This window comes from Phalaenopsis equestris, unplaced genomic scaffold (assembly GCF_001263595.1).
Source record: "Phalaenopsis equestris unplaced genomic scaffold, ASM126359v1 Scaffold218874, whole genome shotgun sequence".
In the NCBI taxonomy this organism is placed as follows: Eukaryota; Viridiplantae; Streptophyta; class Magnoliopsida; order Asparagales; family Orchidaceae; genus Phalaenopsis; species Phalaenopsis equestris.
Window position 1 is genome coordinate 49,946 of NW_018237286.1, and position 72,089 is coordinate 122,034.

Sequence of the window (72,089 nt, forward strand, 5' to 3'; positions counted from 1 at the left end):
TACTTTCCTCTAAGCAGATCTTTTTTTCCCCATAATTCATATCCATAACCTCTCCCTCTCTAAACCTTATTCACTTTCAATTCACTATCATATTATCCTTATTGCTACTGTTTTAGCCATCCTTTCTTTCTACACTAGTTTGAACAAGGCAGGCATGGGGACCTTCCTGTATGAATTATGATTAAATTAGTGTGTTGGAATATCAGGGGGATTTCATATCCAAATTCCTTGATTAGGATTAAAAACTTATCTAAGAAACATAAATTTTTTTGCTTTGCCATATTGAAACCTTTTGTTCACAGCACTCCCAACAGAATCCTTAAGAAGTTCCCTCACTTTTTGTTTCTGAATAATTCCAACAATAAAATTTGGTTATTCTATAGAGAGGAGGTCAATCTACAGCTCTTGGACAACCATCCTCAGTTCTTACATGTTTCTTTGTAGTGGGACTTCCTTCAAACTATGGCTACTTTTGTATATGAAGGCAGTTCTAAAGGACATAAAGTGGTACTGTGGAAGCAACTTCATCAGATCAAATTTTTAGTATAGGGGCCTTGGATTATTAGTGGAGACTTTCATAGTGTGGCTAGATTGAATGAAAAATGGGGAGGGAAACCAGTTGATTTAAATCAGATGTTGGCTTTCACTGATAACATCAAAACTGTTGATCTTTCTGAATTACTCCATCAGGGACCACTTGATACTTGGAATAGAGGAAAGCTTCATGAAAGAATTGACAGGTTTCTTGTTAACCATGATTTGCTTGAGACTAATCTCTACACTACTGTTTCACATCTCCCCCCCCCCCCCCCCCCACCCCCGCCTCTTTTGATTTCTATCTCCCCCACTCAAGCATCCCCCATTCCCAGATATAGATTCTTCAATGTCTGGGTGGATCATCCTAATTTTTTCCCTTTTCTTCAATCTGTCTGGTTTTCTAATAACTCCTTACCTCTCTGGATCAGACTGTGGCAAATTCATAAGTTAGTGGCAAAGCATTTAAAATCCTGGAACTGGAACTGTTTTGGCAATGTGACTACTAAGATTGAGGAGACTAAACAGGTTGTTAAGAAGGCAAACTTGGAACTTCAATTAGGCATCTCTAATGAACAAGCCCTTGTCACTACTAATGCCAATTTGCTTAGAGCTATTCATTGGGAAGAACAATTCTTTAAACAGAAGGCAGCTTTGAAAAAATTTGTAGATGGGGATAGAAATACAAAATTCTATCATGCTTGTATTAAACAAAGGAGACAATCCAATACAATCTTGAAGATTAAAGATAGCAATGACTGTTGAATTCCTGATACAGATCAAATTCCTTTAAATGCCTTCAATCATTTTCAAACACTGTTGTCCCAGCCTGATGTTTCAAACTTTAAACATTTTAATCCATACCTTCTTAATGACATATTTACATACTAATAATTTGGATCTTGCCTTTATCCCTTCTGAAAATGAAATTTGGAAATCACAAAGTTCCATAGATGGTGACAAAGTGTTGGAGCTGATGATTTTACCTCCACTTTTTATAAAAAAGCTTGGCCTATTGTGAAGGGGGAGGTTGTGGAGGTTGTTCAAACCTTTTTCAATGGAGCTGATATGCCTAAGTATTTTGCAATATCTTCCATCACCTTAATTACTAAAGGTGATAAAAAATCTAGCTGCGATCATTTCAGGCATATTTCTCTCACAACTATGTTATCAAAGCTCATCAGCAAGCTGCTAGTGTTTTATTACAGCCTCTCCTGCCTTTGCTGATTGCTTCTAATCAATCTACTTTTGTTGCAGTGAGACAGATAATAGATAATGTATTAGTCACTCAAGAGCTTCTTTTGGATATTGACAGGCCTTGCAGGTAGGAAATCTCATGTACAAGCTTGATGTATCTAAGGCCTATGACACTATAAACTGGAATTTCATTTTGGAAGTTCTCAAAGCTAGAGGTTTTAATGATCATTTCTGTCAGTTGATCTAACGATGGCTTCATAATAACTACTACACTATCTTGGTGAATGGCAATACCCATGGACTTTTCCAAGCTTCTAGAGGCATCAAACAAGAAGACCCCCCCCTCTCCTTATATTTTCATATTGGATATGGACTATCTCTCTAGGCTTCTCAATCCCCATTTTTCTGAACAGGAGTATCTCAGATTTGCCAACAAAGCTAACTTCTCCATCAGTCATTTATGCTATGCAGATCATGTCATTTTGTTTTCTGATTCTTCTAAGCCAGCAATAAAGAAGGTGTCTAAATTGTTGAATCATTTCCAACAACTCTCTGGTCTTTTATTGAATCACAATAAATGTCAGCTAATTTTCAGTAAAAAATATCATAGCTGCTACCAAAAATTGGATCAAAGATCATACTAGTTTTAAATCTGCTGCATGTCCTCTCTATATCTTGGGGTTCAATTAGTCAAGGGGGGAAAAGGTAGACCCAATTTGATGAAGTTGTATCCAAAGTCTCCAAACAAATCTTCTGCTGGACCAATACTTATCTTTCACAAGGTGGGAGACTTACTCTGGTTAAAAGCATCTTATCTTCTTTTTCCATGTTTATAATGAAGATGTTGAAAATAAAAAAGAGCACTCAAAGGACTTTAGAGGTTATGCTAAACAAATTTTTATGGGAGGGGAATCACAATCAGTACCAATGATTAAGATGGGAAAAATTATGTCTACCTCTCTCTGTTGGATGACTGGGCATTAAATCCTTCCAGTAGTTACATCACATTTTTTATTGCAAGCTATGGATCAAGTTCAGAGATCAAACCTCTTTGTGGGCCAAATTCATGAAGTTGAAGTGTTGTAAACACTCCCATCCTGTAACCACTCACAAGAAACTTGGGGACTCAAGAATTTAGATTGAACTCCTTAAATTCAAAACTGCTGCTGAAGATTTATTCATTTGGAAATTGGAGAAGGCAAGGCTGATTTCTGGCTTGATAATTTGTTATCTGATGGCAAGCTGTACTCTTCTACAACTCCGCACCCCTCCTTCAGCCTTCCAATTCAGAAATGCTGGTTAGGTCAGCAATAGAATAAATACTTGTTGGCTGCTATGGTGGATGTTAAACAAGTGCATCAAATCACCCAGCTACCTGTAACTCCCCAAATTCCAGAAAGAATTATTACCAAGAATCCTCATCACATCTCTCTTACTAAATATGCCTACTACACTTTATATAAATGACCTTCAAAAGATTGGGCCAAAGCTATGTGAGTGAAATTTCTTAGCCCTTAAATGTCCTTATTTGCTTGGAGGTGTTTCTACAAAGTCATCCCTACTGATGACATCCTCGAACTTAAGGGGTTAAAAGGCCCCTCATAGTGTTATCTTTGCTGCCAATAAGAGGAACCCTCTCACATCTTTTTTTCTCCTGCCCCACTGCCGAGGAAGTCTAGTTACATGTTATTTCCAGATTTAATCTTTCAGATCAACTTAGTCAATTTGAAAACTTTCCTGATTTCTGGAAACTATGGAAAGAAAACTAGGTAGAACTTATTCCTTTCATCATAATCTAGTTCATTTGGATGGCAAGAAATGATAACAAATATGAAGGATGCTCTACTAATTCTGCTCAAATTAGCATCAACTATCATTCATATATTTTCAAGACCATTAACTTCATGGGCTAAAAGGTTAAAAACTATGAATGGTAATGTAATAAGGATCCACACAGCTCTCTCTCTCTCTCTCTTCTCCTTTAAGCATTACTCTAATCCATTGGAGGAAACCTAAGGATCCTTGGACCATGATCAATACTGATGGCAGTTTTAAGAGGAACAGTGTTGGCTTTGGAGGGATATTCAGGAACCATACTGGGAAGTGCCTATTGTATTTGTATTCTCCTATAGTGTTTATTAATGCTTTACATGTTGAAACTCAAGTTGTTGCCTGGTCCATTAAATTTGTTGTTGACATGGGTTGGAATCATCTACACTTAAAGTTGGACTCTTCTTGGCTGGTTCAAGCCTTTAAGGAGCATCCACCTCCCCCCTGGTTTCCTGTCTCTCTGCTCAAGTAGGTTACCAATATGATAGCTACTGACAACTTACAAATTCATTGGAGCCACATTCTTAGAGAGGGCAACAAGTGTGCTAACTGGCTGGCTGCTCAGGGTGCTTTATCCTTGGTTCCAAAGACTGATGTACTCCCTCCTTTAGATCTTGCTTTTTTGATAAGGGGACACCTTTGTTCTCTTCCTTATATTAGATGTACAACTTCTTCCAACATTAATGAGATCTTACTATATATATATATATATATATATAGTACACCCACAAATAGTACACGGATCTCGGGACAATCTAACATTCAGATAAGAAACTAAATTAGTCAGTAATATCCTCATATATAATACTCACTTATGTGGGGGTCCTCAACCTCATTACAACTCCACACTAAATCACCCAAAAAATGGAAGACCAAAATAGAAAACATAACAAAAAAAAGTTTGTATACCCAAAACATACACATGTATACCCAACCAATTGATCAAAGACAAGAAATTACCTAAACCAATTGTAGCTCCATGAAAACCGAGAGTTGAAGCCAAAAAATTTTGGATCCAAAGCAAAGAGGGCTCTTGCGACAAACAAAGCCTATAAGCTCCAACCCTTGGCATCAAAATAGGTAAAAAAATCACCAAAATCCATCCATAATCATAAGAAACCTAATCAAAGTAAGCAAGAGGTGGCCAAGAATGTATATAAGACATTAGAAAAAAATTTGGATCCAAAGAAAAAAGGGCTCTCAAGCAAAACATAGCCTGTAAACTCTAAATCCTGCCATCAAAACAAGTAAAACAATCACCATAATCCAGCCAGAAGCATAGGAAACCTAATCAGAGTAAGCAGGAGGGGGTCGATAATGTATATTAGACATCAAAATTTTAATATAAGCATTAACATAGACAATATCTCGCATCATCATACCTGAGTAGCCATTAAACATATAAAATAAGAGAAAATACAGAAGATAGGTGGAACAGAGAGTAAAGCCTAGCATTAATACTGAAACCAAACATTGCTCCCCAAACATAAAGCCTAAACCCTGATAAAGGAGACTCCCAAATTGGTCCCATTAAGAAGCCTTTTCAAAACACCAGAAAGTTGACATCCAACCACAAAATTAGCATTGCCCAATTTTGCCAACCAATCAGCAGGTGTATTGCCTTCCCTAAAATGAAACTCAGACTCATCCTGAGGTTGTTAGTGGATATAATGAACCAAATCCTATTAATAATGCTTACAACATTCTAAGGGTGTTGGTGAGATTTAGAAAGAATTTGGTAAAGTATCCTGGAATCAGATTCAACATAAAATTTAGAAAATTGAAAAATTGAAGCCATTTGTACTTCAAGGAGAACATCCTAACACTCTGACTCTAGAGGGCATTTTGTAATGACTATGGAAGAAAAATAACATAAATTATTTCTCAAACTATCTCTAAAAACACCACCAACCCCAGCTATAGTGTTAGACCAACTACCACCAACATTGATTTTGACCCAGCCAGCATCAGGAGGCTCCCACCTGAAAATCAAAGGCCTTCTGATAGTAGAAGCAATACCCTGAGCTTCACCCAAAAATTTTTTGTTTAATTTCAAATAGTGTGATAAAATATAAGAAACGGTAATGAAGGAGGAGGAGAGAGAATTTTGGTACTCAAAATTGTTTCTGACCATCCATAAGAACCAAAAAATTGTGAGATGAACATGCTCAAGCTTAATTTGAGCAAGAGATGTATCTTTCCAAACTGAGAGGATGTGTTTGACCTCAAAAACCTAAGGCCAAACCATGTTGCCAATCATGCACCAAATTATTTTAGCATAGTGACATTCATAAAATAATTGTGCATAAGTCTCGTCATCACTAGAACAAATGTAACATTTAGAGCCAATCTCAGGCCCTTTAACTTCAGAAGATCATCTAAAGGTGGCATAGATAAAAAAAATCTCCAAAGGAAGAAAGAAATGGAAGGGGAAATATAATTGCGCCAAATCACATTCCCCCACTCCCAAACCGAGAAGGTGTGCAAATTTTTATATTGCATCTTGGTAACAGATGCCTGTAAACTGAATTTCTACATAGGCACATCCCTTTTGTTTTGATCAATAAAAAATTGAGCAACCTTTAATGTATTATTACCAACAGTCGCCATCAGCTTATCAATATCCCATGATCCATCTCTCCAAAAATAAAAAAACACATTATCAATGGTTGTAGCATCAAAGGAAGAAACGTTGCTCAAACCCCATTGCTCATGCCAAAAGGAGACCTTCCCATCGCCAATGTCCCAGTAAATGAAACTATTTGGTATAGTTCTAGCATTAATAATAGACTTCCAGATTTTAGAATCACCAACCTTCCAGGAAACTAAAGATGGGTGAAGATGCTTATGATACTTTTGATGCATGAATTGAGCCCAAAGAGAAGCCCTAGCTTAGAATTTTAACCATAACTTACACTTGTTTATTTGTGCAGTGTGTTCTAAGTCTTTGAAACCAAGGCCCCCAGCATAGCATGGTTTACGTAGTTTATCCCAAGCGATCCACCTCTTCCTAGTTCCATCCCTAGACCAAAGGAATCTATTAAAAATGTTATGAAAAATTTTTAAGGTGCTTTTCTTAAGATTCAATACTTGTAAAGCATACAATGGGATGTTATGAAGCACCCTCTTCAGCAAAGTTAATGTACCCCCATTAGAGAGGGAAATATTCCTCCAATCTTCTATTCCTGATTTAATTTTGTCAACAACATCATCCATCTGAGTCTGTCTTCCCCTTCCTCTAAGAAGATTCACACCTAGATATTTAACAGGCAAATAAGTACACTTAAAACCCATGAAATCAGTAGCCCACATCTTTGTATCATTTTTAACATATTTCCAAAAGTACATCATACATTTGGCCTGAATAAAAGTAAGCCCATAAGTGTATTGGAAAGCTTTAATGTTTGTCATTAAAATGTTTAAGGCAACTTTAGAAGCATTTGAGAAAATGATAGCATCGTCAACATAAACCAAATGACTAACAAGCATAGTAGATTTGTGAGAGATATTCATATGAGGATGTTGAACCTTCATTTTAGCTATTAATCAAGAGAAGTAATCAAAAGCTATGATGAACATGGTGGGGAAGATTGGATCACCCTGTTAGATCCACTATTAGCAGAAAAGAAACCATATGAGGTGTCATTAATAAGCAAACTATAGTAATTATTAATCAACCACCTTCTAATCAGGGAATGAAAACTCTATTGAAGCCTATAGCTGTTAAGACATTCAAAATGAAATCCCAGCTTATGGTAACATAAGCTTTTTGAATGTCTAACTTAATCACCATATTCTCACCCCTGCATTATGTATCCAAATCTTTAATCATTTCTTGAGACAAAAAGATATTATCAGTGATCTCCCTTCCCTTAATGAAAACAAATTGCTCAAGGGCAATAATAGCAGGTAGATGTGATTGTAGTCTAGAAACTATCAACTTAGTAATAAGTTTAGAAACAATAGAAGTAAGTGAATATGGCCTAAAGTTCACCCATCTATTCTTATCATTAGATTTAGGAATGAGCCCAATTACAGTAGAAGAGAAAAACTTATTCGGATTGTCTCCAAGAAAGAAACTCTGGATTGCAAGTGTCCCAACAAGTCAAATAAAATTTAGAAGTAAACTCATATGGCCCAGAAGCCTTGTTTGGATTGATATTTTGAAAGCATTATAAATATATTGTTATATAGGAATATCAGAGAGTTTCACACCAACCACATAATCTCTATTGTCTTTAAAAAATGTATCATCAACTGGAAACACCTGCGTATCAGTACCAAATAAGTCAGAAAGAAATTGCACACCATTATTACCAAGATCTTACTCTCCAGTAATAACATTCCTCTGCTTAGGGACAATCTTAAGGATAGTATTAAGATTCCTTCTGTACTTTATGGTAGCATGAAAATATTTTTTATTTCGATCACCACAAGTAAAGATTACTTCATTAACCTTTTGCTGCAAGAAATTCTCTTCCAAAGTAATAGCATCGAGAAGAGATGCATGAGCAGAAGCCACCTCCTTCATCATCTCTAGACACCTTTCCACTTGAGCCTCCAGGTGGTCCACCAATTTCTCAGTCTAATTGACCTTATTATGAAGTTACCAAAAATTGCTTATTCCACCTTTTAAGAGCTCGAGCCACCTATATATGTAGTTTCCAAAGTTTTTACCAAAAACTCCCAACACCTTGAAAGCACCAAGTCTTTCTAATTAAGCTTAGAAAGGAATCATGTGAAGACCAAACATTAAAAAATCTGAAATTATGAGTAGTAGGTTTGTTAATGAAAGCAAGAGTAAGCATAATAGAGTTATGATCTTATGAGGCATGATTTAAGTGCAAGACTATCACAATTGGATAATACCCAATGAAAACATGATTGTCAAAAAATGATGTAATCTCTGAGCCAATAAACCCCTTCTCCAAGTAAACCAAGGACCAGAAAAGCCTAAATCAAACAAACCAGCCTCCCTGATTTTGCTACAAAAATAATTCATGAAACTAATATCACTAGCCCAACCACCCCTCCTCTCCTTAGGCACCATACCATATTGAAATCCCTTCCCACCAACCACTTATCAGTAATGGCCTCCCCCCATACTAACAAGTTGGTTCTATAGTAAATATTTTTCATGTAAACTGGAGCTAGCATAAACAAAGGTTGCCAACCCCTAATCTTCATCTAACTAAAAATTTGTAAGAACATATTGCTTATCATCTTCAATTATGGAGAGGTTAACAAAATGTTTCCCAAACACGCATATTTTTTTACTTTTTTTGCAAAAGTAATTATACTGCTTAGACTTGTTAAAAATTCTATCCTTATTCATGATGCACCAAAAATATATGCATCTTTTGACCTATATTTTATGCTCATTTTTTGTGATATTGCCCTTTAAAGAAAGGTATTTTACATTTTTTTGGTTTTGTGTATAAGAGGAATTTTGATGAAAAAGAATAAAAAATGGTGCAATTTGGAGTTAAAACAAGCAAGAAAGAAAATTTTGGTCTGACACATTTGGATATGTCTTTCTATGCTTAATCTCCTTTACACTTCTCACACATTTTTGAATGAAATTGAAATTATGAAATTATACTTTAAAGAAAGGTTGTTTTCATGCTTATTTTTTAGGGCTATCTGTTCAAAACGAAACACAGCTGAAACGGGGTGAAACGGTGGAGCTACTGCAGACCAGCATTGACTGCACCCGAATCCAGAGAATGACAAAAATATGGAGCTAAAGATGCCTAGAAAAACACCATCTATAGATTGGACGTTATTTTGGGCAATTATGGCCTAGATTCAATTTATTTGGATGAATTTTGGGAGGTTGCTTGAGACATCTCTTGGGAAATTCGTCCCTACACTATAATAGAGTGATTTTATGTCAGAAAAAGGTGTGTGTGAGTGAAAAAATAAAAAATATGGAGAATGTTTTTAGAATAGGAGTATAAATGTAGATTTCTACATTTTTGGAGAGATTGGAATTTTTGGAGAGATTGGTTTTTGGAGAGATTGGAGAGGGTATTTTGAGAGAATTTGTAAGGAGATGTACTAGTATTGCATGGATCAGCGGGAGACTTTGTAGGAGAGATTTTTATCTTTCTTTCAAAGGGAAAAGCTAAGTATTGTGTTCTTCATTTTCTTATACTTTTTCAAACACTTATCTAGTATATTTGCTTTGATGAAAAGAAGTTTTCCGTTGTGTTTTCTTCGTGCTTTGTGATGTATCTTTTTTACTCTTTCTTTTTATTTGGAAATAGTGGCATGAGAAAATTATGTCAATTATGTCATTACATTATTTTCCTTTTAATTTTTTTTGTAATGAGTAGGATTCACATTTAGGATATTGGGATGCATGCTAGAAGAAGTTTTGATTATAAATGTGATGGTTTTTACTTGCACTTCCATTACATTACAATAAGGGTTTGTTGTAGTGTTAAAATTTATTATAATTGCATCAAGACTCAAGAGGGTGGTGTAATTCTCAACAATGTGGAACCACATTCAAATTCCATGGATGGTGAAGTTCATGGGGGTTAAGTGCAAATAAATAGGGAAATATACATACATTACTGAGCAAAAAATTAGAGATTCTAGGGTGATAGACTAAAATTCTCAATTTTATCTTAGTGTTTAAGAACTAAAGCGAGAGTTAGCCTTCAAGGGAAGGGAAGTGAGAGCTCTAGAGTGAGAGTCAGTATTCTCCCAGCCTAACAATTCTCCCAGCCTGCCTAACAATGGATTTAGAGACTAAACCTAAGATTAGCCAATGATTCTCTATAACACTTGATTGGGGGTGGAGAATTAAAATTGTTCCTATTTGGCACATAAGATATTAAATGTATCTCATTCCTTTATGTTATCCAACTTACTACATAAGAATAAGTGTTTTTAACATCTCAAAATTCTCCAAATCAATTCATCCAAAAAGGGTTATCTTTTGAATTAATATTTTCATTTAGGAATAGTCATTTAGGAATAGTTATTAGTTATAGTTATTAGTTGTTTTAAAATTAATCCTTACATTCAACATTCACATTTAGGAGTATTTGCTAGATAAAACATCCTTTTAATCGACATTCCAAAAAAAGGACTAATAGTAGTTGATCGCGACTTTATATATGCTTAAAAATGTAAGTATTTAATACTGCTGCTAAAAGATTTACTTCCTCAGCAACTGTACCAAATCCTTAATAACAGTTATAGATTCAATAAATATGGATGAAATAAAAATTCAATATTTGTAAAGTCACACTTATCAACGCAAGTATACGTATCACTCAAGTAATATAGGGCTCTAATGGAGTCCTATATATCGATCCGACAGGGAGTAAGTTTAGAACTACAAACTAAGATTTTAGAAAAAGCAACACTTTAATCACAACAACGAAGTTCAATTTGCTTATCTATCACTAATAGGCAATTGAAATAAATATACAATTTTAATAACAAAGGTTTGAATGTGATTTTCAATATATAAGAAAGCATCATTCTCCTTGTCAAGAAATTATAGTGAATGTATAACGTGAATTAGTTCAAATTATATTGTGTTAAATAGGAGCATACATATTCTTTACTCTTTGGTCCAGGCATAAAGAACATTGACTAATCCTACGCTTGTTTACTAAATTTGCGGCTAGGCTGGGAGGATACCGGCTCTCACTCCAGAGCTCCCATGTTCCCCTCACCTGAGGGCTAACATCTACACTTCAACACCCAAATAATAGGACCGAAAGTTGTAAAACTCAACATATTTTAACAAATCAATTGGCCAGATTGAAAGTAAATGAATATCGAAGTGAAAATATCATCACAATTTCTTAAACTTTTTCATGGCTTCACCAATTCAAATCACCATTTTAAGAGAAAACTACTCACAACAATAAACAAACTTATCTTTATCCATAAGAAAACTACTCAAAGTTCCTCTGAATCTCTTCCTTTCTTTACAACACATAGAATTCCTCTTCGAAGCGGCGAGGAGGAAGAAATCGAGGAGGAAGAAATCGGCGAGGAGGAAGAAATCTCTCACTTTCCCTCCACTCTTACAATATCTAAAAGAATTCCTCACAATTTTTAAACTCTAGTAAATTCTCTATACACTAATGAAACCTCTCTAACCTCCATGATATTTCTAATTTTCGGCCAAAATATTCTTTTAAAGTTGTGGATGAGCTTTCCCAAGAGTTGCCTAAGCATCCCTTCAAAATTTTTCCTCATCTAAAGCCTGGTTGGACATAACCGCCAAGCTCGCCGTCAGTGGCCTTGAGGGCGCCTTTGGCGAATCTTCTTAATGAATTAATTCAGGAGTCTCGGGAAATTCTTGTCGTCGGCGGGGTCGATGGCGCCGTTGGTGCCCTAGTTCAATTCTTCACACTTTGGTCCTTTTTGCCCCAAATTCGCTCCTTTTCTCCAAATTCACTCATTTTCGCATCTTTTGCACCAATGACCCTATTTCATCATTCGTGCAACAAAATATCAAAAATACATTTCTTTAAAGTGCAATATCATAAAAAATAGTATAAAATAAGTACGAAAATCTCAACATATTTTCCTTTGGTCAGTAGTAGACTAGAATTTGACTAAGGACCTCTTCCTCGATTGAAAGCCCTATTTACTTAAAGCAATACGTGCACTTGCGTAGAACCCATAGTGTGTAAACTAGTTTATAAATTTTTTATAACATTTAAATTTTGCACATTAAATTCTTAATATAAATTGGGTCAAATTTTTGGTCATATGTTTTAAAGCTAAATTTCTGCATAACTTTGGGTCTGATCAAGTTCTTGATGCCGTCTCAGGGGAATTAAATTGACATAGAACACGCAGAAAAATAGCACACACTAGGGGTACATTGTTGTCGGGGAAGCATCGGTAAGAACATTCAGAGAATTTTAGTTAAACTTATAAGACTTAGATTTGGAATTTATATTATTATTATATTGTGTGTTTAATTTGTGTGTGTGTTTATTTTACAGAAAATTAAAAATACTAAAAATATTTTTGATATCTATCCTTTTTGTTACGTCTTTAAATTTTTATGTGTAGTTCAAGAGTTGCAGACATTAGATTTATGACGCTGATTTTGAGAGAACTTTTAGGAGGATGATGAATCAGAAAAGACTCCATGAATTTAATGTAAAAATGGTGGATTGACGACATATTTGGATTATAATGCTAGTAGCTTTGAATGAGTAAATCCCAAGAGTGTGGCAAATTTTCAAGAAGATATTCTTACAAATTTAATTTCTAAGGTTGCAGATATTGAGAGGAAGTTAGATCAATATATAGAAAGATATCCTCAATGAACCCCAATTATTGAGAAAAGTTCATTTGGACAATGAATTGAAACTAGCAATGAGATACATAATTCTTATTTCGATTATTACAATCCAGTTTGGGAAAATCATTTGAATTTTAACAAGCATAATAATTTTGGAGGAGAAGAACAATTTTGGGAAGATAATTAATTTAATTAGATATGTACTTGGAAAACTCATGGCTATTATAATAATGAACTTTCTTTTCCTCATAATTTTCACTTCAAACCCTAGAATGAGGAGAAGGATTTATTAGAAGAGGTTCTTTCAAGTGGAGAGCTAGTTGGAGTGTCAAGGGACCGCAAAAAAGAATACGGGAAACTAATTGGGGCAGATTATTAACTCAATTAATAATCATCCTCGATTTAACTCCAACCCATAGAATGAGGAGAAGGAATTAATGTTATAAGAGGTTGTGATTCAAATGACAAGTGAGTTGGAAAATCAAGAGATCGCACTAAGGACTATAGAAAACAAACTGGGGCAAATTATTAATGCAATTAACAACTACCCCCAAAGATTTTACCTAGTCACCCTGAGATAAACCCTAAAGAGATGAATGATGTGCAATATAAAGTTATCGAAATAATATTTAGAAGAGAATTTGAGGATATGTTTCTTTGAGGATATGTTTCAAAGAATTTGAGGATATGTTTCAAAAGAACTTTGAGTTGAGAAATGAGGAAAAGGAGATTGAAAGACAAATGAAAAAAAGAAAAACTTATTTAGAAAAACTTATTTCCTCAACTAAGATAAATATACAAAGACCACATCTACCATTTACTCAGTATCAAGGGGAAGAACTGAAAGACAATGCTGAAAAAAAAGAGTAACCAAAAAGAATTTGATCCAAAATCTGAATTATCTAGAGGTAATCCGATCAAAACTTTGGGAGATCATGATTTATCATATAAAGATCCATTTCTTATAAATCTCAAGAATGATATTAATATGCAAATTTACAAAATTAGTAGAAGAATATTGGATCTAGAAAGAAATATGAGGAACAAGGATATGAATAAATCTGAAATGAAAGAGCCTAAAAAGTGAATAAATCTGAAATGAAAGAGCTAAAAGAAAATTTTAAATTTGAGGACTTTGTAGGAATCCCTGGATTTGGAAAAAATTTGGTGATTTATCAAGGATTACTTAAATGGAATTTTAATCCAGGTGGAATCATTTGTTGAGTTGACGATGTTAAACAAAGCGCTTTATGGGATGTAATTTGTAGCTATCAGTGTGTTTTGATTTATTGTGCTTAAGAGTTATGATTGTTAGTTTTGCATTGTTTTTTCTTTGGTGTGGATTGATTAGTTTTATTGATGATTGGTAGATGTTTGGATTGTTAGTAGTTTGATTTGATTTTTGTGTGTTATGAGGGAGGTTATTTCTTAACTTCTTATTATGGTTAGACTTGTATGTTCTCTTGTAGTAGTTGGATTGACGAGTCCACTACGACTCGGGTCTCACTCAGACTTGAGTTTTACAAGAGACGTCATTAATTTTAACAGTGATAATTCCATCTCAATTTTGTTACTTCCTTTATTTAACCTTGTTTTCATTTGATAGGAGTAGCTAACATATTTTATAAGTAAAATGTGGATGAATTTACATTATCCTTATAATTGCTAGATGTGCTTAATTAACGTATATTGTGATGCCTGAGGTTGGTGCTCGAGAACCAATATTTCATGGATAATCTTATCTTTGGAATTAGAATCTATAAAATCATTTATAAGTACCCAATATATCTGTGTAGTGATTCCTTTAGAAATTGGAAGTAAGTTAGTGAGATGTGATGAGTTAAAGGAAGAATTGACCTCATTTATCATGTGTGTTTGTGTTTGGGTTACAATAATATACAGATTTCGATAACACATAAATATATATATTCCTATGACGATACTTATCCTGCTTGTTAGACCTTTCTTTCAATTTTATCAAGCATGTTTAGTTTAGATTTACTCTCTACTAAATCTTTTCTATCCTGATAAATAATTGTAGATGTTTTTTTATAGACATTTTTGGTAGAAAGAAATTATAAACTGTTTTTCTTCCTACTTATATCTTCTGTACTAAATGCTATACATGCTAAAAATCATGTTTAGGGGTAGGAAGAAAAATAAAATTTTAAAGTGAGTATACTTCCTTTTTAGTTTAATATTATTGCAAGCATGTTTTAGGCTAGATTTACTTTCTCATATAGTCATTCTATCCTAATTATGAATGTATATAAATTTGATAGGATGTTGTAGTAGTAAGTAGATTCAAATTTTACTTTTTCTTCTTGCTACATTTTATGGAGTTAATTGCAAAATATTTTAAAATTCAAGTTTAGGGGGAAGAAAATTTTCTTTTAAAAGAAAGAAAATAAATTTTATTTGTCCTCAATTAACTATATTTTCAGAATTTAATTTGACATGACATTCAGTATTAGAGGCCAACTTTAGATAATTATATTTGTATTTCTAAATATATAGTAGACTTAAGTAAAAGTTTTCAATAATGAAAGTTAATTCTAGAGTTAAAGATGTTTGGTACGAAATGATAAGACTATGCTTTTTCTATTTAAAGTAAAGGGAATTATATTTTTGAAGTATTAAGAAGCTTATAGTTTCATGTAAGAAGAAAAGAATGAGAATTTATGAAAAATCTTCAGAGCTGAGCTAATATGAATTTATGAAGGAATGTGAAAAGTTTTTAACTTTAAAAAGAGGATAGAGAAGTTCAAAATCATTAAAGGCAGAAGTTCAAAATCATTAAAGGCCATTAAAGGCAATCCATATATAGTAATCCTCACATGAAAATGAAAAAAAAGAAAAGATTGAAAATGATCCTGAAAGAAAAGAAAAAGAAAAGCTAAAAGCAAAAGAAAAGAAAAGAAAAAGAAAAAGAAAAGAAAAGAAAAAGAAAAAGAAAAGAAAAGAAAATGATGTGAGGAGAAGTTTCACGAGATGCCTAATTAAAAATTGGCTTTACTTGAATCAACTTAAAGATAAGGAAGAAGACTTTATTACATTCTCTAAACTTGTATTTGAGTATTAACATCCTTAATAATAAAGATCTCATGAAGTTCTTTTTCATATGAATATTCTAAGTAACTTTAATATGATAAATTGCAATTCTTCTTGAAATGAATAGAGAATCAGAAATCTTAGAATTGACTACTAAGTATTCTTACACTTTTAGTATTAACTTAAGTTGTTAAAATTTTTTCTTAAGTTGTGCTATTATATTTAGTAAACCAAATTATAGAAATTTAGAAGTTAAACACTGTACCATAAGTCATATTTTTATGTAGTAAAAGTGTCACTTGAGGACAAGTAACATTTAAGTTTGAGGAAGTTTGAGGAAGTTTGATGCACTAAAAATATATGCTTTGTTTGACTTATATTTTATACTCATTTTTTGTGATATTGCACTTTAAAGAAAGATATTTTTCATTTTTTTGACTTCAGGTACAAAAAATGGACTTTGGTGAAAAAGAAGGAAAAACGTTGCAATTTTGAGCTAAAACGAGCAAGAAAGAAAATTCTAGTCTGACACATTTCGATATGTCTTTCTATGCATAATCTCATTTACACTTCTCACACATTTTTGAATGAAATTACACTTTATAGAAATGTTATTTTCACATTTATTTTGTAGTTCTATCTGTTAAGAACGAAACACAACTGAAACGGGGCAAAATAGAGAAAAACAGTCGAGCTATTGCAGACCGTTTTAGAAGGTACCCAAACCGGCGCCGACGACGCCCGAATCTAGAGAATGAAAAAAATATGGAGCTGATGGCACCCAAAACGGCGCCGATGGTGCCCAAAACGGCACTGATGGCACCCAAGACAGCTTGGACGTGATTTTGGGCAGTTATGGCCTAGATTTAATGTATTTGAACGTTTTTTGGAAGGTTGCTTGAGGTATGTCTTGGGAAATTCGTGCCTACACTCTAATAGAGTAACTTTATATCAAAAAACGGTGTGTGCGAGTAAAAAAATGTGGAGAATGTTTATAGATCTTAGAATAGGAGCAGAAATGTAGATTTCTACATTTTTGGAGAGATTGAAGATGCAATTTTGAGAGAATTTGTAAGGAGATGTATTAGCATTGCATGGATCAGCAGGAGACTTTGTGGGAGAGATTTTTATCTTTCTTTCAAGTAGAAAAGCTAAGTATTATGTTCTTCATTATCTGATTTTGTAAACACTTATCTAATAGATTGCTTTGATGAATAGAAATTTTCTGTTGTGTTTTCTTTGTGCTTTGTGATGTATCTTTCTTACTCTTTCTTTTTATTAGAAAATAGTGGCATGAGAAGATTATGCCATTGTTTTTTTTTTAACTTTTCTTTTGTAATGAGTAGGATTTATGTTAAGGATATTGGGATGCATGCTAGAAGAAGTTTTGATTATAAATGTCATGGTTTTTAATTGCACTTCCTTTACATTACAATAAGGGTCCGTTGTAGTGTTAAAATTCATTGTAATTGCAATAAGACCCGAGAGGGTGGTGTAATTCTCAACAAAGTGGAACCACATTCAAATTCCATGGATGGTGAAGTTCATGGGAGTTGAGTGTAAATTAATAGGGATATATATATATATATATATATATATATTACTGGGCGAATAATTGGAGATTCTAAAGTGACAGACTAAATTCCCCAATTTGGTGTTAGTGTTTAAGAACTAAAACGAGAGTTAGCTATCAGAGGAAGGGAAGTGGGAGCTTTGGAGTGAGAGCCAGTATCCTCCTATCATAACCACAGATTTAGAGACTAAACCTAATATTAGCCAACGATTCTCTATAACACTTGATTGAGGGTGGAGAATTAAAATTACTCCTATTTGACACATACAATGTTAAATGTATCTCATTCCTTTGTGTTATCCAATTCACTATATAAGAATAGCTGTTTTTAACATCTCAAAATTCTCCAAACCAATTCATCAAAAAAGTGTTATATTTAGAATTAATATTTTCATTTAGGAATAATTATTAATTATTTTAAATTTAATCCTTACATTTAACATTCACATTTAGGAGTAGTTGCTAGATAAAACACCCTTTTAGTAGACATAGGACTAATAGTAGTAGACTAGAATTTGACCAAGGACCTCTTACCTCGCTTTTTCATGGGATCGATACAGGGGTTTTTAAGAAAAGCTCTATATTACTTGAAGCGATACATGGACTTACGTAGAACCCATAGTGTGTGAACTATTTGCTATATTTTATAACATTTCAATTTTGCACCATTTTGCACATTAAATACTTAATATAAATTGGGTCAAGTTTTTGGCCACATTTTTTAAAGCTAAATTACTGCGTAACTTCGGGTATTTTTGTTCGATTGATCAATCTAGTTTTTGACGTCGTCTCAGCGGAATTAAATTGACATAAAACACACAGAAAAAAAACACACACACTAGGGGTGCATCAATGCACAGAAAACAAAAGCTCTAAAATCGCAAAATGTAAATTTTATGAACCCTGCTCAAATGCTTCAATCTATTAAGGGAAGCAGGGTTAGAGATTGCCTTAATATTCCAAATAAGGATATTAATCATGTTGTATTAAGCCTGCCCTCCTAGTAGATCTAGGAGGCGTGCTAGGGTAAACACCATGCCTTCTAACTTGTTCTCAATCAGAATAATAATTTCCCTCAGGTAGAATGTTTGCAACATTTAGACTAAGCATCTCATTATTCCTTTTGTTCTTCCTTTTTTGAGGTTTTTGGATTTGCCGCTCATTTTCTAATGCTTTGGTTGCTTCCTCATCATGATTATGTAAAACATTACCAGCCACAAACCTTCCCTTCTCCTGTAGCACATGCCTAGCGGAAGGCTGTACCTCACCTACCTCCCCTTTTGTTGTTGAGGATGGGGCCAACCTCAAAGGCCCTGCTCCAATCTTAGTCGAAGCAGGGAGCTCTACAACATTAGAATTTAATTGAGATATATCTGAAATATGTAAAAGAGAATCTGGGATAAAATTCTCAATGGTAGGGTGCATAACATCCCCATGGTCAGGTAAAACACCCCCATTAGTATTTAGATTATCTTGCCCAACATCACCGGAAATCCCAAATTCCCCCCATTAGTAACATTTAAATTGGCAGGAACAATATTTTTTTCATCATTAAGCAAAGGATTGTTCAGCATTGTATTTTGCAAATCAACATTAATGCCCTGCTCATCATCTATAGATTGAGGCTGCTCAACAACAGTAGCATTCCCATCATTGCCAAAGATATATATATTAGTAAGTTATGAACAAATATTTGTTTTTATAAAATTAATTTAAAAATTGAGCTCATATTGCTTGCTCACTTTAACCAATCAATCAAATACAAACACTGTAGTTTGCTGGAACTCAGCATTGATTTTAAAAAAAAAAATTATAGCCATAATCTTTATGAATTAAATATATAATGAAGTTATTGGGCTATATTATGAGACAAATCAAATATTTAATTTTAAAAAAATTAATTTTTTCATTTGTCGAAGTTTTTGATCGACCCCCCGTCTACCCGTTTAGTTAGAATTTATAGGCTTTGGCCCACTGGGACCCACATTAATAACGGACGATCTCAGTCCTTGATGCTTCCGGCGTTATTGTTTAATATCCGTTGGGATTTTGAACGTTGCGAGTATGGGACCCATTCACCAAGCCGTACTCGTTTGATTAAAGGGAAAACAAGGTTAAACATAAATGGACTAGGGATTTTGAATTGAAGTTGAAGGGAAAGGGTGAGATCGAGGTTTACAGTGGTAGCCGTTGAGCTAAGTTAAAGCTTTCCACGGATGGAGATGGGAGCTTTCTCTCAACCCTCGGACGACTACAAGAGGAACAGCAAGGTTTTTTACCTTTATCATCATCTTCTGCAATGGCTTTTCCTTCTTCTATTTTGTGGCTTGTAGTTGATTCATTGCTCAAATTTCTGTTAAGCTTCAGTTAGCTCTTAATCTGAAGGAAACATTGGGACAATTCATTATCCTTATCCATGGTGCCTAACTTATGATTCTTCTCTTGTAGAATGTATTTTTGTTTGCTTAGTCGTCTAATTTTTCTCTTCTATTTGTTAAATTCCTCTCTGATTCGAATAAAAACGGTTTAGTTACAAGTGTTTGAACTTTCAAAAAAACTATTCGGGCAAACTCGTTATTTGGGTTATTGGATGGATAGTGTAAAGAAACTTTCAATTTACAGGTAGACCTTGCTGCTACATTGAGGGAATCAATTTCTTTTGGTAGGTTCTTCTCAGAATCTTTGGACTGGGAAAAATGGTCAACCTTTAATCACAATAAACACTTGGAAGAGGCCAAGAACTGTTCAGTTCCGGGATCAGTTGCTCAAAAGAAAGCTCTCTTCGAAGCACACTACAGAAAATCTGCTGCTCTAAAGTTGGCTGCACAGCTGAAGCCAATAAATGATAGTACAAACCTTGGTTTTTCATTCATTGAAACTGAAAATGTGGAACCAGAACTACATGAATCTGCATGCAAGAAAGCTGAAGGTGAAGAGCAAAAAAATCAGAGATGTTCGAAAGCTTCATATAAATTTGGTGAGAATCATAGGTTGGAAAAGATTGATGATAACAACAGTGGTCCAACAATGGGGATTGGATGTCATGAAAAGCATTCTTTGCAAATTAACCCATCAAATAGAGTTGAAAACAACGAGAATAAGGCCATCGCCTATGATAATGATTGCATGAAGCAAGACAAAAAAGCAATGAAGGTTGTTTTTCTGTTATTCATTGTTGCTCATTTTGGGCAATTATCATATTCTCTATTTTATCGTTTTTGTGGCTTTTGAAGGTGGTTTCTTGTTTGAGTCACCAGAATGAGAACCCAAATAAGAATATATCTGCAACAAATATCATAAAATCAAACGATGTTCAGGAAGAACAACGGATATCATCATCTTGTGCATCTAAGATTCACAAATCCTTGTCAAAAGAAAACAAACCAACTGAAAGTCACATGGCGGTCTGCTTAAGATCAAATGATAGAAGAGAAAAAGCTTTAGGATCACCACATATGTCAGTTGTTTCTAATTCTACTTGGAGAGGACAAAAACAATTTTTAGCAAATAAAATTTCTATCATTTTACAGGAAGGTTGTGGATTTAAATGTTGCTTGCACTTCCTCAAGATCATCACAATTCTATCACAGTCACATCAAAACTCCATCAAAGGTGCTTAAATATATTTTGCATTAGTGTAGATCGTCAAAATGTTTTCCTCCTTTATGATTCTAATCAGGCTCTAAATGTTGCATTGCAGGCATACAAAACTGAACCAAAACATACTTTTTTGACCACACAGCTAGAATGTAGAGGGTACTTTCTCTATAACATTGTTCATAATGTAGCTTAAAATATATCATTATAATGGGAATATTTTTTAAATACCTATCTTTTTTCTTTTCAAGTAGATCATAAAAAGTTTAGCTCTTATATGTTGTTGTGGATTGGTTGTCCTTTGTTGTAGTCCAAAAGCTAAAAGTAGTCACTTTCAATTGTTGTTCAGGACTCAGACACCATCATACAAACCATCTTCAACAAGAAGAAAAGCGCATGCTATCTTTTGCCCGCTTTCAATCAGGTCCGTTGTTCTTGTTCAAATTTTTGAGGTTTGTTCTTTTTTAATAGCTTGGTTTGCAAACCAAAAATTGAAATTTAATCATGAGATGTATTTCGTATGTATGTGTCAGTTGCTTCAAATTTTCAAGTAGATCATAAGAAGTTTAGCTCTTATATGTTGTTGTGGACTGGTTGTCCTTTGTTGTAGTCCAAAAGCTAAAAGTAGTTTCAATGGTTGTTCAGGACTCAGACACCATTATACAAAACATCTTCAACAAGAAGAAAAGCGCATGCTATCTTTTGCCCGCTTTCAATCAGGTCCGTTATTCTTGTTCAAATTTTTGAGGTTTGTTCTTTTTTAATAGCTTGGTTTGCAAACCAAAAATTGAAATTTAATCATGAGATGTATTTCGTATGTATGTGTCAGTTGCTTCAAATCTTCAAGTTTCAAGTAGATCATAAGAAGTTTAGCTCTTATATGTTGTTGTGGACTGGTTGTCCTTTGTTGTAGTCCAAAAGCTAAAAGTAGTTTCAATGGTTGTTCAGGACTCAGACACCATTATACAAAACATCTTCAACAAGAAGAAAAGCGCATGCTATCTTTTGCCCGCTTTCAATCAGGTCCGTTATTCTTGTTCAAATTTTTGAGGTTTGTTCTTTTTTAATAGCTTGGTTTGCAAACCAAAAATTGAAATTTAATCATGAGATGTATTTCGTATGTATGTGTCAGTTGCTTCAAATCTTCAAGTGCTGGGGAAAACATACTATTGTCTGATAGATCTGTTTCTTCTAGCTCTAAAACTATAAAAAAGGTATGTAAGCCAAAACTTCATAGTTTAAAAAAGGCTAAAGTTTTCATGGCTAATGAGATTCATACAAGGAAGATAAACCAATTTGAAAGTGCTTGAATCATTCTGTTATGGACACCACTTGCCATTTGCTTATCTATTGTCTGATAAATCTGTTTCTTCTAGCTCTAAAACTATAAAAAAGGTATGTAAGCCAAAACTTCATAGTTTAAAAAAGGCTAAAGTTTTCATGGCTAATGAGATTCATACAAGGAAGATAAACCAATTTGAAAGTGCTTGAATCATTCTGTTATGGACACCACTTGCCATTTGCTTATTTTTTTACGCTACATTATTTTTGTGTCTTTGCAATATTCATAAGGCGGTGAACATGGTTTATCCTTATCTAAAATTAAACTAATAATTGATAATTAAAAAATAAATATTTTTAGTTGTTATTTTTGGCATTCGTTATGCTATAACTTTGTTTACTAAGTGTGATCATATTTTCAACTTACACGGACTAGCCATATACAATCATTGCCGTAATCTTTCTACATTGTCCTTGAAGTAAATATGAAATAAAAACTATATTGTTAACTGTGAATAACAATTGCAATTATATTCATTTTTTAAGCTACTGAATACATTTACTGAATGACGATACCAATATAAACCCAGGAATACCCATATCACAAATTGAGGTTGTAAGCCTATCTTTAAAGAATAATTTTACCTTTTAAATGAAATGTTGGTTCACCATTTGTCATTGCTATATCATAACATGATAAATCAAGAAGCGGAGAGGCACCCTAATAATAAATATATTTCTTAATATAATGACATCAAATCATGGCTAATGAGTATCAAACTCTTATATTCTTTAATACCATTTTCTAAAAGTTTGTGAGACATTTACATTTTTTATAGGACATAAAGCCCCTATTATTTCATGAAGTTAAAGACAAAATAGCCTTATTCATATATTTTCTACAATTGGGTCCATACATTGTTGTTAACAAGAATTTTCATATTAAAGACCTTGAAATGTGACTTATAACTATATTATTAGGGGCCTGTTTTGTATCTCTTATGAGAATGTGAGTAATAATCTAATTTACTCTTAATGTAGTAGGTTAAATCTCAATATGAGAAACCATGCATCCATAAATTAAACATAAACTCGAACACCATGACATATAAATTCAAAAAAAAATTTCCAAATTTTTTGTAAATTAACTAACAAAATGGTTATTTCCTTATAGAAATCCTGAAACTAGAAATATGGAGCCATGATTAAGGGAAATCTTTGGGGAATGCTCATAAAGTAAACTCAGCTTTGAACCTCATGACATAAATAATCAAGAATTATTTTTTCCTTATATTGGGCAAGTTTACTAATAATGGTGATTTCTTTGTAGAAATCCCGCAACTAGAAAAAAGAAGCCATGAATGAGTGAAATATTTGGGTAGTGCTCATCTTTTTCTAAATTCACGTTTCAAAAAGTACTCATAAACAATTTGCCTGAACTACAAGCATCTTTTGGAGTTCACAAACATAAATAAACTCATTGAGTTGTTAGACAAAAATCTAGTTTCTCTTTAGTAGATATGTATTTAACAAAAATTTAAGGATAGTGATTTCTTATATCTTTTAAATATTGGATGTAGCATTTGACAGAAGGGTGTGTTTATTTTATTTCTAGGTTATTCAAGATAGAGATATAGCATGAATGAGTGCAATCTTTAGGGGGTGCTCATCTTTTTCTCAATTCACCTTTCGAAAAGTATTCATAACCAAATTACATGAACTAGGAACATCTTTTGGAGTTCAAAAATGATTTCTTATATCTTAACATTCAACAAAAGGGTGTGTTTATTTGATTCCAGGGGCTTCAAGGTAGGTATAGCATGCAACAAACCTTTTGCTAATGAATCTCTTTTCGCTTTCAACCAAAATGGCATTTTCTCCTCAAGGCTTTAATGGAGTGAAATTCAATTGGTGCCACATTACATTACATTAAGAGAATGGATGATGCATGCAAATAGTCATTAGAAGATATCAATGTTATTTTGATTAATGAAGTTAAGAAGATCATGTGAAATGTTAAGTTTTTGTAATACAATCTAAATAATAAAAAAGAAAAAGTAAAGCAAGATTTTGTTGAGGGTACAATGTAACAGTTTAAATTCTTAATTGAAAAAGGAAACCAGGCTGTCACAGTCAAAACAAAGTACATAATACTTCTATTGTGAATGCAATGCTAAATTTACCTTCCAAAAATAGTCATAACCAATTTGCATGAACTAGAAACATCTTTTGGAGTTCACAATTACAAATAAATTCATTGTGCTGGTGGACATAAATTTAGTCTATCTTTTGTAGATATGCATTCTATAGAATTGAGGGATGGTGATTTCTTTTATCTTTTAATTATTGGATAAAACATTAAAGAGAAGGGCAGTGTGTTCATTTGATTTCTAGGGCATTCAAGGTAGATATAGCATGCAATATCAAACCTTCACTAATTAATTTCTTTCCACTTTCGACCAATATGACATTTTATCCTTAAGACTTTCAATGGTGTGAAACTTAAATGGTGCCACATTGCATTACATGAAGAGAACAGAGATGCAGCAAATAGTCATTAAAAAATATCAAGGTACTTTTGATTAATGAAGTTGAGAAGATCATTGAGATGTTAAGTTCTTTGTAATTTTGTTTACAAACATAAATAAATGGTTTTTTTTTCCAAAAAAAAAAATGTTAAAGCAAGATTTTTTTGTGGGGTGCAATCTAGCAGTTTAGATTTTTTTCAAATGAAAACCAGACTTTCAAAGTTAAACAAAGCACATTATGCACCTATTAGTGAATGCATTACTATAATAAGTAATTGGTAAGTTCATGGGATCATAAGATTTTCTTATATTGCACGAACTATGAATCAAAACTAGAATTTCAATGATTTTTCTTTTTTTGATTTTACATGTGAAAATAATTTTATCCCTTGCCCATGTCATTTTGCTTTATTGATTATATGTAAATCATGGGTCTTAGCTATGATAATAAAATTTTCCCTCTGTCAACATAAGCTTAGCATGTAACTTTAAACGCCAGAAATAGTATAACAATTATTTCATTTTTATTAAGAATAGGTTTCCAAATGATTAATGGATTACAACGCTGAATCTTATAAAACTTGAACTTATTTAGAAGTCCTAGAATAAAATTAAGAAAAGTGATATGTATGTGAGAGCAACTAATGGAAAATAAATCATTATTATAATAGACACTACTTTTTTTATGGTCGTGCATTTTTATTATTAATAGTTTGTGAGGCCAATCCTTCAAATGGGAGATTTATGTTAATTTTAAAATTTTTGCAAAGATAACATAGCTCAAAAATAAGAGTGTGAAGTTTTGGGAGGGAAGAAATGGGTCTACCTGCCAACATTTATTTTGAACATCAATAAATAAATTGTTTAGTCTTCATGCAGGCATTAATACAAAGTTTCTTTGACACTATTGTAGCATTTCGAAAAGATGTTTAAGGATCAAAACTTCCAGATAGAATATGATTGGGGAATACTTAATGAACAATTTTTATTTTGGGAGATAAAACATTAAAGAAGCACATTCGACGTGAGGTATGAGCATAAATGGTTGCTCTCATACAAAAAAACATGACCATCAACGACGGTGGTTGTTTTAAGTGTCTTCTATCCTCATCAATGGCATATGTATCCTTTAAAACCTTAAATCCATGATACTAAACAATAAGTGATGATGGTTTAATGCAACGACTACTTTATTCTAACTCACTACCTTTATGTTTAAACATAAAGTATAACGAAGATAACAATTCCACTTTTGAGACATGCTTCCTATTTAGCTCTCTCCAATTATTTTGAAACTTAAGGCTTCATAATCGATTCAAAAAGTTAACTTTTTTACCAGCAATTAATGACTTCTATTACTAAGGGCTCTTAGTATTGCACAGAATTCATTCATAAATAAAAAAAAATTTCATTGACTAATTCAATTTCTTGGTGAAGAAGAAAATGAGATGTTCATTTTAACTAGTGCAGCTCCATGTCCTATATTAGAGTCATCACAATTTACATCGAATACCAGGTTGATGTGGATAGAATAAAATAAGGGAAATTAGTTTGCAATTCACCGAGATTGCTGCTATAAAAATTAAGTTAGATTAAACTAGTTCATGAAGCTAGCATACCTACGTAAATGACTAGAGTTTGGGCAAAGCAATAGTATTCTGATTTCTTGGCATATGTATCCTTAAAAACCATAAATCCAATAACCTTTGACTATATGATACTAAAAAATAAGTGATAATGGTTCAATGCAACGAATACTTTATTCTAACTCACTACCTTTATGTTTAAACATAAAATATAACGAAGATAATAATTTTACTTTTGAGGCATGCTTCCTCTTTAGCTCTCTCTGATTATTTAGAAACTTAATAATCGATTCATAAAGTTACTTTTTTACCAGCAATTAATGACTTCTATTACTAAGGGCTCTCAGTATTGCATAGAAATCATTCATAAATTTAAATTTTTTTCATGGACTAATTCAATTTCTCGGTGAAGAAGGAAATGAGGTGTCCATTTTAACTAGTGCAACTCTATTTCCTATAATAGAGTCATCACCGTTCACATCGAATACCTGGTTGATATGGATAGAATAAAATAAGGGAAATTAGTTTGCAATTCACCAAGATTGCTGCTATAGGAATTAAGTTTTAGATATAACTAGTTCATGAAGCTATCATACCTACGTAAATGACTAGAGTTTGGGCAAAGCAATAGTAGTCTTGATCTTCGATGATATAATCTTGATGCTGAGAGCCAAAATAATGCATTAAAGGAAGCATGTTTGTGATGTAAGAAAGTGAAACTTCAAATGGACATATAACTGGTATTTCTAAAGAACTCCAAACACCTGTAGCAAGTGATAGAAGTGTTCCTCCAAACACATTTCAATAATTGAAATAATGTATACTAAAAAGCACAATTGTGATGTGAGAAAATGGCACTTCTTCGGATCACCATACAACTACAATGTCCTAAAAACCCGATGCATTGGATAACTCCAAGAACATGATTTTTCCACTCATACATTCTATATCGTGTTTTCAAAGCTATCTTCAACTAACCTCTCGGTCATACTATCTATCTCTTGTTTTCAAAGCTATCTTCAACAAATCACCCAGTCTTACTCTGATATGATAATAAATACTGCATAAGTAGGACAAAATAATGGTTCCATGTAACTTATCAAATAATCATCCAATCTCTAGATGAAAAAGTAGTACTTTATAGTGACATATTCTTGAACTTTGACATGAATGGCCATCAAATTCTTAATCTGTTTTTGTCCACTCATACAAACTATATCGTGTTTTCAAAGCTATCTTCAATTAATCTCCCGATCATACTATCTATCTCATGTTTTCAAAGTTATCTTCAAAATAATGGTTCCCTGTAACCGATCAAATAATCATCCAATCTCTGAATGGAAAAGTAGTACTTAATAGTGATATATTCTTGAACTTTGCTAGGAATGGCCATCAAATTCTTAATTTGTTTTTGTCCACTCATACATTCTATATCGTGTTTTGAAAGCTATCTTCAACTAATCTCCCGATCATACTATCTATCTCATGTTTTCAAAGTTATCTTCAAAATAATGGTTCCCTGTAACCGATCAAATAATAATCCAATCTCTGAATGGAAAAGTAGTACTTAATAGTGATATATTCTTGAACTTTGCTAGGAATGGCCATCAAATTCTTAATTTGTTTTTGTCCACTCATACATTCTATATCGTGTTTTGAAAGCTATCTTCAACTAATCTCCCGATCATACTATCTATCTCATGTTTTCAAAGTTATCTTCAAAATAATGGTTCCCTGTAACCGATCAAATAATAATCCAATCTCTGAATGGAAAAGTAGTACTTAATAGTGATATATTCTTGAACTTTGCTAGGAATGGCCATCAAATTCTTAATTTGTTTTTGTCCACTCATACATTCTATATCGTGTTTTGAAAGCTATCTTCAACTAATCTCCCGATCATACTATCTATCTCATGTTTTCAAAGCTATCTTCAACAAATCACCCAGTCTTACTCTGATATGATAATAAATACTGCATAAGTAGGACAAAATAATGGTTCCATGTAACTTATCAAATAATCATCCAATCTCTGGATGAAAAAGTAGTACTTTATAGTGATATATTCTTGAACATTGATATGAATGGCCATCAAATTCTTAATCTGTTTTTGTCCGCTCATACAATCTATATCGTGTTTTCAAAGCTATCTTAAACTAATCTCCCAATCATACTATCTATCTCATGTTTTCAAAGCTATCTTCAAAATAATGGTTCCATGTAACTGATCAAATAATCATCCAATCTCTGAATGGAAAAGTAGTACTTAATAGTGATATATTCTTGAACTTTGCTAGGAATGGCCACAAATTCTTAATCTGTTTTTGGTCCACTCATACATTCTATATCGTGTTTTCAAGGGTATCTTCAACTAATCTCCCGGTCATACTATCTATCTCATGTTTTCAAAGCTATCTTCAACAAATCACCCAGTCTTACTCTGATATGATAATAAATACTGCATAAATAGGACAAAATAATGGTTCCATGTAACTTATCAAATAATCATCCAATCTCTGGATGAAAAAGTAGTACTTTATAGTGATATATTCTTGAACATTGATATGAATGGCCATCAAATTCTTAATCTGTTTTTGTCCGCTCATACAATCTATATCGTGTTTTCAAAGCTATCTTCAACTAATCTCCCGATCATACTATCTATCTCATGTTTTCAAAGCTATCTTCAAAATAATGTTTCCCTGTAACCGATCAAATAATCATCCAATCTCTGAATGGAAAAGTAGTACTTAATAGTGATATATTCTTGAACTTTGCTAGGAATTGTCTACTCATACATTCTATATCGTGTTTTCAAAGCAATCTTCAACTAATCTCCCGATCATACTATCTATCTCATGTTTTCAAAGCTATCTTCAAAATAATGGTTCCCTGTAACCGATCAAATAATCCTCCAATCTCGGAATGGAAAAGTAGTACTTAATAGTGATATATTCTTGAACTTTGCTAGGAATGGCCATCAAATTCTTAATTTGTTTTTGTCCACTCCTACTATATCGTGTTTTCAAAGCTATCTTCAACTAATCTCCCGGTCAATACTATCTATCTCATGTTTTCAAAGCTATCTTCAAAATAATGGTTCCCTGTAACCGATCAAATAATCATCCAATCTCTGAATGGAAAAGTAGTACTTAATAGTGATATATTCTTGAACTTTGCTAGGAATGGCCATCAAATTCTTAATTTGTTTTTGTCCACTCATATATTCTATATCGTGTTTTGAAAGCTATCTTCAACTAATCTCCCGATCATACTATCTATCTCATGTTTTCAAAGCTATCTTCAAAATAATGGTTCCATGTAACTGATCAAATAATCATCCAATCTCTGAATGGAAAAGTAGTACTTAATAATGATATATTCTTGAACTTTGCTATGAATGACCATCAAATTCTTAATCTATTTTTGTCCACTCATACAATCTATATCGTGTTTTCAAAGCTATCTTCAACTAATCTCCCTGTCAATACTATCTATCTCATGTTTTCAAAGCTATCATCAACAAATCACCCAGTCTTACTCTGATATGATAATAAATACTGTATAAGTAGGACAAAATAATGGTTCCATGTAACTGATCAAATAATCATCTAATCTCCGGATGGAAAAGTAGTACTTAAGTGATATATTCTTGAACTTTGCTATATATTCTTGAACTTTGCTATGAATGGCCATCAAATTCTTAATCTGTTTTTGTAGCTTCTCATACTTTTGTCGCATTCTATAGGATTTTCAGTTGGGGAGCACTGATCTCTAGATGAGATCAATGATGTGAATTTGATGTGCATTGATAGCAAGGTTCAAGAATATATCACTATCATGTACTGCTTTTCCATCTAGAGATTGAATGTTTATTTGATCAGCCACAGTTCACGTCGAATACCTGGTTGATGTGGATAGAATAAAATAAGGGAAATTAGTTTGCAATTCACCAAGATTGCTGCTTTAAGAATTAAGTTTTAGATTAAACTAGTTCATGAAGCAAGCATACCTACGTAAATGACAAGTGTTTGGGCAAAGCAATAGTAGTAGTCTTGATTTCTTGGCATATGTATCCTTTAAAACCATAAATCCAGTAACCTCTGACTACATGATACTAAACAATAAGTAATGATGGTTCAATGCAACGACTACTTTATTCTAACTAACTACCTTTATGTTTAAACATAAAATAAAAGAAGATAACAACTCCACTTTTGAGACATGCTTCCTATTTAGCTCTCTCTGATTATTTAGAAACTTAAGGCTTCATAATCGATTCTAAAAGTTACTTTTTTACTAGCAAATAATGACTTCGATTACTAAGGCCTCTCAGTATGGCATAGAATTCATTCATAAATAAAAAAAAAAATTTCATTGACTAATTCAATTTCTTGGTGAAGAAGGAAATGAGGTGTGAAATGAGGTGTCCATTTTAACCAACTCCATTTCCTATATTAGAGTCATCACAGTTCACATCGAATACCTGGTTGATGTGGATAGAATAAAATAAGGGAAATTAGTTTGCAATTCACCGAGATTGCTGCTATAAGTATTAAGTTAGATTAAACTAGTTCATGAAGCTAGCATACCTACGTAACTTACTAGAGTTTGGGCAAAGAAATAGTAGTCATGATTTCTTGGCATATGTATCCCTTAAAACCATGAATCCAATAACCTTTGACTGCATGATACTAAACAATAAGTGATGATGGTTCAATGCAACGACTACTTTATTCTAACTCACTACCTTTATGTTTAAAAATAAAACATAACTAAGATAACAATTCCAGTTTTGAGACATGCTTCCTCTTTAGCTCTCTCTGATTATTTAGAAACTTAAGGCTTCATAATCGGCTCAAAAAGTTAACTTTTTTACCAGCAATTAATGACTTCTATTACTAAGGGCTCTCAGTATTGCATAGAAATCATTCATACATATAAATTTTTTTCATGGACTAGTTCAATTTCTTGGTGAAGAAGGAAATGAGGTGTCCATTTTAACTAGAGCAGTCCCATTTCCTATATTAGAGTCATCATAGTTCACATCGAATACCTGGTTGATGTGGATAGAATAAAATAAGGGAAATTAGTTTGCAATTCACCGAGATTGCTGCTATAAGTATTAAGTTAGATTAAACTAGTTCATGAAGCTAGCATACCTACGTAACTTACTAGAGTTTGGGCAAAGAAATAGTAGTCATGATTTCTTGGCATATGTATCCCTTAAAACCATGAATCCAATAACCTTTGACTGCATGATACTAAACAATAAGTGATGATGGTTCAATGCAACGACTACTTTATTCTAACTCACTACCTTTATGTTTAAAAATAAAACATAACTAAGATAACAATTCCAGTTTTGAGACATGCTTCCTCTTTAGCTCTCTCTGATTATTTAGAAACTTAAGGCTTCATAATCGGCTCAAAAAGTTAACTTTTTTACCAGCAATTAATGACTTCTATTACTAAGGGCTCTCAGTATTGCATAGAAATCATTCATACATATAAATTTTTTTCATGGACTAGTTCAATTTCTTGGTGAAGAAGGAAATGAGGTGTTCATTTTAACTAGTGCAACTCCATTTCCTATATTAGAGTCATCACAGTTCACATCGAATACCTGGTTGATATAGATAGAATAAAAAAAGGGAAATTAGTTTTAAATTCACCAAGATTGCTGCTATAAGAATTAAGTTCTAGATATAACTAGTTCATGAAGCTAGGATACCTACGTAATTGACTAGAGTTTTGGCAAAGCAATAGTAGTCTTGATTTCTTGGCATATGTTTAAAACCATAAGTCCAGTAACCTTTTACTACATCATACTAAACAATAAATGATGATGGTTCAATGCAACGACTACTTTATTCTAACTCACTACCTTTATGTGTTTAAACATAAAATATAACGAAGATAACAATTCCACTTTTGAGACATGCTTTCTGTTTAGACTACCTTTATGTGTTTAAACATAAAATATAATGAAGATAACAATTCCACTTTTGAGACATGCTTCCTGTTTAGCTTTCTCTGATTATTTAGAAACTCAAGGCTTCATAATCGATTCAAAAATTTAACTTTTTTACCAGCAATTAACGACTTCTATTTCTAAAGCCTCTCAGTATTGCGTAGAATTCATTCATAAATAAAAAACATTTTCATGGACTAATTCAATTTCTTGGAGAAGAAAGAAATGAGGTGTCCATTTTAACTAGTGCAGCTCCATTTCCTATATTATAGTCATCACAGTTCACATCGAATACCTGGTTGATGTGGATAGAATAAAATAAGGGAAATTAGTTTGCAATTCACCGAGATTGCTGCTATAAAAATTAAGTTAGATTAAACTAGTTCATGAAGCTAGCATACTTATGTAAATTACTAGAGTTTGGGCAAAGCAATAGTAATCTTGATTTCCTCACATATGTATCCTTTAAAACCATAAATCCAATAACCTTTGACTACATGTTATTGAACAATAAGTGATGATGGTTCAATGCAACGACTTCTTTATTCTAACTCACTACCTTTATGTTTAAACATAAAATATAACTAAGATAACAACTCCACTTTTGAGACATGCTTCTTCTTTAGCTCTCTCTGATTATTTAGAAACTTAAGGCTTCATAATCGGTTCAAAAAGTTAACTTTTTTACCAGCAATTAATGACTTCTATTACTAAGGGCTCTCAGTATTGCATAGAAATCATTCATAAATATAATTTTTTTCATGGACTAGTTTAATTCCTTGGTGAAGAAGGAAATGAGGTGTCCATTTTAACTAGTGCAACTCCATTTCCTATATTAGAGTCATCACAGTTCACATCGAATACCTGGTTGATGTGGATAGAATAAAACAAGGGAAATTAGTTTGTGATTCACCAAGATTGCTTCTATAAGAATTAAGTTTAAGATATAACTAGTTCATGAAGCAAGCATACCTACGTAAATGACTAGAGTTTGGGCAAAGCTAGAGTTTGGGCAAAGCAATAGTAGTCTTGATCTTCGATGAGATAATCTTGATGCTGAGAGCCAAAGTAATGATTTAAGGAAGCATTTTTATGATATAAGAAAGTAAAACTGCAAATGGACATATAATCGGTATTTCTAAAGAACTCCAAACACATGTAGCAAGTGATATAAGTGTTCCTCCAAACACATGCCAATAATTGAAATAATGTATACTAAAAAACACATTTGTGATGTGAGAAAGTGGCACTTATTCGGATCACCATACAACTACAATGTCCTAAAAACTCAGTGTGTTGGATAACTCCAAGGACATGATTGTCCACTCATACAATCTATCTTGTCTTTTCAAAGCTATCTTCATCTAATCTTCCAGTCTTACTCTGATATGATAATATATACTGTATAACTAGGACAAAATAATTGTTCCATGTAACTGATCAAATAATCATCTAATCCCTTAATGGAAAAGTAGTACTTGATAGTGATATATTCTTGAACTTTGCTATCAATGGCCATCAAATTCTTAATCTGTTTTGTAGCTTCTCATACTTTGGTTGAATTCAATAGGCTTTTCAGTTGGGGAATGACGTGATCTCTCGTAAGGGAGCCAATCCAAGTGTCAAACTTTTAATAACAGCATCTTAAAGCTCCTTTTTAGTATATGTCACATCGCCTGAGATATTTGCTCTCTGTCTCATAGGCAGTCTCATTGGTGCCTCACTCATAGTCTGTACAAATATAACACGAGACACGACAGCCCTTACCTCTATTTGAGTATTCTTCACAGTAGAGTCCTTCAATGACAAAAGTATAATATATTTCTCCTCCTTGATAAATGAGTCACTTTGCTTGGGAAATTGGCTCCTCTGTCCCATTGTCTCCTTTCTTCATCAAAGATAATTTTTTTGGTGGCTCACTAACGGTCTGTAAATTTATAACATGAGACACGATAGGTCTAACCTCTTTTTGAGTACTCATCACTATAGACTTCTTCAATGACAAAAGTCTAATATATTTCCCATCCTTAATAAATAAGTTGGTATTTTGTAGCCATTATGAAATGTACCAGAAATAAGTGGGTACTAAAAACCCTTTCCACATGATTTCCCTTCAATAGCTCACGGCTTTGCTCTCTACACAATCAAAGTGCCTATTTCATCAAAGGAAAAAGTACAAGATGGTATGGTTGGAGGAGCCCTCTAACAAAACCCAAAAAAATATAAAACACGCTCAAAGAGCTCCTTAACCAAGATTACACTCAACCCAAAAAGATCTCATAGGGCGCATAATGGTTGTGTGTGTGTGTGTTTATATATGTATGTATGTATGTATGTATGTATATATATATATATATATATATATATATATTAAATAAACCTGAGGGCAAATATATTAGAAAGGAAGGTACAGATATGTTGGATGCGAGGGGCCAAACTGAAACCCTAAGCACCCGATATACAAAACACACCAAGGTCTCAAAAAAGTACATCTTTACCCAAAAAATAAAACTAAAACCTAGACAAAACTCTACTCCAACAGTCTCCAAAGTCTCAGAGATTCAAACATAAAATGAGAGCTTGAGAACGACTCAATGTATCCTTACCTCTTACCTCTGATGCGAGGGGCCAAACTGAAACCCTAAGCACCCGATATACAACACACACCAAGGTCTAAAAAAAGTACATCTTTACCTAAAAAATAAAATTATAACCTAGACACAAAACTCTACTCCAAAAGTCTCCAAAGTCTCAGAGATTCAAACATTAAATGAGAGCTTAAGAACGACTCAATGTATCCTTACCTCTTACCTCTGGTTATAGGTAGAGAGTCAGCTAATTAATTGTTAAGTCTACTGCCATTACCCGAAACAACCAAGGTATCATTTATTAAGTTCTTGTGTTCTAGTAGACCTCTAATTTTCTTCTTTTTGCTGGATGTGTAAACCGGTCATTCCTCATCTGAAGACTAGCTCATCTGATCCATGGATTTGTCAAAAGATTATCGGGCATGCGTAAACTGTTGCATATCATGAGCCCCTTATGCCTGAATGACAGTGACAGCTTGCTCGATCTGATGAGGTGGTAGGGCCGCAATAGAATGATCACTTAGAGTAAAAAGTTGGAGTTGAAGCTGGGGCACACCTAGGGTTGGGACACTCCACGAGATTGTCAACCGTTACATCAATGATAGGTTCTAGAGTTGGTGAAGTATGAAAAGTCTTCTTTGCAACCACCAACAGAGGTTCCACGGGAGGAATCAGAGGTCCTTCATCTTGAGCATTATGTGGAGGTTGAGTAGTTGAAAGATTGCGCGAGGGGGTAGTGGAACCAACAACAACGTTGGCCAGTGGACTAGATGGTACGGTTACCACAATGTTATTGGGGTTAGAGATATCCTTGTGATGAATAAGAGTGTCACTAACTTGGAGAAGATTAGGAGGGGAATCTCTAAATCTGGCTGAGCACTTTGCATTTTTGTTTTTAGATGGAGGTGTTGGTGGTGACATTAAGAATTAGAGTGACCGAACATACGACAGTGAGAGCAATACTTGGGGAAAAACTCAATAACTACCATTTACCAATATCCTTGAAGTTGTGAGCTTAACCAAAATTCTTCAAGGTGCGATTAAAGTGATGCCCCTTCAATAAGTACCCTGGCTTCCGAAGGACGTAACAGATTAAATGTAGGAATGTACATTTTGAGTGGCTTGCCATAGACTGAAATAATAAAGTACAACACATTTTGATTAAAAAAATAAAATTTCAGGCCAGGGAGGGTAATCTAGACCGTTATGGTTGGTGGTTTCGTATGTGGGTCAAAATCCACAGTTCATATCAAAATCTACCAATATCCTTGAAGTTGTGAGCCTAACCAAAATTCCTCAGGTGCGATTAAAGTGATGCCCCTTCAATAAGTACCCTGGCTTCTGAAGAACGTAACAGATTAAATGTAGGAATGCACGTTTTGAGTGGCTTGCCATAGACTGAAATAATAAAATAGAACACATCTTGATTAAAAAAATGAAATTTCATGCCAGGGAGGGTAATCTAGACCGGTATGGTTGGTGGTTTCGTCTGTGAGTCAAAATCCACAGTCCATATCAAAATTTTCATTGCTTTGTTAATAAGCCAAACTAGTTTTCTAAAAAAAAAGCGTGTGTAATCTTCTTAATTGTTAAGTTGAATAAGGATGTGCCACCCATCTAAAAGTCTAATTTTTCACTTCCCAACAAGGTACATAAGCTCAAATTTCTTACAAATCAACTCCATTTTGGGTTTGTCATAAATGAATTTTCCAACCAAAGTCAGGCAATATGAGGAAGCAAGCAAATTACTTTAAGCTTCAGTAAAAATGATGGTCGGCTTCTCATTCTTCCCATCAGCTTTCTTGATGTAACAGAACTCGCCACCCTCCAACAGTACGATTGAAGGCGGGAACAAACTCGATTTATGATTAACTGAGGCATGAACACCCGCAAAGGCAACAATATGTATATACACACAGATATTTATATACCGGCTCACTTCCGCAAACTAGGGGCAGAAGGACTAAAGTGGGACATCCCTAGCACCTTTGTGCCCTTTTGTGGCTTTTGGTTTTTTTTCCCTTTATGTATCTTTGCTTTATTTGAGTTTTGTGTGTGTTGTTTTGCATGAGTTAGGTTTTCTTTTAGGCCCTCTCATGCAACATTTCTGTATCTTTCTTCCGTATTAATATATTTGCACTTGGGCTTTAATATATATATATATATATACATATACATATATATACATATATAAAAGATATATGTACACATATATATGTATAAAAGATGTCGTCTCCCAAGCTCGGCTCTGCTAGGGTTTCGATCCATATCGAACCCTAGCAACCCTTATCGCATAAGATCATTTCTCTGGCATCGTCTTTACGTCCTCTCCGTCGTCGTCGGCTCGCACTGCTTCGACGTCGACTGCGGCTCACGTCTCGTCGTATCTGTTCAAAGCCGATAAAGTTCGCATCTCGTCGTCTCTGTTTGAATACATCTCACGGAAGACGAGAAGGGGTCGCCTCTTCCTCCTTTGTATTCCTTCTCACTGAAAACGGGAAGGGGTTGCATGCTCAATTCCTCCTTCGTCTTCCTTCTCAATTCAGCTCGACAGCACCGAGTGTTTGGTCTTTTCGGTTCTTGATCATCTTCGACTCGTCATTCCTGCCCTCTGACCGACTTGGCAGGGCTTCTAATTAATGTGATGGAGCTTCCTTCTTCTTTGATTTAACCTGGCAAAAGCCTCCTTTGCCCACATGGTGAGTAATCCTGAGTAATCCTCAACTGGAGACGTCGGTTGTCTTCCCCTCAAGTTATAAGAAATATCGTGATGGTACAGGTAACTGCCCATTTATTAAGAATGCAAGCAGAAAAATTGGGTAATCCTCAGGTGGAGACGGCGGGTCAGAAATTTCAACACTGATTGACAAATTCAAATTTGCCCTTATTGGATACAAGTGACTGCCCATTTATTAAGAACGCAAGCAGGAAAAGTGGGAAAACAACTCTATTTTTCTCAGAGTTAGAAATTTTAACCCTAACTGTCAAATTTAAATTTGTTTATATTGGAAAATTTCAGTGGGAGCACCCACCTATGAAATTTACCAGGAAAAGTTTTGATGATCTCAAATTAGCAGAAAATTGGAAAGTGGGGCTCATGGATGGGAGACATATATTGATTCAACTAACCGTGGCTGAAGACTACACTTAGATTTTCTCCAAAAAGTATCTTAGCATTGCTGGTAAATCAATGAAGCTACTAAAGTGGTCTACTGATTTTGACCCCAATCATGAACCTCCTACTGTACCGGTATGGTTCAGTCTACCAGGTCTCAAGTTATTCTTTTTTCATCATCAGGTTATTTACTATTGGGGCCATACTTGGGGACTCTATGAAGCTAGATCTACCAACTTTCTACCTAACCAGACCTTCTGTGGTCAACATACTTGTGGAAAGAGATATTACTTGATGTTACTGAAGTCTAGTTGAGCACAACTCATAATGGATATTGACAACAAATCATCATGAAGCATAGATCACCTTGCTGTTCTCATTGTAAGATGTTTGAGCATACAAGCATACACTTGCATAAGTTTCATCATACAAAAATCATAAGTTTCATCATAATTTGAAATCTAAAGATCAAGTGAATAAGGATGGATCTAATCTCACTATTCTGGACATATCTGTTCCATCTGGAGAGAAAGCTACCACATGATAGGTTTTGGATATCGCTAAAGATCAACCACCTACCATCCCTACTGAGAATGCCATAAGTTTCATCATAATTTGAAATCTAAAGATCAAGTGAATAAGGATGGATCTAATCTCACTACTCTGAACATATTTGTTCCATCTGGAGAGAAAGCTATCACAAGATAGGTTTTGGATATCGCTGAAGATCAGCCACTTACCATCCCTACTAAGAAGGTGCAAACCGATCATTTACCCAAAATCGCAGTTCCTGATGAAGAACATCATACTACAAGTACAGATTTGAAAGTGCTTATACCACTCATTGTTATTGAAGAAGACTCACCTTACATGTTAAGACACACAAGAGTGCTTCTTTGATTCAATCAAAGATCAGCTGGTACAACAAGCAGTTACTTCTAATGTTCAACATCCTACACATGTTCGACACACTTCTAGAACCAATCCACTGATCAGGCGAGCCAATCGTTGGATGAGGATTGACAGAGCTATTCCATGAGGAAGAAGAAGACTGGAGTCCGACTCGAGCTTGGGAACTTATTGGATGATACTTTAGTCACTACTGACAATGACACTCATCTTACCAATTTATTAGCTGACTCCTTTCCTAGAACTAGAGGTTAGGTCACTCTCTAGCTACCTGATACTATATTTTTTTGGCATTTTCTATTTTTTTTTCCTTAGGTCTCCTGTAATTTTCTGTATTTTCTCTTTTTTTAGAATCATTTTTATGTGATGGTTATCGTGGGAGAAGGGGTCATGCTTGGGCCCTTCCACACAATCTTTCTGTATCCTTATTTCCTTTTAATATATTAGCCTTTGGTTCTATTCCATTGAAAGGGTTTTACATTTAATGCATGGGAGCTCAATTGAGTCCCCATGAATGAAAATTTTCAGAAAAGGGGGAAGGGTGGATGAACATTGTAGGATATGATAGTACAAGTACGTCCAGATTTGGCAAGCCAATTAGCAGGTTGATTTCCAAACCCTAGGAACATAGCTCCAAATGACCTCAATTGATGAAGAGAGGATCAAAATCTTTTTAACCCAATAGATAAGATACCAAGGTGTGGTAGTTTGCTACTTCAGGATCTGAATTAGATGGTGGACATCAGATTCTACATTTATAAACTTGTGACGGAATCAGATAGCCAGCTTTAAGGCCCAATAGACGGCAACAACTTCAGTCTTCAATGCATCCCTAATAACCATTAGAGCTTGGAAAAACCATAAACAGTGCTCATTGTGGTTCCTGCAAATTACCCCAAAGGCAGACGAGGATGAGTTGTAGCTGCCATCATTGTTCAATTTAACTCAAGGAGCTTGTGGTTTCCTCCAGAAAATTCTTAGTATCAGGTGAGTCTTTTGTCCAATTGACCCCAATGGTGAGTTGAGTTTGTAAATGTTTTGGGCCTTACTAACATAAACTATACAGTTTTCTGTGAAGCACTGGGTTGAAGGCAATGTATTATCATACTTACCATTGTTTCTAGCCATCCAGAGGAACTAAGCCATAACAAGAGGAATATAGTGCAGTTTTTTATCTTTCCAATCCTTCCAGCATTCATTCCAGTTAATCCAATTGAAGTAAAGATGATTCTGCTGCAAGTGTTGTAAAGTTAACGCCCAAACTTCTTTAGAGAGCCTGCAGGAAATAAGTATATGGTCTAAGTCTTCTTCAGCCATACCACGCAAGTAGCATTTATAGGAACCTCTTAAACCTTTCAGTTTCAATACATCATCTGTTGGGAGAAATTTACTGAATAGCTTCTAACAAAAAATAGATATGGAAGGTGATAACATATTATCCCAGATGAGCTTACCCCAACTTACATTCTGTCATTTGAAGCGAGATCTAAACATGAATTGGTTAAGTGATTGGCTAGCCGGAATCTTTGTAACAATCGTGTCTTTTGTGGAAGGATCAAGTGAAACATCCTTGATATGATAGGAGATAAATTTCTGAATAAGGTCCAAGTGGAACTAACCTAGAATTCAAAAATCTTTTGATGAGAGAAGGTAGGTGTGTTTTGGAGAGAAGTAATTTGACCATCCACCAATCAGTTATCTAACTAGAAATTTAATTCTCCTTCGCCCACTTCCCACATGTAAAATTCGTCAATTTGGGATTTGATTTTCAGTAGCTGTTTCCAAAGTTTGGAGTCACCAGCTTTCTGTTGGAGTGTAGCTAGGTGAGAGTTTTTGTAGTATTTTCCCCACATAAATATAGCCCAAAGGGAATCTTGTGCTCTGAATTTGATCCACAATTTACAATAGAAAAATGGACTCATTAGTTGGAAAATTCTGAACTTCAAGCCACCAGCATCAATAGTTTTGCATAGTTTAGTCCAATTGGCCCAATGCATATGTTTTTGTTGTCCTTCCCAAAGAAATTTGTTCAAATTAGCTTTTTGTGTGCTTTTCTTTATTTTCACCATTTGAAGAGTGTATATGGGAAAAGAGGGTTGGATACTTTTAAGAATGGTGATTCTTCCCCATTAGACAAGAAAGAGCTAGTCCAAGCATTAATTTGTGCAGTTACCTTATTGACTACCTCATCATACTGTGTTTATTTTCTTTTCCATTTAAGAAGTTGTATTCCTAGGTATTGAAGTGGAAGCTTAGTCTAGTTAGAACCAGTGTAGTGTTTGATCCACCTTTTAGTAGTATTACTCATTTTGCTATTGCATAGGATTTATTTCTCCTTGTTAAAGTCCATACTAGCCATTTCTTAGAAATGATTGATTGTACAACAACAACAACAAAGCCTTAATCTCACTACGTGTGGTTGGCTACATGAATCCTTTTTCTCCATTTTGTCCTATTTAGTGACATGTTTTCATTTAGTTCTAGTAAATTAAGATCATTTTTAATACAATAAGCCCAAGTCTTCTTAGGTCTACCTCTGCCTTTCTTAAATTATTTATTGTCTTCATGGTTTTTTTTTTTTTCATAGCTTGCCTAATGTGATTGGTCAAGGTTATGACATCATCAGCATGGGCCAAATGGCTCACCACCCAATTAGATTTATGTTGGTATCTGATGTCATGGCTTTTTCAAAGCAGGGTGACCTTCTTTCCCTTACCATCTTCACCATTAATTAAAATATTGTAGTGGGTATTTTAGAGCCACCTTTCAATAAAAGTACAAAAGTCCACATTGAATCCCCAAGCTGCCAAAACTTGAAGAAAAAAAATTGAGTCTTAAACTACTTAAATTAAAATATTTTAAATGCTATGGATGTAATCTACATCAAAGCGATGGTGATATTGATGGGGATGTTAGTAGTGGAATTCAAGTTGGTTGGTTAAAGTTGAGGAATGCAATGGGCCTGTTGGGTGATAGAAAAGCATCACTTAGACTGAAAGGAAAATTTTATAAGATGGTATAATGTTCTATGGCACTAAGTGTTGGCCTTTAAAATAGAAACATAAAACAAAGTTAAAGTGTTGCTGAGATGAGAATGCATAAGTGGACGAGTGGCTTGACACTTAGAGTCAAAATTGGAAATGGATATATCCTTGATAGGATTGGTGAAGCTCCAGAGGAGGAAAAGATTAGAGGTTGTCTTCTTAGTTTGTATAATCACATTAAACGTCGATCATCTGATGATTTTATTAGGAGAGTAGCTGTTTTAAATTTGACTAATTTTAAGAAAGATAGAGGTTGACCTAAAACGTTTTGGGCATATTGTATTAAAAAAATCATCTTAACCTATTAGATTTAAATGAAAATATTACACTTAATTGAACACAATGGAAAATAAATATTTATGTAGCCGAACCCCCATATTGGGATAAAGTCTTGTTGTTGTTTATGTTGTAGCATGTTGGCTGAACAAGAGGGTTGGTTTAGGTTTAAAATTATGGTTAGGGTTATAGGTGAAGGTTGTAATTATAATTTTTTGTGGTTGTATGAAGTTAAGTTGTGTGGACGTTTAGAAGTGAAAATAAAAATAAATCGATTGCGAGCACTTGGACACACCTTTACATATTTCTTCTCTGTGGTATGACTTCCATGCTAAGCCCTTGGACATTTCTTTGCATGCTTCTTCATGGCACTTTGCATGCTTCTTCATGTCTGTGGTATGACTTCCATGCTAAGCCCTTGGACATTTCTTTGCATGCTTCTTCATGGCAGCAAATGGTGTCACTTTTCTCTTAATTAAAGTGCTGATTGATAAAGGTGGGTTTGTCCAAAGTTTGAATTTAGTTAGCGTTAGGTCACTGCTCCGGGGTGTCATGATAATTTTTTATAGAGGTATTAACTTAGGTATTGTGGAGGTTTTTGAGTGGGAAATAAAACATAAATCTCTAGAGATCTAGGGTTTGTCAAGCTTTGAATAGCATTTTAGGGTTCATAAGTGTTTAAGGATCAAATGTTTGAGATAGAATAAGATTTATGAAAGAAATTTAGAGATTTATTAGGTTGTTAAGTTAGGTTATGTGGAGGTTTAGAAGTGAAAACAAAAATAAATCGATTGTGAGCACTTGGACACACCTTTACATATTTCTTCTCCGTGGTATGACTTCCATGCTAAGCCCTTGGACATTTCTTTGCATGCTTCTTCATGCCAGCAAATGGTGTCACTTTTTTCTTAATTAAAGTGCTGACTGATAAAGGTGGGTTTGTTCAAAGTTAGAATTTAGTTAGCGTTAAATCACTGATGGGGGGTGTAATGATAATTTTTTATAGAGGTATTAACTTAGGTATTGTGGAGGTTTTTGAGTGGGAAATAAAACATAAATCTCTAGAGATCGATTGCAAGCACTTAGACACACCTTTACATATTTCGTCTCTGTGGTATGACTTCCATGCTAAGCCCTTGGACATTTCTTTGCATGCTTCTTCATGCCAGCAAATGGTGTCACTTTTTTCTTAATTAAAGTGCTGACTGATAAAGGTGGGTTTGTTCAAAGTTAGAATTTAGTTAGCGTTAAATCACTGATGGGGGGTGTAATGATAATTTTTTATAGAGGTATTAACTTAGGTATTGTGGAGGTTTTTGAGTGGGAAATAAAACATAAATCTCTAGAGATCTAGGGTTTGTCAAGCTTTGATATAAAATGACAATAGCATTTTAGGGTTCATAAGTGTTTAAGGATCAAATGTTTGAGATAGAATAAGATTTATGAAAGAAATTTAGAGATTTATTAGGTTAGGTTGTGTGGAGGTTTAGAAGAGAAAATTAAAATAAATCCATTATGAGGACACACCTTGTGAGCCCTTGCACACACCTTTACATAATTCTTATCGAAGCCTTGACTTCCTTTGCGAGCTATTGGTCACATCTTTGCATGGTTTTTCATGGCGGAACATGGTGTCAATTTTGTCTTAATTAATGTCTTGACTGATGAAGAGGGATTGGTATAGAGTTAGAATTAAGTTAAGTTTAGGTTAGGGATAGAGGAAGTAATGATAATATTTGATAGAGATATTAACTTAGTTATGTGGAGGTTTATGTGTGGAAATAAAAATAGAACTCTAACGATTTAGGGTTTGTTAGGCTCTGATATCAAATTGGCACCACACCATTCTAGGATTCCTTAAGTGCTTAAGGATCAAAAGTTTGACATAGAATAAGGTTTATAAAAGAAATTTGGGGATAAATGTTGTTTGGGATATAAAACATGAAGAATGTGAAGTCGTCGCAAGGTACACGGAGTAGGGACATCATTAATAGTCGCAATCCAGAGTTAACACAACAATAAAGTTGCCTGATTACATTGTCCTGTCCAATTGCAGTAATTGGCAGTGGTCTTGAATATTAATTTAGCGTCCAAGGTCAATGCATCCTCAAAAAGAAGAACGTCATCGACATAGAGGAGATGAGAGCTTTTGTGGCATTGCTTGGTGAATCCCAATTATTCCCACTCTTTGCATTAAAGCTAGAGAAAGTAATAGTTGCAATCCAGAGTCAGCACAGCAATAAATTTGCCTGATTACATTGTCCTGTCCAATTGCAGTAACTGACAGTCATCTTGAATATTAATTTAGCGACCAAGGTCAATGCATCCTCAAAAAGAAGAACGTCATCGACATAGAGGAGATGAGAGCTTTTGTGGCATTGCTTGGTGAATCCCAATTATTCCCACTCTTTGCATTAAAGCTAGAGAAAGTAATAGTTGCAATCCAGAGTCAGCACAGCAATAAATTTGCCTGATTACATTGTCCTGTCCAATTGCAGTAACTGACAGTCATCTTGAATATTAATTTAGCGACCAAGGTCAATGCATCCTCAAAAAGAAGAACGTCATCGACATAGAGGAGATGAGAGCTTTTGTGGCATTGCTTGGTAAATCCCAATTATTGCCACTCTTTGCATTAAAGCTAGAGAAAGTAATTCCAAGCATAAAGAGTCAGCACAGCAATAAATTTGCCTGATTACATTGTCCTGTCCAATTGCAGTAACTGACAGTCATCTTGAATATTAATTTAGCGACCAAGGTCAATGCATCCTCAAAAAGAAGAACGTCATCGACATAGAGGAGATGAGAGCTTTTGTGGCATTGCTTGGTAAATCCCAATTATTGCCACTCTTTGCATTAAAGCTAGAGAAAGTAATAGTTGCAATCCAGAGTCAGCACAGCAATAAATTTGCCTGATTACATTGTCCTGTCCAATTGCAGTAATTGGCAGTGGTCTTGAATATTAATTTAGCGTCCAAGGTCAATGCATCCTCAAAAAGAAGAACGTCATCGACATAGAGGAGATGAGAGCTTTTGTGGCATTGCTTGGTGAATCCCAATTATTCCCACTCTTTGCATTAAAGCTAGAGAAAGTAATAGTTGCAATCCAGAGTCAGCACAGCAATAAATTTGCCTGATTACATTGTCCTGTCCAATTGCAGTAACTGACAGTCATCTTGAATATTAATTTAGCGACCAAGGTCAATGCATCCTCAAAAAGAAGAACGTCATCGACATAGAGGAGATGAGAGCTTTTGTGGCATTGCTTGGTAAATCCCAATTATTGCCACTCTTTGCATTAAAGCTAGAGAAAGTAATTCCAAGCATAAAATGAAAAGGTATGGTGTAAGGGGGCACCTTTGGCGAAAACTACACTCTGCCTATATCGAGTTTGATCAAAGGTCGTTAACCATAGCAACAAATTTAGATAACACCCATTTAATGAATCTAAGCATGAAATCCCATTCTCTCCATAACCTGCTTCAAAGACGCCCAACTAATACGGTCATAGGTTTTAGGTTTGCTTCATATCAATTTTAAGGGCCATAAAACCTTAGGTGGCATTAAAGCTAGAGAAAGTAATTCCAAGCATAAAATGAAAAGGTATGGTGTAAGGGGGCACCTTTGGCGAAAACCACACTCTGCCTGTATAGAGTTTGATCAAAGGCCATTGACCATAGCAACAAATTTAGATAACACCCATCTAATGAATCTAACCATGAAATCCCATTCTCTCCATAACTTGCTTCAAAGGCACCCAACTAATACGGTCATAGGTTTGCTTTATATCAATTTTAAGGGCCATAAAACCCGAGGTGGCATTGGAATGCTTGAAGTTGTTCAAAACTTCTTCACCGAGCAAGTAATGATTCGAGATAGATATAGTATGGACAAAAGGCACTTGCTCCTCCAAAATAATAAGAGGCAGAATGAATTTGAGTCCGTTCTTGAGAATCATAAATTTGATTTTATATATATTCTGACAGAGACGAATCGATCAAGGAGCCTTTGATCCCAACATTTTAGGAATCTATACAAAAAGAGTTTCTTTCCAGTGATCCGACATAAACTCAAAGATTAAGAACTTTTGGATAGCCCTAATGAGTTCACCATTAGCAATTTTTTGACTTAGTAATCCCATCACTTTCTGGCGACCAGTTTAGCCACATGGAGTGGATTGCAACCCACATATATTCTCCTGTCACCTCAGCCATGAGCATCTCATTGAATGGCATAATATTAAATAGAAAAACATTTAGGATAAGCTAATTCAAGAAACTAGGCAACGTACAGCTCCATTTGGAATTAAAAAACTAATCAAACACCTTTAACTTTTAGGCTTCTCACTTTTTCCCATCCTCATTTCATTTGAAGGATGTCCGCTTCCTCACCATAGTCCAATTTTTTTCATATCTTTTTCACAATACTCTGAGTCTCGGGAAAGGAGGTCCACATGTCCTCAAACTTGATCCATCTGTTGTTGGTAAACATGTCTTGATCATTACGATATAAATCAATAGAAAAATAAGTCCTTTTAAGTCCAAATAATACCAAAGTTCAAACAATTTGTTGTATGAAGCAAATCGGCATGTGTTTGGCTGATATCTCAACAACCTAGCATAACACAAGAATCTCACTTGGAAGTGTTAAAAAGGCAGGGAAATTGAAGAGAAATCAAGATTCACTCAAGGAATAAGATAGTGATATTTATTAAATGCTTTCTCTCTACCTTTTCTTTAAATAGTGGAGATATTATGAAGTTTCAGAGTTCCTTTATTTGCCATGTTGATCCTGGAAAATGTAGTTGTGTAAAAATTATATAGTTAACTCCGCTATGCAACAGTGCCAAAAGCTTGATATAATATTTTATGAATTAGAAATTTAAACAATTAATATTGAGATTCTACGCAAGTATACGTATCATTATTAAGTAATAAGGGACTTTCTATTTAAGCCCCAAATATCGATCCCACGGGGAATGTTTAAATTTGAAATGATAAATTTACTAAGAAATTCACAGAAAGTCAAAACGAAATTACTGTCACTAATTTCAAATGTTGAAATATTAATAAAACTAAATTACTTAATTATTAGCAAAACTGAAATGCAAAGTTTAAACAGTAACTACTAAACTACTAAACTATGTTTATTTAATGAAAATTTCTTATGTAAAATAACATATTTTCCACTACAATGAGGTTCTGGTGAAATGAGATAAGATAAATGGCTATAATATATATTGTGTCAAATAGGAGTAGTTTTAATTTTCTACCCTGATATAATGTTATAGAAAATCATTGGCTAATCCAAGGGTTTAATCCATAAATTCGTGGTTAGGCTAGGAGGATACTGGTTCCCACTTCCTTTCACCTGAGGCTAACTCTCGCTTTAGTTTTTAAACACTAAGATCGAATTGGAGATTTTAGTCTGTCACTCGAAAGATTCTCCAATTCTACACCAAACAAAGTATATTTTCCTATTTATTTGCACTTAATTTCATGAACAAATTTCTCCTTCATGAAATCAAATCTGATCATCACTCTGTTGTAGAACGCATACTCCATTTCCCAGATATCGGATCATATGTATGTTTCACAACATATTTTAACAATTCAGTTGATCAGATTGAAAAGTGAATTAAGTTCGGAGTTGAAAAATCATCACAATTTATTTTATATTTTCATATTGACACATCCATATTATTTATTCATTTCATCACATCTCAGAGTAGAGAGAAAGATAAAGGAAACTACTCAGACTTCATGAGAAAGATACAATAACTTGAATTTTTGTAGGATCCACTTCCACGTCATTTTAAAAAATTTTATGCCCAAGTACAATTACTCCTGCAACCATAAATTGACATTATAAATTGACATTTTTTGCAACCATAAATTGACATTTTTCCAAATTTAGTACTAGGTTAATTTTTTACATACTCCGATGTCTTTTTTAAAGTATTTAAACATAATTCAAACGAAGTTTTAAATATCGAAAAATCATCTATAAACACTTCCATTCCATGGTCAATGAAATTGCTAAAAATTGACATCATACATCTTTGAAATATTGCAGGTGCATTATATAGTCCAAAATACATTCGTCCAGCATTATATAGTCCAAAATACATTCTATGAAAAGCAAATGTTTCATATGAGTTTGTAAATGTTGTTTTCTCTTGATTCTTTGGAGCAATTGGAATTTAGTGATAACCGGTATGTCCATCTAAAAAGCAATAATATTTGTTCCTGGCCAATTTATCCAACATTTGGTCTAAAAAGGGTACCATAAATTGATATTTTTCAAAAATTTTATGCCCAAATACAGTTCTTCCTGCAACCATCAAATTTAGTACTAGGTTAAGTTTTTCACATACTTCGAGGTCTTTTTCTAAAGTATTTAAACATAATTCAAACGAGGTTTTAAATATCAAAAAATCATCCATAAACACTTTCATTTCATAATCAATGAAATTGCTAAAAATTGACATCATATATCTTTGAAATATTGCAGGTGCATTATATAGTCCAAAAGACATTCTATGAAAAACAAATGTGTCATATAGGTTTGTAAATGTTGTTTTCTCTTGATTCTTTGGAGCAATTAGAATTTTGTGATAACCGTTATATTCATCTAAAAAACAATAATATTTGTTCCTAGCCAATCTATCCAACATTTAGTCTAAAAAGGGTAAAGAAAAGTGATATTTTCGGGTGGCCATATTTAATTTTCTATAGTCAATGCAAATTTGCCAACCAGTAACTTGTCTTATTGGAATTAATTCATTTTTCTCATTTTCTTCAACAGTCACTCCTTTCTTCGAAACACAGTGAATTAGACTTACCCAAACATTATCTGAAATAGGATATATAAATCCAGCATCTAGCAATTTTTAAATTTCCTTTTTAGCAACTTCGTCATTATTGGGTTTAATCTCCTCTGAGGACCAGCTTTAGGTTCGTATTGTCATTTAATAGAATTCTATGCATACAAATAAAATGACTAATTTCTTTATTATGTGCTAAATTCCATCCAAAAGCCTTTTTATATCTTTTCAACATCTCTATTAATTTTTGTTCTTGAATTTCAGTTAACTCGGAAGATACAATAACAGACAATGTTGATGACTCTCCTAAAAATACATATTTTAAATGGGCAGGTAATATGTTCAGTTCAAGTTCAGGTGGTTTAATACTTGAAAGAATAAGATTTTTATTATCATTTTCCTACAAGTTTAAAATTTCAAATTTGCCGTGAATATAATCAAAATCTTCTTCTTTTATCTCATCCTCATTCTCAAAAAAATCTTCTTTCTTTAGTTTGTTTTCAAACTCATTCTCAAATTGCTCATTACTTAGATAATCAGCTACTTACATTCTGAAACATTCATTATCTTTTTCTATTATAGGATATTTCATAACTTTCGCAATATTAAATGTTACTTCTTGATCATTAACTCTCATTGTTAATTCTTTTTTTTGCACATCTATCACAGCTCTCCTTATTGCAAGAAATGATCTCCCCAAAATAATATGAATCTCTTTATCTTCCTCCACATCCAATACTATAATTTTTCCATAAAACTTTTCACCAATAGCACAAGTTATAGTAAAACTATCAAGATCTTTTAATTTTTCAGTAAGTTTTTTTTGTATAATAGCACTACACTATTCACTGAGTGCAACTGTTTCATGATCTGTAAACTTCTTTTTCTTGTTTAGTACATTTTTAAAAAATTTCACATAACTTGGCATTTGTTTTAAAGTTTCAACAAAAGAAATGTTTATCGTTAGCTTCTTAAGGATTCTAAAAATTTTTGTAAATTATTTATCTTTATTCTTTTGCTTCAGTCTTTGAGGAAACAGAGATAATGGTTTTTCTAAAAGATTTTGTGTTTGTTTATTTTCATTTTGGTCACTTCCAATTTCTTCCTTCTCTTCATCAACTTCAATTTCTCTTTGGATCCTTGTTTCAACTTCTTTTCCACTTCGTAATTGAATAGCTTTAATTTGCTCCTTATTTTGATCTTTTGGATTAATTTTCACAGTACTCGGAAGAATTTTTGAAGGTCTGTTACTAAGTGCAGTAGCAATATGCCCTAATTGATTTTTGATATTTCTAATAGCAGTCTCTTGATTCTGTATTTGATTTCTCATGTTTAACATTACTTCTTCCACCGTCAACTTCTTTTCCTTAACTTGTGGGTTAGGGTTAGAGTTTAGGGTTAGAATTAAATCCATGATGAAAATAAGGTCGATAATTAGGATTTTCTTGGTTCAAATTTTTGGAGGGATTTACCGAAATGTCATAATTATTCCAACTAAAATTAGGGTGATTTTTTCATCCAAGGTTATAAAAGTTAGAATAAGGATTGTTATTTCGACTATTTATAACATTTAAAGTTTTATAAGATGATTGAATATCAATGATCTGTCCTAGTGAATTTTTCTCTAATACTAATTTTTCTCTAATGTGAATTTTTCTCTAATACTGGGGGTATTTGAGAATAGTTCACTCCTATTTGATCAATCTTTTTCGAAATAGTAGCTATTTGTGATGCTAAAATATACATTGCATAAGAATCATGAGTACTAGCTACTCTCTTAGAATTTACCCTTTCAGAGGTCTATTAAAAATTGTCAGTAGTCATTTCTTCAATTAAAGAATATGCTTCATCAAAAGGTTTTGACAGTGGCGATCCACCCGCAGCAGCATTTATAATAGATCTAAGTGATTCTACTAATCCATTGTAAAATATTTGAATTGTTAACCAATCTGGTAAAGCATGGTGTGGACATTTTCTAAGATCTTTAAATCTTTCCTAAACTTCAAATATTGATTCCCCTTTAAACTGACAAAAAAATGTAATATCATTTCTAAGCTTAGCGGTTTTCGAGGGTGGAAAATATTTAGCCAAGAATTTTTGTGATAGTTCTCTTCAAGTTCTAATAGATTCAGGTGCTAATAAATTTAACCAAGATTTGACTTTATTCCTTAATGAAAAAGGAAAAATTCTAAGCCTAACAACATCATTAGACACTCCGTCATATTTAAAATTAGCATAAATTTCAAAAAAACTAGCAAGATCTAAGTTAGGATCTTCAGTAAGTGTTTCTCCAAACTAATTATTTTGTATCATTTGAACAATAGCTAGTTTAAGCTCAAATAAATTAACAGCAACATCAGGATTTTGATGTTCCTAAGCTTACCAGTTTCGAGAGTAAAAATTATTTAGCAAAGAATTTTTGTGATAGTTCTCCCAAAGTTCTGATAGATCCAGGTGCTAATGAATTTAACCTTTTAATTTTTTTTGTTGTTTTCGAATTTAGTACTTTCTAATTCTGAATCATAAGGTATTAAATCTTCAGATCCAATATTTCGCATAAACAAATATAATAAAAAAATAAAAATTTCTTAAAAATACTCTTAATTAAAAATATATTTCTTTTTGGATTTTTGATTTTTTTATTTTTTTATTTTTTAAATTTTCTATATAATTATCTCTAAATTTCCTAATTTACCAAATTTATTTAATTAACCGTTACCTTCCCCGACAACGGTGCCAAAAACTTGATCAGGCGCCAAAAACTTGATTCTGAAAAATATAGTTGTGTAAAAATTATATAGTTGACTCCGCTATGCAACGACGTCAAAAGCTTGATGTAATATTTTATTAATTAGAAATTTAAGCAATCAATATTGGAAGTCAAACTTTTCTAATAGTACACTCTAATTTTGAATCATAAGATACTAGACCTTCAGATCTAATATTTCGCTTAAACAAATATAATAAACAAATAAAAATTTCTTAAAAATACTCTTAAATAAAAATATATTTCTTTTTTGGATTTTTGTTTTTTTAATTTTTTAAATTTTTTTAATTTTCTAAATAATTATCTCTAAATTTTTTAATTTGCCAAATCTATTTAATTTACTCTTACCTTCCCCGACAAGGGCGCCAAAAACTTAATCCTGAAGAATAAAATTGTGTAAAAATTATATAGTTGACTCTGATATGCAACGACGTCAAAAGTTTGATGTAATATTTTATGAATTAGAAATTTAAACAATTAATATTGAGATTCTACGCAAGCATACATATCATTATCAAGTAATAAAAGACTTTCTATTTAAGCCCCAAATATCGATCCCACACGGAAGATTTAAATTTGTGAAATTCACAGAAAGTCAAAACGAAATTACTGTCACTAATTCCGAATGTTGAAATATTAACAAAACTAAATTACTTAACTATTCTATTAGCAATGATTAGCAAAACAGAAATGCAAAGTTTAAAAAGTAACTATTAACTACTAAACAATATTTATGTAATGAAGATTTCTTATGTGAAAAAGTATATTTCCCACTACAATGAGGTTTTAATGAAATGATATAATATAAATGGTTATAATATGTATTGTGCCAAATAGAAGCAGTTTTAATTCTCTATCCTGATACAATGTTATAGAAAATCATTGGCTAATCCAAGATTTAGTTCCTAAATCCGTGGCTAGGCTAGGAGGATAATAACACCCCTCCAGAGCTCCCACTTCCTTTCACCTGAAAGCTAACTCTCGCTTCAGTTTTTAAACACGAAGACTGAATTGGAGATTTTAGTCTGTCACGCTAAAGATTCTCCAATTCTACACCAAACAAAGTATATTTTCTTATTTATTTGCACTTGATTCCATGAATGAAATTCTCCTTCATGGAATCAGATGTGATCCTCACTTTGTTGTAGACTCGTACTCCATTTCCCGGATCATATGTTTGACAACATATTTTAACAATTCAATTGGCTAGATCGAAAAGTAAATTAAGTTCGTAGTTGAAAAATCATCACAATTTATTTTATATTCTAATATTGGCACATCCATATTATCTCTTTATTTCACCATATCTCAGAATAGTGAGAAAGATAAAGGAAACTTCTCAGACTTCATGAGAAAGATACAACAAAACACAAATTTCATATATAAAAGAAAGTTCATACAACACTAATAAACAAACAACACTTATCTAAAACTCTTTCTCAAAGCAAATTCCTTGTAGCCTCTTCTAGAAAATGAAGGAAGAAGAAATCTGTCACTTTTCTCCTTCTCCAACACTCGTAGAGAAAGATTTACACTTAATCTCCCCACAAAAACTCTAAATTTTAAGAACATTGAACTTTAAAATGGTTGTAGAATGAAGATGAGAGGTGTATGGTGTGTAGGAAGTTGAATTGGGATTATGAGATGTCAGGAAGAGTCTCCTTTTTGATCAATTTTGGCCCCAAATAAGAAGCCTAGAGTTGGTTCTCCAATAGATGCCTCCAAAAACTCTCAAAAAGTGTTCAAATTCGTCGAATTTTCTAGAGCAAGGGCTGAACCGACATTGGTGTCGTCGGCGCCAGTGTTCATTTAATTATTGCACTGCTCTATGTCAAACGACGTCGTTGACATTGCTTTTGGTGCCGACGGCGCTGAGTGTTTCTAAAAAATGTAATTTTGACTCCAAATTCCATCATTTTTGCCTCCTTTATGCTTTACGTCCTAAAAATTAACAACCTTCAAGAAAACATAAAAATACCTTCCATTAAAGTGCAATATCACAAAAAATGAGTATAAAATATGGGTCTAAAAATGCATATATTTTTAGTGTACCACATTTTCATCTTTTTGGCTAGCACGCACGAGCATAATCATAAAAATTTGAAGGGTCAGCTTAAAATATGTCATAATTTTATTTCATTATCATTAATGGTGAAACAAGTCCCCTAGATTTGAGAAAGTCCTGAGTGTCTATGTATAATAATATTTATCATTTAATTCTTTTGCCATTATTCATATTAAAAAGGAACCTTTGTGCTTCCTATAGATTTTTTATAAATCTTCTATTTTAATATATTCTCCTATTTTGGTATGTAGACCACTTTAGGATGTGAATACATCACTTGGTGTTGTGTAAAACAATATGAAAAATAAAAATTCACACAATAAACTAATAAACAAACACAGTTGGGCTTACGTGGTTGTTGACCTCACTTTTTGTTGAGGTATAGTCTCTTTTTTAGAAGCCTAGAATCTAGCCATAGGACTTTTCTGTTGACTATCCCAGAGGACTAATCATGGAGCCTTTACCATTAGAAACTCCAAATGCTTCTTTGCTCATCTTGGAGTTTCATATGTTGGTTATAACCTCTAGCATTTAGCGGGTAGAACTAGCATTGGGGGAGCTCAAGAGAAGTCCTTATAGAACTGTCTGGTCTTAGGGTTAACCCTGGGTGGTGTAGTATTACACATACAGTTGAACCCCTCACTCTCACTCACAACCTCAACCCTAACCTACTCATGGTTAGCCTAATCCCCTACTCTTTTGGAAACTCATGTGGATGGTCCCCCAAACCCTTAGCCCTAGGCTAGGGTTTGGCTAAGACCAAGATATTGAGGATCCAAAATGGGATTTCTTTGGTCTCGTGACACCATAAGGGTATTTTTATGATTGCATTCCTATTGCCCCGTAGGCTAGAGTTTGGCTAAGACCAAGATATTGAGGATCCAAAATGAGATTTCTTAGGTCTCATAACACCATAAGGGTACTTTTATGATTAACATTTCTGTTGACCCTAATTCTACCCAAATACCTAATTTTGGCCTTTTAGCCCCAAACTTTTCCAAAATTACCAAATTACCCCTAAAACCTTAAATTTCCCAAATCTGCCCAAATTACTTAATTTACCCTAAAAATTGTGCCAAACCACTTTGAACCACTCAAATTATCCAAAACATCCCAAAATTTTTCAAAATTCCCAAAATACCTCTAACTTCACCAAAATTACCAAAATGTCATTGGTGGCCCAAATTTTCCCAAAACCTCCCAGATCATTTCAAACACTCCCAAAACCAATCTTGATCACTCATGAAGTCCAATTTGACCAATTTGACCAAAATCTTAATTTTGCCCTTTAATTCCCAATTTCCCTAAATCCATCCAAATTTTCACCAAATTGCTTTCAAACTTCCCAATTTCAAACCTAAACTAAATTTCATCATGTCTAAACCCAATTGAAATAAAATTCTAGCCCAATTAAATCCAATTTCGAACTTAAATTCCAAGCCCAATTCAAAATCCGCAATTTGACCCAATGCTCAAGGATTTGAATCTTCTCTAAGATATTTAAATCCTTGTGAGCAACTGAGAATATTTATTTTCGCCACATGGATCATCGCACTTGTGTAAGTCTGAGGTCTAGCTAGGGCAATGACGATAACACTAATGTGTGCTAAAACGACGGATGCGATATAGAATTTTAGAATGATATCTCCTAGCTCAAGGACCTTTAATAAGAGGGAAGGATTAGGACTGATGATGCTATTTGACTACTCTTGAGAAGATGATTGCTTCCGATACTCTTATGTTGTTTAAAGTTCTAGCTTTCCACCTAGGCTTGTCAAGCGGCCCGCAGTTATTCACATTTGTTGCACTTTCCAACTAAGCTTGCTACGGGGATCGTGGTTCATAAACACATCTTCCGTCCAGCCAACGTCGCCAACTGACCTAACTCGAGAACCGTCGAACTTCTAGACCTAAGATTTTGCTCAATACTCAACCAAATCACATGGGGTTTGTTCCTATAGCTTTATCTAGTCAAGGCGAACCTATCTATATGATTATAATCGTATGAAGTATAAGTTCACTTAACAATTAATGAAACCGAGGGAAAAATTAGGATTAGTGGATTATACCTTTCCCAAGAGGTGAGACCTCGATTGGGTGCTTGTGAAAGTTTCCTTTTGGTTTAACGAACCTCCTCCAAAGTGTCTGTTCAAGCTGATATGGGGTATAGGTACGAGTTCAATCAGGGGGTGGTGCGGCTTTGGTCTAAAGGTAGGTTAGAGGGCTCGGGACAAGGAGATTTTGATGACAAACTTCCTCGTTTGATCTGAGGAAGCTTAAAGATGGTTTAATTTGAAGGTTTATGGAGTTTGGTTAAGGGACAGAAAAAGTCATAGTTTTTTAATTCAAGATCGAGCTCTGGCAGTGGGGGAAGAGGGTTGGATTGATCTTAGGGAGACTCAAGGAAGCTCTGTGAATAATTTAGAGGCCTCTCCGCAAGAAAATGATAGCAATCTCTACTTGACCGTGAATGGGGGAGTTTAAATAGAGGAGGAAGGGGAATTGGGCTGGCCAATCGATGCAAAAGGGAGCTTAGGTGGAGGGCTGAATGGTGCCAATGAACAATCAGGGCTAGCCACATAGAATGGGTTCAATGAGGTTCAAACCAAGGGGAAGGCTCTCTCGGTTTTGGGTGGCCAGTGGGTGCAAAAGGGAGCTTAGGTAGAGGGTTGAACGGTGCCAATGAACAATCAGGGCCACATAGGATGGGTTCAATGGGTTTCAAACCAAAGGAAAGGCTCTCTCAGTTTTAGGTTTTTCGGCCACTAGGTGAGCCGACCAGGCCAGGGGAGGTGGCTAGAGGGAGGTTTAATCAATTGAGCTCAAGCATGTGTCTCTTGGCCAAAAATGGGGATGAAATCCCCCAAATCATGAGACCATTGATCCATGGCACTTCTAGGGTGGGCTAAGAGCATCTAAGTTGGTTCTTAGGATCCAATTGGTAGCTGAGGTGGTCCAAGATGCGTTAAACCAAATGGCTCTAAATGGGTTCAAGGCTTCGGTTCAAAATACATGACTTGGCTTGAATTTAGGTTTAGGCTTGGCTAAAGCTTGGACTTGGGCCCAAATGAATGGTCATTTTGACATAGGACATTGTCACAAAGCCTTGAGAAGTCAATTGGATTGAAGATTGAGGGGCCATAAGGTTCAAATTGATGGAATTTAGATTTGGAGGCAAATTTGGGGGTTTTGGTTTGGATTGAGTTTGTGCTAGGTTTAAGGCTAGGCTAGGGTCAATTGAGAGTTCAATTTGTTGTGGAAAAATGTCACAGAGTTTAGAATCCAAAATTTTTTTACCAATATGAGTCTCAATCCAATTCTTTAATGTTATGAAAATCTCTGTCACCTCACTCATGTGCTTCATGGTGTACACCAAAAAATATCAAGAAAAGAAAAAATATCCTAGGCTATCAAATGGCGCCACTTTGTCAGGCCCACAAATTTTGTATGCTTACTTTAAAATAGCCTGTAGTGTAGATGACAATACCAAGGGTTGCTCATGTCGTCAAACACATAATATTCTCAAAAATCAAGTTTGTAGGTGCTTACACATTTGATTAATCTTTTTTTCACCAAAGCTTGAAGCAAAGCCTCTCCAACATGAGCTAGTTCCATATGCCACAATGTGATGACATCAACATAATCATCAACAACACTTGCAGTTTCAGTCACTGTACAACCCTGAAGATAGTAAAAATTGTGATGACGAATACTTTTCATCAAAATCAATCATTTCTTCAACAAATCCTAAAGTAAAGCCTCTCCAACGTGAGCTTGCCCCAAATGCCACAATGTATAACAACAACAACAACAAACAAACAACAAACCTTTATGCCACAATGTGATGACATCAACATAATCATCAACAACACTTGCAGTTTCAGTCAATGTACAACCTTGAAGATAGTAAAGATTGTGATGACAAATACTTTTCATGAAAATCAATCATTTCTTTAACAAATTCTGAAGTAAAGCCTCTCCTACGTGAGCTTGCCCCAAATGCCACAATGTATAACAGCAACAAAAACAAACAAACAACAAACCTCTATCCTACTAAGTGCGGTTGGCTACATGAATCACTTTTCTCCATTGCATCCTATTGAGTGTCATATTTTCATTTAATTCTAATAAATTAAGATCATTTTTAATACAATATACCCAAGTCATTCTAAGTCTACCTCTATTTTTTTAACATAAGTCGAATCTAAACATCTACTCTCCTAATTGGATCATCAGATGGTCAACGTTTAATGTGACAAAACTAGCTAAGATGACTTTCTCTAATTTCTTTTGCCATTGGAGCTACACCACCAACCCTATCAAAGATATATTCATTTCGCATTTCAACTCTAAGTGTAAAACCATTTATCCACCTAAGCATTCTTATCTCGACAACACTTAACTAAGGTTTATGCATCTCTTTTAAAGGCCAACATTCAACGTCATAAAGCATTGCAGGTCTCACCATCTTATAAAATTTTTCTTTCTATCTACTCTGTACTTTTCTATCAAGCAATAGGCCCGACGCTTCCTTTACTTCAACCAACCAATTCTAATTCAACTGATAACATTCTCATCTATATCAGCATCACTTTGAACAACAAAACCGAGATATCTAAAGTGTTAACTCCTTTTAATAATTTGATTACCCATAGTTACAACTCTATTACTAGAGCTTACTAGAGCTACTACTAGAGCTACTACTTCTAAAATTGCATTCCATGTATTCAGTTTTAGTTTTACTCAAACAAAGGCCTTTAGAATCCAATGTAATCCTCCAATAATTCATGTTTTTCCTGAGATTTCTCTCACGAGAAGGATATCATCAGCGAAAAGAAAACACCAAAGTTCATCCTTCTGTAAATGTCTAGTAAGAGCATCTATAACTAAAGTAAAAATATATGGTCTTAAAGCCAATCCCTGATGTAATCCAACTAAAATAGGAAAATATTTGGTCAATCCTCCTTTTGCTTGAACACAAGTAATAGCTCTAGTATACACATCTTTAATGACTCTCCAGGGCATTCATTGCTATGAATAACTTACTAAAGATTTAAAGAGCACAGCACATCCATCACCTCACCACCATATGACAATGTTTCCTTTGCTGAAAAATTTTGTAACCTCAATCTTGACGAAATGCGTAACCACATGATGAGTCAACGTCTTTTCAATCGTCGTGGTGGATGATGAAATACTCGACGAAATGCTATTATGTATGGCTCCATTAGATATTGTAGCATAACTCACACAAATGCCTTTGTGTTGCATTCACAACATCGCCGGAATCGCATCCACTCGTCGCCACAATCTTCGATTTGGCTCTAATACCAATTATTGTGCAAAACAATATAAAGAACAAATTCACATTAAAAATAAACAATGAAACATGGTGTGACTTACATGATTGGCACAAAACCACCTACATCCAGTGGGAGAAGTTATTTTACTATCAATCGGTGTGGAGAAAAGAAAAAAATGTCGAATTAGTGTTAAAACTCAACACTCATAAATCTTCTATATTCTCTCACATAAATAAAAGAAATTTAGGGTATTCAAATTTGGAATATTTCAAACATAGGAACGGTTATATATTTAGATCTCCTCATGTTAAGTTTTACAATAAAGAAAAGACCATATAATTAAGTCTCTCAAAATTAGATTATCTAATATTAATCTTCCGAGCATACACAGTTCTTAATTTACAACCACTAGATTTCAATACTTCCATAACACTTGGGCCATAGTAGGTTTAGAGTGATAGGGGAGTTGGATTTTCCATTATCCTTCTAAGGTGTGATATTTTAAGTAAATAAGCAATCCGTCAAGTGATTTTTACTTAAATCCGTATAAATTGCTGCTACTTAGACTGAATTTCATACTTTACAAATTGCTTCTTCTTGCGTTTATATTTTCTGGAATATGTCTAACCAGTTTCTGTTTTTTTGCTGCAAAAGAATCTCATAAATTTAACTAAAATCTATTTGTTGCTGGCTTCCAATTCTAGATTCCAGCATGTCCAAATTTCGCAAGAAGCAACTCCAAATCAAGTGCTGAAACACCTTCATTGAGCTCTTCATGTAAAAGGAATAAAACAAGGCAAATTAATGTATAGAAGTCCGAACAAACCGATGAGTTTTTTGTCCCTTAAGAGAATACTAGCTGGTCAAGTTTTTATTCGATGGGTTTTGTTTCTAGCAAATGAACCTTTTTGAAAGCACCTGAAAGACTGTTATTCACAAATCTAATAACTAGATGATATTTTTGAACTATAGAACAGATGCATTTACATGTACCATGATCTAACCAATGAGAATTTGATGAAAATGAAAAAATATATGTTGGAGTTTTATCATAGATTTTGATATTTGAGTCAGGATTTGAAAAAATTGATTAATGAGGATGATAGATTTGTAAAGAGCAATATTAATGGTGCTATGTATTTTTGTGGCAAGTTGTTAGGCACATTTTCTCCCTCTACTTTTTTTTTTTTTTTTAATTCAAGCTTTTTGTTCAAATATACTTTGTTGGGAGTGAAAGGCACATCAATGTCTTCACCTTTCAACCTTTATCTGTGTCATAGTTTTTGGATCATACGCAACATGGCGTCACAGAATTTATTCACATTTGATAGCATTCATTAGTAGTTTCTAGATACATTAATTCTCTTTGATTTAAAATTGTGAGATAGAATGCATTTGCATTTCCACTATTTCTTTCAAATTCAGCATAGCTTTACGGCCCATTTATAATCATTCTTCTATTTGGGTCTTTTTCAACTCTATGTTTCTCACTTGCATACGATCATAATAGAATGAATATCATTTTTACTAAGATGATCATTGTTCATGAGTATACTTTTATGACAGTCGGAAGTTGGACATATACGATTTCAAAGTTGTATCTCTTTGGTTAATAAGATACAAAAGGTTTATCGATCCCAGGGGGTACAGATCCATAATAGACATCTAGAGATTATTGTGCGTCAAGTAACATCAAGAGTTTTGGTTTCCGAAGATGGAATGTCTAATGTTTTTTTAACCTGGGGAATTTATTGGATTGTTGCGAGCAGAACGAGCAGGGCGCGTTTTGGCCGAATCAATCTGTTATCGGGCAATCTTATTGGGAATAACGAAGTCATCTCTGAATACTCAAAGTTTCATATCCGAAGCAAGTTTTCAAGAAACTGCTCGAGTTTTAGCAAAAGCTGCTCTACGAGGTCGTATTGATTGGTTGAAAGGCCTGAAAGAAAACGTTGTTCTGGGGGGGATTATACCGGTTGGTACCGCGAAAGAAAAAGTTGTTCTGGGGGGGATTATACCTGTTGGTACCGGATTCAATAAATTAGTACATCGTTCAAAGCAAGACAAAAACATTCATTTGAAAATCAAAAGGAATTAAAAAAACCTATATATTGCTTTTTAGGCTCAACTTTCCTAAAAAAAAAATCATATCATACCTTAGAAAAACTATGTATTTCGTTTTATCATAGGCTTATTGTTTTAAGAGTTAAAAAAATGAAACAGATAAGATAATTATAATACAACAATATAATTATACATAAAAGATTTATAATACACTTTAGCCTATGTATTTGTTGAATTCAAATCTATACGGGAGACACTCAAGGAATAGAGCGCCTGAGATCGAAAGAGAAAGTGAAAGAAAGAGGAAACACAAATGCATAGATACAACACATAATGTACCCCCACGACGATGATATTTCATACTATTGACAAATCTTGCCCCTGAAGTCCATGGTTATGGCCGGTCGACTATCAAGGCGGGTGATAGCGAGGTTGGTCCACTATCTGGGTGGCTATTTGCTGAGGTTTTATGTTAGTCACTCTAGAACTGGAGAAGCCATTGGCATGTTCTTGGTCTATCTAGGCTGAATGGTGTCAGTTTCATCCTATTGGCTCTGGCATAGGGGTTCTTCGAGGTTGACCCCCACCCTTTAGTCACCTGAGTTGCAGTATCTTCTCAATATGTTGTGAGGCTGCCAACCGAATGTCATGATCTTGGTCTATTCTTGGTAGGTCCGGCGAGGCTGCGCCATCACTTTCACCATTCGTGCGATGTCTGTGTGATTTGTTGTCGGCTGTTTTTAAACGTCGCAATTTGAAAAAGTAGTGATTTTGTGGTTTTGAAAATAATTTAAATATGAATATAACCTCTTTTTTTTAAAGTAACATTTTAATTTTAAAATAGGTGAGACCAAATGGGTCTCACATTTTAAATAACTTAAATAATTGAAAACAATACTATAAGAAATACACTTATCCCGAAGAATAAATATATCACTTGTAATAGAGATTCAATCACCTAGATTAAATAATTTGTGTAATTTGTGACATTAAAATTGTGATATCCGTTTTGGTCTGCAAAATATTTTATAAAAAGGTCAACAAGTTCTCCTATATAACATAAAAAATTAGATAAGGTTTATTTTATCTGGGTTCCAGGTTCCCTATAGAGGCAAACCCCTATAGTTAATTACCAATAACCGAAATCACTTAAGAAAACTCTTGATTAAGATCAGGTGATTTTTCTTTCAAGATTTCAAAGTTTAAGTTTTCACGGTTGGACATGAGAAAATCAAATGGAAATGGCTCAAAATAGGAACAATTATTTAAGGAATTCAAAAGGAAGAAAAGTAGGGGATATCACGGATCCGGGGGAAAAAATCCCGGTGAACTCCCAACTATCCTATTGTTTGGCTTTATTTTTTTGAAATGATGATTATTTGATATTTCAATTCTGCAAATTATTTAGGATTTAGATCTTATGTTTGCATAATATCGGACTGTGCAAATAGCCTAAAAAGATAGAAGGATTTACACAGTACCGCACTGTAACCTTGGAATCCTAAAGCGTTAGGACTTATAATTGTACAACAGAGTTGTACAAAAAGCCTAGAGAGTGATCATATAGGCTGTTATTCAAACTAAATGAAGTGATAGGTGATGTGAATGTGTTTTGCTGCTGCAGATCCACCTTGAAGTTGTTCCTCATCGTGCTGCCCACGATGTTTGCTCCAGGCTCTTTATAGTAGCACCTCCTGGTTTAATTTTAATTTTGAAAATGCACCTAACCACTAGGTTATTCTATACTAAAGCATAGTACAAAAACTAAGCAATAAAACATGCAGTGTAAAAGAAAAGTAATAATGTACTGTACAGTAAAGAGGAAAAACAGTATAACATGCTGAAAGAAGAGTATAACGTGCTATAAAGAGTAGTATAACATGATATAAAAACAATATATATAAAAACAATATAACATGCTGGAAAAATAAAATGTTGTAATATAAATTAAACCTGTACACCTGGTAGGTTCATTCCTCCTTTAAGTTTAGCTATTATGCGTTGTGTAAAAGAGGAAAGTATGACCTGAAAAAGGCTTAACAGAAACAGGTAAATCGTAAAAAAAAGACAAAACAAATAAAATAAAATACAATATCACATATAAAGGACTAAGAAAAGGGAATTCATATGTGATATTGGAATGTCCCCAATTACCAGGAGGATTTGAGTGTAAGACAAACTCAAATCCCGGAGCATTGAGTTTTAGTTTTGGTCAAGTTAAGGTAAGAATTTCATTATTTGATCCAATTAAATCAGTCATGAATCATAATCTAGTGCACCCTCGTGCCTAGTGTCCTAGTTATCTCATGAACTGTGTCCTAGTTATCTCAAAAACTGGGGTCAGTTGTTTGGCTTCTTAGGTTTATTTAAACATTAAGATGATAAACTCTCTCTCAAGGTGTGCTCTCTAAGATCTAGGAAGCCTACACTTTAGTTTACATGAAGTGTCTTAAAGTGTCTAACTTCAACAAGTGTCTTTCAACTAACTCTCAAACATCTTTAGATTAAGCTTAGCTCACAATCAGGCTCCTAAAACCTAAGGGGTAAACCTTTAGCTTTTGCAAAAGGGTTGTGAAGTGTGCTTCAAACCTAATTAGGGTAGTTGGATGTAAGTTGATTCAAAGCTTAAGGGACCTAAATGCAAGTCTAATGATCTTTCAATCTATGTCCTTAATCGTCATCCAAGCTCTCATTTTCTTCCAACCCCTAACTATTCTTCTAATTTACAATTTTATCTTTCATATGCAAAAAGGAACGGTAGATGGTTCGCTATTTTATTCCCCTTTAGGTTTTATCACCTCGAAGATCCAAATCTTATTTTTAATTTTCTCTCCATTTCTCTTTCCCTCATATTTCCCTTAAGATTATGAATCATTTATGAATATAATTCTATCGGAAATTCCCATTTTTAACTTGACCCTTAAAAAAAAGAAAACAAAACGAACGAAAAGGAGACCGATTTAAAACCAGGCCAAATCACTGAAGCTTAAAATAAAATTATGAATGTGTCGGTCTAAAACGTTTAAATTTGTTAAAAAGAAAATGATCGGATCAATCTCGAGAAGAATATCCTTTCCAAGTGGCAATTAAGGATTTCCAAACCCAACATGAATTCAATTTATATCAAACTCGTGATTTCTCGAAATAATGTTTCTAGAAATCTTCATATGTCATAAAACAAGAAAGACTAAACCATAAGGAATAACTCTCTTTTTAAATTCCCAAATTTATGCCAATACCAATCTCCAAATCTAGCTCATGGACAAGGCCAGTCTGAGGACAGTCCTAAAGGTTATGAACACCAAGTGAGGCTTACGATCAAACAACAAACCAAAGCCTATTAAACCAACAAAACCACCAAGCCATCTTCTCAACAAGGCCAACTCAAACCCAACAGGAAGGGGAAAGCCGAGCCCCAAGGAATGATCTAAACAGTAGAGTATGTAAGCCAACATAACTCACTAAAAGGAGCCCAAATCGAGCCCAAGAAAAGAGCCAACCGAGCCCACGAGCCCAACACAAGGGGCAAACCAAGGCTAAGAAATAATCCTAACGGTAAAACATTTCAGCCCCCATAAATCACCAAAGAAGCCCAAATCAAGCCCAAGAACATGGCCAACCGAGCCCATCACGAGAGGCAAATTAAATCCAGCAAAAAGGGTGCAAAACAGAGAAGTATTCCAGATAGATCGAACTCACTAAATGGGTCCAAACAAAGCCATAAAAATCAGATTCCATGAAGCCAAAATCGAGCCCAAGAAAAGGACAAACCTTGTTCAATACATGGGGCAAAATAGGAAGCATGAAATGAGCCCCCAAACATATCTTTCCATAGACACAAAATAATTTCCGGCATATACTCTAGTAAGGGGCATCAAGAGAAGCATGGAATGAGCTCTAAACACATTTTTCCAACTTAAAATAATTTCCAGCATGTATTTTATCAAGGGACAGCAAGAGAAGCAAGATGTGAGCCCCAAACACATTTTCAGCTCATAAACATAATTTTCTGCATGTATTTTATCAAGTGACAGCAAGAGAAGCAATATGTGAGCCCCAAACACATTTTTCAGCTCATAAACATAATTTCCTGCATGTATTTTATCAAGGGACAACAAGAGAAGCTAGATGTGAGCCCCAAACATAATTTTCCAACTCTTAAACATAATTTCTAGCATATATTCCATCAAGGGGCAGCAAGAGAAGCAAGATGTGAGCCCCAAACATAATTTTCCAACTCTTAAAAGTAATTTCCAGCATATATTCCATCAAGGGACAGCAAGAGAAGCAAGATTTGAGCCCCAAACATAATTTTCCAACTCTTAAAAGTAATTTCCAACATATATTTCAACAAGGGGGGCAGCAAGAGGAAATAGAATATAAGCCCAAACATGCTTTCTAGGATGTCTGATATAGACAACTATTTTTTGTTTCTTATATGTATCATGAGGATTGAGGTGTTAGAAATGTAAACAAATAAGGATTGGGTGGCATGTATGTACAAGCTGAAGTTGGGCATTGGGTATGAAATGTAAAAGAATTGTGTGGTGTGCATGTAAACCTTCCTTATTTCATTTCCAGAATACATTTCCCTTTCCTTTTTGGAGGACCAAAGTATCGCGAACACTTAAAATTTTTTTTGATTTTTACCAATAGAATACTAAAACTTGCAGATTTTTACAAATCAAACACCAAAGCTTGCATATTTTTATAAATCGGCCACACATAAACTATAACCAATTAAAGTTTCAAAACACCAAGGTCCCCCCACCATTGCAAATATTAAATAGAATCCTTTCAGATTTTTTTTATAAGAGGGAAGCGCCAAGCAACTGAATGTAAGCTGTATAAATAAGAAGTTTTCAAGAGCTACGTATGTAAAGCAAAAACAACATTGGGACCCAAAAACCCCAAGCAGCAAACAAAATGACAAAACTCTATCTGCTTAAGGTGCTCCCTTCGTGGCAGAGCAAAGCTAGAGCTACCTATACGAATTCCTCTGAACACTCTGCAACAACAGTGGCATTCAGCAAGCAATGTGAGCAATATTTAACCTAAATCCTCTCAAGCTATAAAAGGATGAGTTCAGAACCTACGGGATTTTAAGTATTGCTTTCCTTCATTATACCACAACAAAGAAGAGGTCTCAAAATTATTATAAGACAAATGACGTATATAGATTTGCTTAATTAAGCAAGAAATCAATTCATAACCCAAACTAATCAACCCAATTTCAATGGATAAAAGATAATAGTTCCTCTGAATGCTTGAAGAAAGGAGGAAGAGGGTTACCTTTGCTGCAAACCGAAACAAAAGAAAAAACTTCAAGGAAAAGAAACCAGTGACGAATCCGGCAGAACCTCCCCTTTCCCAAATTTTCGGCCCTTCTCTTCCTTCAAGCTTTACCCAAGAGAAGGCAAAGCCTTCACAATGCCTCAAATACACACACACATAATGAAAAAACGAGACACAAAAATGACAGCACGTCCCCCACTCAAAATAAAATTCGGCTAACCCTAAGGAACTCCCCAAATGAGGTTTTTATAGCAAAAGAGGGAGGATGAAGAATAACATCCCTCACCTGGGCGGTGAGCCGAGCCAAGAGAAGCGACAAACCTCGCATGGGGAGAGGACGACAGAGGCGAGGCTTTGTCGCAGAGGAACAGCTCGCGTGGCATGGCGTGGAAGCTTTTAGTCAAGGCTTCAGTGGGCACCGAAAGCTTCGGCCAAGAGAGGAGAGGAGTTCGGCGAGTAAGAGGACAACAGAGATTCGCGATTCGGGATGCCGATTGGGGAAGATTTGGTTCGGCCCCCTAGGGATCCGCCTGGATTGCGAGCGAACGAGAGGGAGAGGCAATACGTGCGGAAGCTAGGGCTCCGCTCGAGCGGCTCTCGGTTGAGGTTGTCGCGCATGAGTAAAGATCAAATAGGACTTAGGGTTATAAATCCTAATATTATAAATAATAAATATATAAAATATTAACATTTCTTAAAAAAATTGCTTCGTACTTTTTTTTGTGTGTCACAACACAACAAAATAGATGCTCTTTTTAGATAATTTTGACGTTTTGGACGTGCTTGCACGTTCGTTTCGCCGCCGGAAGTCGTTTTGACAAATTCATCGATTTGCATGCCAATTTTCTCGTGTAAAAATATGGCAATATGGGTGCCCTTTACTACCAAAATTGGTGTCCCGGACGCGTTGGTGTAGTCCAATTTATTGTCGGAGGTCATCCGGAGAAGTTCGCATTTTCATCCGTCCTCTGGTCTTAATTGAAGTCCAATTTCGTGCAATTTTGTGAATTTTGTGCATTTGGTGGTGTGTATGTGACGAAAAATTCGTGACGAAGTTTTCCTATGGCTTAGAGTCCTATTAGGAACTTTTCCTTTGAGTCTTCACAAAATAACCCATAACCGCTCGTTCATAAGATGATGGTCTTGTGCCTTAAATGTTAGACATCAAAGAAAAATAAGAAATTGTTAGAATTTCTAAAAGGGTGGGTCCCAATTCTAGTTTTCTAAGATGGTCAATAGGAACTCCTAGAGCTAGATCCTAAGACCCTAAGGAAAAAGAAACAACCTCAAAAATGAGGTCAACATTCGTGCTTATATATTTTTAATATACGTATTAAAGTTTCTTGATTTTCTTGCTCCTTGATCACGACAACAACGACAAGGACGTGAATCTTAATTTTTAACCTAGTTTTTAGTATTCATGACTATTTAATGCACAATAATTAATTTACTTCTTGATTTCTATATCAATAAATCATTCATATATGTGGTGCTATCATTTGGGCATTCTTTCATTTTTAAGCTCCGTTTGGTGCAACTTATTTGTTGTGGTATGTTTTTAAAACACAGAAAGAGGCGTTTGGATCGTGCGTTCCGGTAGATTGTTAAGAAACACATTTTTTATTTTGTTGATAGACGGGGTCACTGGATCGACCCTGTAGCCGTGTTCGAAGGGTTATTTCCACCCATGCCCCTTCTGCTCTCCATCTCCTCCCTGGCTCATCTCTCATGCCCCAGCAGGAAATCTAAAATTAAAGATGTCTGCGAGTAGTAGAGGGAGATGTGATCGACCTCCTCCGTGTACCTTGTTGCTTCTCCAATTACCTTTGCTTGGATGAGAAAGTATGAATCGCGCTCTTAAGCCAGCTTTTCTTGCTTCTCATGGTGCTTCTCTGTCGTTTTTCTTGCTTCTCTTAAGCCAGCTTTTCTCCGATTACCTCTGCCGTTTTTCAGAAAGTATGAATCCAAAAGTTTCCTTCTTCCATTGTTCTCCAGTGCTGGAAAGAAAAGTGAGATCCCCTTGGATTTATGTAAATCCTCTTGCCCCTTCTCTTTCTCTATCGACTCATCTCTTTCTCTTCTTCTCGTTCTTATGTAAGTCCTTTTGCCCGTTTTGCTTAAAAATTATGACTATAATTTGTATGTCGTAGACCAAGAAATTTTTTAGCCTAGAGTTATCTATCCACAAAGATGCAATATTTCTACAAAAAGAAAAAGAAGGATGGAATCAAGAAGGACTTTGCTGCTGGATATCTCAAAATATGTTGAATACCTTTTTTAGGTAAACTCATTTTTATGCATATGTTCTTAATATCAAAGTGTTGCAAATGTAATTATCGAACTTTTGGTCTTAAATATAAAATATCATAAGAATTTTGTGTTTGTATGTAACTTTCCTCTCTTTTAAATATGTGCAAATTAAATCTTGTTAAATCTTTTTTCCTTCAATTATCTAGATTATATGGCCTGCATATTTATGCATGTGTCTTGTTATCATGCTCCATATTTTATTTAGTTTATGAATGGTAATCATGTTTGAAACCCAAATCTCTCTTGAAATTATAATAAACTTGAAATCTGTTCCATATATGATTTATGCATGTATTTATGTGTAATATTACAAACATACATGTAAAGTTGTATATATTCACAAATGTATGACATGAAATTGTATATATATGTATATGCATCAATATTTTATATGTTTTATGATACATTTTTATAAATAAATTTAAATGCTTTTAAATGGATAATAATAATGCTTAATTATTAGAATAATTATAAAATCAATAAAATTAAGTGAGATGTTGCAATTTTTTTGGTTCTAAAGTATCAAATATATAGCTATGGTGTTCTCTGGTGACGAAGGGCGTCTTCCCTATGAAAAAGCGTCGCGTACCGGGAAGTGGCCCTCTGAATGATGATCAGACTAGCGAGAACGGTTCTACTCCCATTTTTTCCGATTCAGGAGAGGAGCTAGGCTGAAGTTGGCTTTGGATCTCTTACTTATAGATGTTTAGGCAGCAAATGAGCAAATGGTAATTCCTTGTTCCCCAACGATCTGTGCCCCATGCCTCGCTTCTCCACCTTTATCGATGGGGATAGACATCAAAGGAAAATCATTCTTCTTTACCACCTCCAAAGTGGACCAAATGATGGATTTGTCTTCTAGTGAGGGCTTCAAGACTTTGCGTCTTGCAGAGCGAGAGGCCTCCGGTATTCATCCAAACTTTTTGGTGTGAACTCTCCTGGTGTGTCATCCCGTATTTTGGATAGACAAGCTACGACCCTATAAAAGTGATTTGTCTTTGACCCATATGTCACACTTCATGCAGCTATTAAAGGGGAAAGGTTGGTAGGAAACAATTGTGGTTGCTTGGTCGTTTACATTGACAAATTCAAGTACGAGTTGTGGCTTTCGTTCTGCAGCAAGATGAGGTCCATTCTCAATATTTACTATACGATCCTTACTCAAATCACCCTGTACACTTTTTTTATCATGTTGAACTTTGTCGGTTACCTGTGATAAATTGATATCCCCTGATCGATTGAGTTATCTTTTTTCTTCGGTTTCATGGCCAATCAGAATGAATGAAGATGTTACCAGATCACAACCACATTTATACGGAAATGATCAGATGGAGAGACCTCTCCCTTTATCAGTTCATCGATAAGGATATCATTAATAAGGTCTTTTGGTCTGGTACTTCTAGGTACATGACCAAGAGTCTCTGGGGAGTGATGAACTTGTTGCCCGCCTAAGGAAAACTATGGGAAGAAAAGTAATCTATGTTTAGCACTTCCTCTCATCTTTTATTTCCCCACCCCTTCCTTTTTTTAATTATTGTTTTGAACTTGTTGGAAATTACCACAAGCACCTCTGCTGCACTAAGAAGACTCCATAAAAAACTTGGGGTCTTAGAAGCCGTCTGTCGTGAGGTTTTCCCAACCCACTCAATTAAGAAAGAGTACTATGGGGAGATGGGTTTTGCATACATCCACACATAAGAGAGGGTTGTCGCTCATCGCGTGTAGCCTCCGCAAGCCATGCCCATTTCTAGGGCAATCACATTTCCAAGGAGGAATCTCCAGAGAAAGTTAAGTTGGGCCTAGGAGGGAAAGGGCTCGAAGAGGAGAAACTAGTGCCCTTTCCTCCTTTGTTTGAAACTTGGGGATTGTATACGAGGCAGATTCTTTGGTTGGATGGGAAAGTAATGTCTTCGTGAGTTTGGGGGGCATGGTATGTAATGTTGGACCCCCAACGAGACTGGTTCACATATCTTCCTTCCAACGAGGCAATCGACCTTTCTGGTTTCTTGACCAAGGTTATGCGGCTCGATAACTGATCCCCGATCCTAATGCTTATGCACAGTATAACAATAGTTCTGATGATATTTTTCACTTAAATTTCCTTAATTTGTAACAAAACCAAAAACTTAATTCTAAAGAAAAATAAGAATTTTTTCCACCATGAAACAAATAAGAATATAATTATAATATTTAAATATGAGATACTACACAAGTATATGTATCGTTATCAATTAATATAGGACTTTTTGATTAAGCCCTGAATTATGCACTATTTAGAAAGTTTTTCTATTTTTAAAACGATAATTACTTAAACTAAAAATGATTTTTGCAGGAATTTAAAATTTAAATATTTTTGATATTTTTTATATTTTAACAAAACAGTAACAACTTAAAAAGATGACTAAAGTTATTGTAGAAGAAAAGTATTTAGTATGAAAATTTCTTTCTTCTTACAATAAATCAGTAATAAGTATAGGAATTCTATTGTGGAAGTATGCAAATTGTGTTATGCTAAATAGGAGCAATAATATTCTTTACCCTTACTAGAGATACTATAAAGAACATTGGCTAATTTAAAGTTTGAATAGTTCTGAAAACCGGTTAGGCAGGGAAGATACTAGCTCTCACTCTAGAGTTCCCTCGATTCCCTCCATCTGGGGGCTAACATTCTCGTATCAGAACCTAAAACTATAAACCAAGTTGGGGGCTTTAAACTGTCACTTTAAAGTCCTCTAACTCTACACCTATCAATAAATATTTTTCTATTTATTTGCACTCAATCATATGAACTACATTCTCATTCATACAACCTTATGTGATTCTTTCCAATTGTTGAATGAGACAATACCAACCCGCTTCTTACATGTTCTCACAATAAATTTTAACATCTAGATTGGTCAAATCAAGAAGTAAATGAAGTGCATGAATTTAAATCATCGCAACTTCTTCCAACATTAAAGATCAATACTCTCCACAACTTCCATCCAATACTTTAATTACTTATCATCATTTTAAGAATAAAGATAAAGAAAACTACTCAGAATCCATGGAGAAAACAAAACCACACTCTAGTTTAAAAGAAGA

The 72,089-nt window shown here is 34.2% G+C and overlaps 1 protein-coding gene and 1 long non-coding RNA gene across 2 annotated transcripts; both read left to right on the plus strand.

Annotated features, from left to right (window-relative positions):
• Positions 1 to 19,625: 19,625 nt before the first annotated feature.
• Positions 19,626 to 21,931, plus strand: LOC110037344. The gene is made up of 8 exons (XM_020741970.1): positions 19,626 to 19,747; positions 20,100 to 20,630; positions 20,711 to 20,934; positions 21,008 to 21,089; positions 21,178 to 21,233; positions 21,424 to 21,498; positions 21,720 to 21,794; positions 21,904 to 21,931. The coding sequence occupies exons 1-8, from the start codon at positions 19,694 to 19,696 to the stop codon at positions 21,929 to 21,931; spliced, it is 1,125 nt and encodes a 374-aa protein (XP_020597629.1). The 5' UTR covers positions 19,626 to 19,693.
• An 88-nt stretch (positions 21,932 to 22,019) lies between these two features.
• Positions 22,020 to 60,400, plus strand: LOC110037343. Its single transcript, XR_002295323.1, has 3 exons — positions 22,020 to 22,097; positions 22,207 to 22,288; positions 60,041 to 60,400. It is a non-coding gene; the product is annotated as an uncharacterized LOC110037343 (long non-coding RNA).
• Positions 60,401 to 72,089: the final 11,689 nt, after the last annotated feature.

What these genes read in the sequence shown, in the direction of transcription:
- LOC110037344 (XM_020741970.1), top strand. Translation starts at nt 19,694, where the DNA reads ATGGAGATGGGAGCTTTCTCTCAACCCTCGGACGACTACAAGAGGAAC. An exon ending in ACATCAAAACTCCATCAAAG is followed by an intron (nt 21,090 to 21,177) that starts GTGCTTAAATAT and finishes GTTGCATTGCAG; the next exon opens with GCATACAAAACTGAACCAAA. An exon ending in TTTTGCCCGCTTTCAATCAG is followed by an intron (nt 21,499 to 21,719) that starts GTCCGTTGTTCT and finishes ATGGTTGTTCAG; the next exon opens with GACTCAGACACCATTATACA.